This window comes from Primulina eburnea, chromosome 11, assembly GCF_022965805.1.
Source record: "Primulina eburnea isolate SZY01 chromosome 11, ASM2296580v1, whole genome shotgun sequence".
NCBI classification, from domain to species: domain Eukaryota; kingdom Viridiplantae; phylum Streptophyta; class Magnoliopsida; order Lamiales; family Gesneriaceae; genus Primulina; species Primulina eburnea.
The window spans coordinates 10,913,595-10,985,683 of NC_133111.1; the positions used below are offsets into that span (position 1 = coordinate 10,913,595).

At 37.5% G+C, this 72,089-nt stretch overlaps 2 protein-coding genes and 1 long non-coding RNA gene across 3 annotated transcripts; 1 reads left to right on the plus strand and 2 right to left on the minus strand.

Annotated features, from left to right (window-relative positions):
- Nucleotides 1-13,265: 13,265 nt before the first annotated feature.
- On the plus strand, nucleotides 13,266-13,979 carry LOC140805389 (uncharacterized). The gene has a single exon (XM_073161661.1). The coding sequence runs from the start codon at nucleotides 13,266-13,268 to the stop codon at nucleotides 13,977-13,979; it is 714 nt and encodes a 237-aa protein (XP_073017762.1).
- A 16,671-nt stretch (nucleotides 13,980-30,650) lies between these two features.
- LOC140805290 (uncharacterized) lies at nucleotides 30,651-34,558 on the minus strand. Its single transcript, XR_012112304.1, has 2 exons — nucleotides 34,234-34,558; nucleotides 30,651-30,945 (listed from the first exon to the last, which is right to left on the minus strand). It is a non-coding gene; the product is annotated as an uncharacterized lncRNA (long non-coding RNA).
- Nucleotides 34,559-59,073: 24,515 nt separating this feature from the next.
- On the minus strand, nucleotides 59,074-64,209 carry LOC140805391 (uncharacterized). The gene is made up of 10 exons (XM_073161662.1): nucleotides 63,973-64,209; nucleotides 63,465-63,852; nucleotides 62,260-62,343; nucleotides 61,967-62,127; nucleotides 61,517-61,711; nucleotides 61,199-61,267; nucleotides 60,949-61,052; nucleotides 60,358-60,853; nucleotides 59,786-60,015; nucleotides 59,074-59,701 (listed from the first exon to the last, which is right to left on the minus strand). The coding sequence occupies exons 1-10, from the start codon at nucleotides 64,207-64,209 to the stop codon at nucleotides 59,074-59,076; spliced, it is 2,592 nt and encodes an 863-aa protein (XP_073017763.1).
- Nucleotides 64,210-72,089: the final 7,880 nt, after the last annotated feature.

Sequence of the window (72,089 nt, forward strand, 5' to 3'; positions counted from 1 at the left end):
GCCACTACTTTGTCAAAGACAAATCAATATTGTTAGAATATGTTATTATTAGCTCTCAAGAGTAGATTAGTAATTTTATTATTTTTGTAGTTTTTTCTAGTTATATTAACACCATTCTTTGTATTCTTTATTATTGAGTTCACAAGTCTGCGAATGATTAGAATTTTCACTCATTCTCTGTTTCTTCATGGTATCAGAGCTTGTGATGTCTGCTACTTAAAATACCACTCAAATATTTTTTTTAGAAAAAAGTTAATACCGAAAATACACACTCTCATAAACATATCAGTAAGTTATCAAGTGTTTTAAAAGTCATCCAATCACTGTATAAAAATAACTGCAGTTAAATAAAATCTTAAAATGTGACTCCATCAAGGAGTTACTCTTTAAAATGAGCAACATCAAATACCTAGAATTCTGACAAACACCATAGCATAAAAATCTTGAACATTTTGAACTACTATTTAAAACCCAGTACTCCTAATCATATTATGCGGAAGAAATGCAAGGTTCTCGAGTTATCAAGTGCACCCCCAGCTTTGCCTAATCAGTCTTCAGGGCCTCCAGTCTCCACATCCCATGATCACCTGCATCAATCATACCTAGTGAGTCTAAAAACTCAACACCTGAACCGATATAACAAGTACATATACATATCATGCAACAGTGAAAAGTACTATAAGCAAAATAACTTTTATGATCTTCAAAAACATAAACATAAACATATTCATCTCAAATCATGTCATATTGTATCATCATATACATGTTCATTTTTCCTTATTGAATTCATATTATTAGTTGTGAATTTCGTATCAGCTCTTGGTTGATCCATCTATGTATAACCGCGGTACCAAGCGGCGGGGACATCAGCAACAATTTTACCCGTCCACTGAGCCTTAGCCTTACATGTTTGTGTTTGTATTAGTCACAACCAAATCATCTCTATCAAAAACATGTCATTGTATTCATCAATTGTAAAATTCATGTGTATACATACATTTCCTTGAAATCAAGAATGCCAAGTGTTTCTAGAATTAACATAAAAATCCATATTCATAATTCACATTAACATTTAAATATGCATTTTCAGTTATCAGGACACTGCCAGTATTGCTAACTCGATCTATCCAAACTTATCAAACTGCTTAAAAATACTTCTAATCATTCCTTAGACGTATCTCGAACCCTTACATTAAACTCTATATTTCGTTTCAGGGCTTAGACTGGAGTCCCGTTTAACCCGAACTAACACGAGACTTGATCAAATTTTAACCATAGTTCAAAGACTCCTAACCAAATTTCGTATTACTCAACTTAAACCATTTACCACAAACATGTCTGTATAACTTACTGGAACTCCCAAAACGAACAATAACCACAAAAATCTCAAAAATATGTGTACTGTACTAGCGCCTAGGCGCTGGCAGTGTAACGCTGCGACACTGGGTAAGCGCCTAGGCTCCATGTACCAGCACTGTGGCACTACAATCACCAGCGTTGCGGCGCCAACCCTGCGGGAAAATCCCAAAATCAACTTTCGAAGCAAAACTCTATACCATGCCCAACCAGCCCAGACCATGCTCGAACCAACCTCTCCTAAACCACAACCAAACCTTCTTGCACTGCCCTATCCATGGCCTTAAGCCCCATGCGCTCGAATACACGTGAACCAATCGTACGCCCCAAAACCGAGCCACAAACAAGAAATTTCGATCGGTCTCATACCAACCCAATGCACCTATGAACCTAGCACTTAACATCATCAACCATAAATGATTTGAGTCCTCTAACCCTCGATCATGGCAGCCCCTTGCAAGACATATAAAAAACGATATATACATGGAAGCAAAAATCATATACATGAAGAAAATCGTGTAAATACCGAGCCGAATCATTCGATCCGACATGTATCATGCATAATCACTCCAAAACATGTAATTTGGTGTGAAAGATGAGAAAGTAAATGAATCGGGCGTGCCTTTGCGTATATATGCTCGAAAAACAACTCAACAACGTGAGGGATGGACACCGGAGGGAGGGGATGACTTTTTCCTATGAAAATCCTTGAGAAAACCGAGCTCAAACCCTGATGTTGAATGTGTGTGAGATGTCTACCGAGAGGAGGAGAGGAGAAGGCTAGGGTTTGCGTGAAAGTGAGGGAAGAATAAAAAGAATAGTGAGCCTAAAAGAATAGTGAGCCTAGGTTTTGGAATATTTAAGTGCAATCATTTTGGCCCAAAATTCTACTAAAGCGGGCCCATTAGGCCCAATAACATGCACGTAAAATATTTTGTTTAAGTACCTTTTCAAAAATATTACCCGAGCCCTCAAAAAGTCATTCATTTCGCTAAAAGTCACCTACTGGTTCAATATGGTTCAACGGGTACAAATATCTTTAAAATGGTCATTTTCAAAAATTACAAAATAAATGCACCATATATGAAATAATTAAAGAAAATTATTTAATAAAATATTTTTCATCAACTGTCCCCAGTCTCCGTTCCTCGTTCGAGCGAATATACTGCTAAAAAGCCCTATTTTATGCAATTCAAGTATCATGAAATCATAACTTGAACATGCATCTAATGCAACTAAAATAAATTAATTAAAATACATAAGAAATTTGATAAATTGCATGCATGTGATTCACGTGTACCTTCAAATGTTTTTGGGATTTCAGAGCCTTTATCTCATGGACCTGTCAATTATAGAGAAGACATTTTAATCTCATCCACAGTTTCTCTTCCATAAACACGTATGATTTCTTCTCCGCTCAACTGATCTCTCACTCGTTCGTACAGTTTCTCTTTGGTAATCACGTATGATTTTTTCTCTGCATTGTGTTTTGTTTTATTCGTTCTATTTTTTTGGGTTTTGGTATCATCTACTCGTAAAGACTATTCTCTTTAGTCGATTAGCGTTCAATTGGATGGAAAAAATTATTCGTATTGGGGTTATGTTATGAAGAATTTCTTGCGGGGGAAATCGATGTGGGGCTATGTCACAGGTGTACGAGAATAGCCTACAAACCAGACGAAGCTTGATTATGCTGCCTCGTTGGATTTTTGGGAGGCAGATAATTCGATTATTATTACGTGGATTGATTAATAATTCTGTTGCGCACTGAATATGTGCTCAATTGGCAAAATCCAAGACTTGTAAGGAGGTTTGGGATCATCTGGCACTCTTGTATATGCAGTCTAATTTTGCCAAACAATATCAATTGGAGACAGATATTTGTGCCCTTCAGCAAAAAGATATGAGCATCTAAGATTTTTATTCTGCCATGTCGACACTCTGGGATCAATTGGCATTAATAATGCAGAATTGCAAGCATTCTCACCTTATATTGCTCGGAGAGATGAACAATGTTCGGTATAGTTTATGATGGCACTTCAGAATGATTTTGAGGGTCTGCTTGGGATGATTCTTCATCGCAACCTCTTCCTTCTGTTGACTCGGTTGTAAGCGAATTGTTAGCTGAAGAGATTCGTCTTAAGTCTCACGTTGACAAGGGGACAATCCCAATTACCCCATCTGTCTTTGCAGCTCCTCAACAACCTCAAGCTAATCACCAAAACAAGTCAGATACGAAGGTTTCTGAAGATGAGTGTGCTTTTTGTAAAGAGAATGGGCGCTGGAAAGCTCAATGCCCACTATTGTTGATTAAAAGAAATTCGTAGCTGCAACAACGACGACGACAACAACATAACACTCCATGAAAACCACGGCAGCAGCATCAACCATCTCAGAACACTCCATGGAAACCTGATAATCCATCAAACAAGTGGACATATCAACCACCTCAATCTAACAATGCAGTGGCTGCACCGTATTTTTTTGAGCAGTTTCAACAATTACTCGCTTCACAGCCTCGTGCTATGTCAGCTTCTTCACATATAGGTTTGTCATCCTCTGGCACTTCAGGTATATCTTCTTCCATCTGAGTCTTGGATTCTGGAGCATCTCATCATATGTCTCCTGATTTTTCCTCTTTTGTTTCTTTGTCTCGCAATTCTTCTATTGAAATTGTGACTGCTTATGGTGCACAGATGCCATTAGTAGGCATTAGTTCTCTGGTTACGTGTTGTTGTTCTCTTCCTGATGTATACTACATTCTCAATCTTACACTTAATTTTATTTCGGTCAGTCAATTATGTGAGTCCAGATACTTAGTCTATTTCTCTTCTTCAAATTGTTATGTGCAGGAGTTGCGATCCTAGAGGCTGATTGGGACATGCCAAAGATAGGGGGACTTTATATTTTGGATCATCTCAGAGCACCGGATGTTGCAGCATCTAGTTTGGATCTCTCTTCTTTTCGCATGAGACAGCTGTCTTCTTATTTTATTTATGGCATAATCATCTAGGCCACGTTTCCGCGTCTCGTTTGCAATTTTTAGCGTCTACAGGAACACTAGGAACTTTGAAAAGCCATTATATTTCTGATTGTAGTAGTTGTAAATTGGCAAAATTTTCGATTTTATCTTTTTATAAAAGTTTTTCTTTTTCTCCTACTCATTTTGATCTTGTTCATTCAGATGTGTGGGAAACATTTCCTGTGCTCACGAAAGGAGGGTCGAGATATTATGTTTCTTTTATTGGTGATTGCACTCGTTATTTTTGGATTTATCTGATAAGACATAGGTCTTATTATCTTGATATTTTCAATGATTTTAAAGCTCTTGTGAAAAATCAACATGCATCTGTCATCAAGTACTTTTGTTGTGATTTGGGGGGTGAATACACTTCTAATGATTTCTCTCGTTTGCTTGCTTCTGATGGTACAATACGTCAAACCTAGTGTAGAGAAACACTTGATAAAAATGATGTTGCAGAAAGAAAACAAGACATATTGTTGAAACATCTCGATCTTTCTTACTGTCTTTCCATGTTCCTAGTGAATTTTGGGGTGAAGCAATTCTTACTATTGTTCACGTGATAAATAGAATTCCAACTTCACACAATTCAGGTTGTCACCCTTTGAAAAAATGTATGGTTATGCTTCTGACTATTCTTCATTATGTGTTTTGTTTACCGACCACAGATCGAGCGCAATAAGTTGTCTCCACTTTCTGCTCTGTATGTTTTCCTGGGTTACGGTATTGGTCAAAAAAGATATCATTGTTTTGATCCAATTAGTCAAAAACTGTATGTCTCTCGTCATGTTGTGTTCCTTGAACATGTTCCATTCTTTTCTATACATGTTAGTTCGCATAATATGACACATGTAGATCTTATTCGTATTGACCCTTTCTCCTCCGACACCGGCGAGACCTTGCCCACGACTACACCCGAGACATCTGCTCCTCCAAATCCACCTACGACAACCCAATCATCTCCTGGCATTTAAGCTAATCTTCCACTCCGTCAGTCCACTCGCGTTCATAAGTCTATGCAACTACCTTATTTTGCTTACTCGTGTTATTCTAGCTCTTTCGCTTTATTTGTTGCCTCTGTTCATCGTCTCCCTGAGCCTTTACCCTATATAAAAGCTGTAGATAATCCACTTTATCATAAGGCTATATCTAAGGAACTGACTGCTCATCATCAGACTCGTACATGGGATTTGGTTCAGTTGCCACCAGGAAAGCACACCATTGGCTCTCGTTGGGTCTACAAGATCAAAATCAAATCTGATGGATCTGTTGAACGATACAAATCCCTTCTTGTTGTTAAAGACTACTCTCAGAAGCATGACATGCATTATGAGGAAACATTTGACCCCGTTTCTAAAATGGCGGCATTTCGTACTCTAATTGATATTGCTTCCGTTCGTTGATGGAAAATCTTTCAGATGGATGTCAATAATGCCTTCATGAATGGTGATCTTCACGAAGAAGTTTTTATGGCTCGTCGTCCTGGCATTGCTCACCAACCTGGTGAAGTTAGCAGACTTCTCAAGGCTCTTTATGGACTGAAACTGTAGAGGCCCGTATTTCGTATTTGTAAATTTTGCGGATTTATTTAAAATTTTCTCTTTAAATAAATAACATCCATCATACATAAAATAAACCGATAAATGGATTTAACTTTAAAATAACAGCGAAATTAAATATTGTGTTTCAAAACAATAAATCAAAAATCGTTCGACATATTAAAACTGAGTTTGAACGTAAAATAGTGAATAAACTGAAACATGAGGTCCTCGAGTTCCTATTACTGCTGACCCAAGCTAGCTCACTGGTCCCCGCCCTCAGTCTCGACCTCATCAGTACCTACAACAATCAATTCTAGTGAGTCTAAAGACTCATCATTCATATATCGTGAATAACAAGTAAATATATAATAAAATTTCGTGTAACGTAAAAATATCGTTCGTAAGGCGTAAGGAGAAAATCATGTCATGGGTACATATAATTACGTGCATATCTGGAAATCGTACGTAAAAGATTTGCTCGATAGAGCCCTGTCATAAAATATCATATCGTAATTTTTCTAGTAGAGATAATGTTTCTACGCAAGTGGCCCATAACATAACATGTACGTCTGATCAGGCTAAACCACAGTATACTGGTTGGTAGAGATCATCACAGCCCTTGGACTGTATATCTGTACCCATACATAATCGTAAATCAGTCGTAAGTCACCGGGTGAAGCAATCCCATAAGCGTAAGGTGGCCACAAAACATATCGCATATATCTCAAAAATAAACATTTTATATTTTATGCACGTAATATAATTATAACCATGTTTTTACCGAATGAGTTGGATCATTCTCAGGCTTGTTGCGACCTAATTCTAACATGAGGAACATGCAAATAAACTCAACTTGGCCAACCCTTCATAACCGAACCAAAAATGAGACAATTACGCCGACAAACTTAGTATCCAACCATGGCTTCGTACCAACCCGAACCAACATTGAACCATCGTTTAGCCATGATTAAAATACACTTAAAATGATGGAAAATACATTCCTAGGGCTGTAATACACGAAAAATGTGAATGGAGGCCAAAATCATGAAACGCTCTTTCGAGAGTCACTTTGGCACATTGCACCGTAAATTCTCGTACGACTTCTAAACTTAACCAAATCACAAACAGCCAAAACCCTTACCTTCCTAACTCATTGAGGTGTTGTCCAGTCCAAGGCCATAGGCTAAACGCCAACCAAGAACTCAGAACATCCTCCTGAACCGCAACAAGGCTACTGTCAAATTTCAGTGGCAGCAGCTGTGCTTGTGTTGCTACGTTTACAAGGCTAATGGCCATTGGGGCTTGAACGACCAACCAGAGCCTCTTCCCAACATCCTAAGGTGTGGCGTGAACCATGGTGAAGGGCCCTAGACCAATAACAATCCAAGCAAACACCTAAGACAACACAAAACTCCCACCCGAAAACCATGCTACGCGCGTGAGGTGTGTTGTTTTATTCTGCAGTCATTTTCATTCCAGTGGCAATATGATCGACCATGGCATGATCTAGACATCATGAGGTATTGTGTGAACCATGGCTAAGGGATAAAATCCAACCAAGATCCACCCAAACTTCAAAATCTGAAACCACTCACACAAAAATCAGAAATGAAAATCGAAGGGGCACTTGTGTTGTTTGTTTAAAATTTCGATGGGACCAAGAACCAAGCCTTGAAAGGCCATCTTGGTCACGTCCTAGACATGCTAAGGAACGGTTCTAACCATGGCTATAATCCCTAGAACAGCCATGGTTTGAACACTCACCTCAGACAACCCAAGCACAAAAAAATCGAGCCTGAACTTGCAACTATGGGAAAGTTGCTGTCAAGTCTTGATTCTTGAGTGCATGGCCTTGAACCAATGAACCATCACCTTCCTAACACACTCTATAACATGCCTAGATGCAGCCTTGAGCGCCTGGAACTGACCAACACCCTGAAATCACAAAGCAACCAAAACCGTGAAGCATGGAGGAAGTGGCCGAGACAAAAATTCTGTGCAGGTTTTTATTTTCGGAAAAATGTGCTGTCAAATTCGATGATTTCTTGCTTCATGAACATAATATGGTTTAAAAGTGCATATATGACTTGATTGAAGGGAAAAGAAACGTATAAAAATGCCTGAAATTTGTTTTGAAGAAAACAAAATGATACGACGAACACGGCGGAGACGGAGTTTTATTTTATTTTCTTATTTTCTCTCTTGTTTCTCTTGTTGCTACTCACGATTTCGCTACTGGTTTTTCTCTGAAATTTTCAAATGGGAGGTGAGGAAGGAAGGCTAGGTAATGAAGGGGAAGTTTGCAAAATAAGTGGGGATTTGAATGGCAAAACAAATCCTACTATCTTTGAGCTTGTGAGATAAGGAATGCTATGTGATATTTAATAGATTGAGGGAGATTTGATAGGTGATGGCCGAGATTTCCTATCACAACAAGGTAAGGATATTGCTTAAATTATTAATTATTGGTGATTAAAAATGAAAGGATTATCATACCAAGAAAGGATAAGGAAATGTGGCAAAAATGGAGAGTTGCCAAAGATAATTAAATTGCTTAAGGGAGTGGCCGAAATTTGCTATCAAAATGGGGTAAAATATTGCTTAATTCATGAATTTTAAACCCTTAAAGTTTTATACACCCATTAAGTATTTTAGTGAATTAATAATTTAATTTAGGATAGTAATTTTCTTGCATGCATGGCTAAGTCTTAAAATAAATTACTAACATGTTAAGTTACAATTTTTTAGATAGAATAGGCCTAGATTAATTTATCCCAATTGGTTACACATTTTAATTTTGGCTTTTAATTAATTATTGGACATAAAAGAACTTATACACTACATAACTCTAATTAATTAAATAAATCCTTAAACGTTATTTTACATTAAAATAAATTATTCTTTGGCTTAAATTAAATTTAGGAATATTTTCTTATTATTAAATTTTATCTCAATACTCCAACTCCAGTCCGGCCTCGCGTATTTAACCGAAAAGATAAAACTAAACTTCTGTGATTTAAAATAAATGATCATGACTTAACAAATTTTAAAATACCTTAAACACTGCATAATATAAAAGAGGTCATTTTTTTAATTTAAATAATAGTAATTATGCATGGCTTATACGTTATCTGATTTATCGGGTTCTACAGAAACAAACTCCATGTACTTGGTTTGAGAAATTTTCTATAGTGATTAATTCGCTTGGGTATTCCTGGTCATCATGATTCCGAATTATTTGTCAAGTGTACTCATGCATGTCGTATATTTATGTCTTTATATGTTGATGACATGATAATCACCGGTGATGATATTGATGGTATTGGGGCTTTGAAGTCTGAGTTAGCTCACTGCTTTGCTATGAAGGACTTAGGTTTGCTACGTTATTTTTTAGGAATTGAGGTTGTGTATTCTTCAAAAGGTTCATTTTTATCCCAGTCAAAGTACATAGCAGATCTGTTTGAGTTTGCATGTCTAACTGATAACAGGATAGTTGATATTCCTCTTGAACCAATGCTCGGTACTCTCTGTGAGATGAACCTCCTTTGCCAGATCCTACTTTATAACGTACTATTGTTGGCAACTTGGTTTATCACAATATGACTCATCCAGATATTTCTCATGTTGTTCATGTAGTAAGTCATTTTGTCACTGCCTCAACTACAGTTCATTGTGCTGCTGTTCTTCGCATTCTCAGGTATTTGGGACCACTATAAGAAAAATACAAATCAACAACACCCATACGACAACGGTTTTTATTAAAACCGTTGTCTTTTTTCTTTTAACAACGGTTTCAACAAAAATCGTTGTCGTAGCCTAAAAAACCCGCTTATGGACAACGATTTTTTGAAAACCGTTGTCTTTTATGTGTCTACAACAACGGTTTTTAAAAACCGTTGTCTATGAGCGTTTTTTTTTGGGCTACAACAACGGTTTTTAAAAACTGTTGTCGAATAGTTTTTTTTAGGCTACAACAACGGTTTTAACAACCGTTGTCTATGAACGGTTTTTTTTTAGGCTACAACAACGGTTTTAAAAAAATGTTGTCTTTCGGATTGTTTTTTTGGGCTACAACAACGTTTTTTTCAAAAACTGTTGTCTTTCGGATGGTTTTTTAACTACGACAACGGTTTTTTAAAACGTTGTCGTTTCTTAGTGTTTTATTTGGTTAAAAACAACGGTTTTTGAAAAAACGTTTTCGTAGTTTCTAATTTTTTTTAAAAAAAAATCGTTTAATATTTAGCGACGGTTTTACAAAGGACCGTCGCTAATTTAAAATTAGCGACAGTTTTATTACAGCCGTCGCTAATTTTAGCGACAGTTATTGACGTACCGTTGCCAAACTTAGCAACGGTTCATGACATGCCGTCGCCGATTTAATTTCGCGATGGTGCATAAACCGTCGCATTTATAAATTCTTAACTTTTTTAAATTAGCGACGATATAACCGTCACTTAGTTAATGTATGCGACGGTTATATAAAATACCGTCGCTTATAACGACACTTTAAATACCGACGCAAATAGCGACGGATTTATTACAGTAGTTGCTACATGCGACGGGTTTTCCAAAACCGTCGCTACTAGCGACGGTTTAAACTAAAACCATCGCACCATTTCTATAAATATCCGCATCCTTAGTCATTTTCTTCCCACACCGAAATCTTTTCTCTTCAACTTTCTTCAACAAATTTCGTTTCACTTTCACTTTTCGATATCTTTTTTCTTCCGCGATTTTTATTAAATTTCAATTTTAAGGGTTTAAGATTATAAATATATCAATTTAATAAGATTGTTAGGTGTATAAAATTATAACCGTAATTTTTTTTTATTTTACGAAAAAATATAGCGATGGAAAGCATAAGAAAAACCGTCGCGAAGTAGCGACGGTTAAAATGATTAAAACCGGCGCTAATATGCGACGGTTAGCAAAAAAGTCGCTATTAGCGACGGGTTTGTTTAGAAAAACCGTCGCAAAAGTTTTTTTTACAACGATTTTTCAATCCTACGACAACGGTTTTTCACAGTCATCTTTAGACGTCTACGACAACGGTTTTTTACCGTTGTCTTTGAGCGCACCCTTTAACCACAGGGCCTTTAACAACGGTTTTACAAGACCTACGACAACAGTTTTTCACTGTCGTCTTTGATGTCTACGACAACGGTTTTTCACCGTTGTCTTTAAGCGTACCATTTCACCACAGGGGCTTTAATAACAGTTTTTTTGACATAACCGTTGTCTTTCGCCTTTTTTCTTGTAGTGGACACTCAGTTTTAAAGTCTTTTGTTTCCTTTTACTTCCTCCTTAGAGCTGCGTGCATACTCTGATGCTGATTGGGATGGCGATCCCACGGATCGTAAGTTGACCACTGGCTTCTGTATTTTTCTTGGAGATTCTCTTATCTCTTGGAAGTTGGTTGCTTGCGGATTTCGGTATCATTATTCGTCATCCTACTCTGTTATATTGTGATAATCATAGTACTAATCAGATTGTGTGCAATTCAGTTTTTCATGAGAGGACAAAGCACATTGAGATCGATTGTCATGTCACTCGTTATGTGGCGCCCCTAACCTCGCCACTTAATCATACAACATGTTACGTCATATACATAAAAATTTCTTTTCAACGACGTAATAATATAATGCATATACGACAAAATAGTGCAATCACCACACTATATACGTCAGTGTAGCAGAAACAGTATAATAAATATACACATACAAATCAAATAAGACAATAAGTTATACTGTCTCTATCTACTATTATCTACATGACTGTTTGACTAGACACACCTAGTCCTTCACCACTATCATGTCTCACTGCATAGTCCAGTAGCATGTCCAACAGAAACATCCCCCAGAGGTGAGCATACACAACAATCATCATCGCAATACATAACAATTATATTAAAAACAACATAAGATATAACTGAAATGATAACAGAAATACCCCATTTGCCGTTCTGGACAATCAACCATCAACAAGCTCAACAACATCACACTGCAACAATAACATCGACGATCTATCGCACCCCAACTCCGGCGACAGCAATATCGTCGAACGAACAACAATATCAACGATACGTCGCTCCCCAACTCCGGCGACATGTACCTGATAATCGAGTATATATATAAAATCTGGTTATTTCTTTGATCTCGAGGCTTGTGATGTATCTAAATAATTCACAAGAATTATCAGACCACTGTCACTGTATCAACACAATCATAACAACCTCAATATTTAACATCAAATAGCCCAACAACAATTAATTCAACAAAATTTAAAACTCGATTATAAATTCTTATCGTTCAAAAATTTAATATTCTGGTGTATTTAATTCACAATACTATCATCAAATTCACCCTAATTTATTAACTTCAAATAATAGACTATTTACAACATCCGTCAAATTACGAAAACTTTATATCAATGTGTAGCCTATACTTCGTAGACTCCGAATATATAATCAGAATTAATAACAACTGAATAACAACTCACCAATTTCAATTTGAAAGGAATTAAAATTCCTTGATATAATTTCCTTTTTTAATATCTCTAATGTTTTGCCTTTCTAGACTTGAGAATAATCTCTACTTTATGATGTGATCTCGTGTAGATTTGGTATTCGATATGAGAGTCATAATATCTTTAATATATGGAATCTTATATCTTTAAGATATGAGATCTTTATTCTTTAAGGAGTTTTTTTCTAATAAAACTCTGTGTGTGCTTTAATAGGAGACGGGGGTGAAAAAGGATAGTGTGAGAGACGGAGGAGTTCGAAGAGTTTTTCAAGATCGAAGCCATCTCGTGCTATTGTTAACGTGTTGCTGGGAAGTGTTGACACCATATGAAGACAACACCCAATCACTGTGTTGATTAGTGTGTTGAATGTTTGAAGACCATTTATTTCTCAGTTGATGCATGCTATTTATTTTGGTTATACGGTTTGTTAGATGTTTAGGATGCAATTTGTTACTCGCCTTTATAAGGGAGTTGTTTGATTCTTTCACTAGTATTGGTTTTTGTAAACTTACAAGTTTTTCTAGTTAATTATTTTGCCCTGAGGCACTGCACAAGTATTTGATACTTGTGCAAAATTTATATCTCGTCTCTCTTATTATTATTATAATTCAAGTTGTGTGTTAACTTCTTAAACTGAAACTTCCGCTGCATGTTGTCGTGAGTGTTACAGCATCTACGTACAACACCTACTTTCTGATACACACAACAATCACCCTCATCACACTCACACTGTGGGAACAGAACTTTCAATTGGTATCAGAGCCTCCACTTGATGCTACTAAGTGAGATCTTGTTTTGTTTTGTTTTCACAGGAATAAAAAATGGAAGCATCAACAAACACTGTTTTTAGACCTCCCGTGTTGGATGGTTCAAACTATGCTTTGTGGAAAGTAAAGATAAGGGTCTTTATAAAATCTATTGAAGAAAGATCTTGGCTGCGTGTACTTGATGGTTGGAGCCCACCAAAGATCGAGGATGCTGATGGAGGCTCTCGGCTCAAACCCGAAAGTACATGGACAATTGATGAAGTGCAAACTTCAAATTTTAATTTCAAGGCTCTCAATGCTATATTTTCATCAGTTGACACAAGGATGTTTAACCTAATCACCAATTGTGTCTGTGCTAAAGAAGCGTGGGATATACTTCAGAAACATTGTGAAAGATCTGAGAGCGTGCGTAAAACTAGGCTAAGGATGGTGACATCAAAATTTGAAAGCTTGAGGATGGAGGACAAGGAGTCTATTCTTGAGTACGATAGCCGGTTGAGACAACTTTCTAATGAAGCTCACAGTCTTGGAGACCCCATGCCCAATGAAAGATTGGTGAACAAAGTCTTAAGATCTCTCCCTGAGAGATTTAATGTCAAAGTGTGTGCAATTGAAGAATCTAAACACACTTCAAAAATCAATGTGGATGAATTAATGAGTTCTCTCAGAACCTTTCAGATGAACCTCGATTACAAAGGAAGGATAAAGGGAAAATGTTGCGCTTTTTCCAACCGCAAGTATACGTTGTCAAGTTTTAGTACTGGTTAGAGTACATATATCGATCCCACGAGGAGTGTGCGTAAAATTGTATATCAATTCTTGTAATTAAAATAGTCTCAACTTTATTTAGAGAGATTGAATAAACGGTTGGTTTGGTTGAATGAATTAACTGAAAACAATGAATTAATTAAGTCACCGAATTGAGAGATAATAATGAGAGAAAATATCTAGAGAAATGATTTCACAAAGTTTCCACGATAATTATTCACAGTTTAATTTATATTCCTGAATTCCAATCAATTAATGGCCAATAACAGTTAGATTGTTTTATTCACCCTTTCCCAAGTGACGAATAAAATGTATCTATCAACTTCGATTCAATTATTCCTAATTAGAATCTACATTTCATAGATAAATGCTAACAATGTTCTTACTAAGCCTCGCTAAAGTTATACGCCTTCCGAACGCTATAAACATTTAACGATGTGTCTCTAATGATCTATAATCCTAGTCCCTCTCCTGAGTTATAAGATTAATCAAACAACAAACAATTTATGGCCAGTAAATTGCAGTGCAATAAACACCGAGAACACAATTAAACGAAAGCGGAATTCAATCAAATAAACAACGATGTCAAATCATCGTATCCACAGAGTTACGTCATTCTCTAGAATGGAAGTTTAGTTCATCACGAAATCCAAGAGAAACCAATACATATTTGTAGTTCTAGGCATCGACACGCAATAAAATAAAGAGACAAAGGAAAAGATAACAAATCCAAAGCGTCGTCTCTGTCCCCAGATCCGTCGTTCTTCGTAGTTGTAATCGATCTTCGCCTCTCAGTACTTTCCTCTCGCCTTCTTTTTCTTCCCAAGATGGTGTATTTTCGTGTGTTTTCTCCTCACGGCGGCTCTTTTTTTGCCATGACCTAATTCGCGGCCTTTTATACTTTTCTGAACTCGCGGCGTGCTATGGCGCGACAACTGGCGCTGGGGCGCGTTGTGTTCTGCCGAGTAAGATGTGAGTGCGCGCACGGAGGTGCGAGGTTACGCGCTAGGGCGCGCGACTCTCTGGCTTTGGCTTTGCAACTGCGCGCGCGGTGGCGCGAGATTACGCGCTAGGGCGCGTAACATTCTGCCTTGAGAAATGTTGCTGTGCGCGCGAATGCGCAAGAAGTCGCGCTAGGGCGCGTCGCTCTCGGGGTGATGCCTTGCATGTCAGTGCGCGCAATGGCGCGAGATGTCGTGCTGGGGCGCGCGAGCTACTGTCCTAAGGTTATGGCAATGACTTTGTTTTCTTGATTCACTTGGCTTCGTGTCCGCTGTTTTCACCATTCCTGAAATGACAACAAAAACAAACCAAAAACGCATAATTCTGTTCGAAACAAGCATAATTCAAAATGGATTCTAATATAAATTAAGTGCAAAACTTGCACTGATCAAACCCCCCAAACTTGAACTTTTGCTAGTCCCGAGCAAAATAGAATAAAAACCGGAAGTCAAATAACAAATAATGAAACTCTTAGCAGTCATGGATTCGCAAAAAGTGATATTGGCCTCAGACTTATCTATTTTATTGTAATTCACGATTTCCCGAGAGTCACGTGTGTGTGTGATATGTCAATGCTCGTTTACCCCATCGACTGCTCAAATAGAAGCGTAATGCCCATTCGCCTTACAGAATTAAGAATTCCTCAGTTCAGTTCAACTTACACTTCATCAAAATATAAATTTGCATTCACAGATCACATAGGACTTTATCGGTGATTATTTGGATTGAAAGACGGTCAATCAACAGTATGCCAAAAATGAAATCACAAAATGAGATGCCTGCAAGCAAGTGATTAAAGTCTATATTCGTTGACAATGTATTTCAGGTATCCATAGGCTTGACTTGAACAACTTTTCTCCACTAGTATATTGGATAAATGTGACAAGGTTAATAGGTCTTGTAGGCTTGTAACGTTAGGCTACGGCTACAATAAAGGTATGGAAATCAAAATTTGAGAGAAATATTTGAACTTCATCAACTTCACTCATTTTCATTCTATTTTCATTCACCACCCAATTACTGTTTTCTTTTCATTCATATCCTTCATTTCCCATATTTTCTTCTTCACCACGTTTGATTCACACATTTTTTTTTTGAACTCCTTTCAGCACATTTAACTTTTTCTTTTCTTTTCAAGGAGTATTTGAATCATTCCAACACCCATGAACTTATTTCTCTCAAAATTGGGTAAGACAGTAACTGTATAAGCTTCATTAGGTAGTTGTTGTGGGATGTAGAATAGATACAAGTGGGGGCTAATTGTGTGTCATTGACACACACCACTTGATTTTTAGTCGGCTCAAAATGGGACACTAGGGATATATCATGTTCATTTGGTAGGCTCGAAGGCTCAAAACGGCTCCAAAGATCGCCTAAATCATTCTTATGTCACATATTATCCGTATTTCGCCTCGAAAAGTGTTCAAACAAGTTCTAGACTTCCGTCAATCCATTAGTCAACTCATACAAACCAATCACATGCAATTTTCAATAAAAATGATATATGAAATAGGTGCACGAAAAAAAGTAAGCATCTCAATTAACTTTGAAGCTCAACGGGCTACAATTGACAGTAAACAAAAAACACAAGCCCAAGGATGTTGTGAAAGACTGCCTAGATCATTTCTAAGTCTGCAGAAGTGTCAATCAATGTCATGCAAGTTTTACCAAGAATCGGATCCCCTCATCTATTTAGCATCATAGGCATGCAACTTGTCTCTAAGCAATGATAGTATCAACAACACGACCGTGCAAAATAATTGTGACTCCGAGGTTATCATAAACATATATATATCTCATAGTCGCAATTCAGTTTTCATCATTGGTCACACATTTTGCTTATCCATGACGCTACCTAACAAGTTCTAACATGCAATAAAAAAAAGTAAATAAAAACTACTGAGCAATAGAAATAAAAAAAATTGCAGGAAAAATTCTATCAGGAAATTTTACCCCCCCAAACTTAAAGTATGCATTGTCCTCAATGTATAGAAATAAAGAACATGACAACACATACCTCGCTCCCGAGTGTCAGAACTTGAGGCTCGAATCATCATTCCCCGTCCATGGGCTGCGGCGGTGATAGATCTGGTGGTGGGTAAAATTAACAACTAAGGACGTAAGATAAAATAAAATAATAAAAACAAAATGAATGCTAAAGAAATTAAATTGTGGGTTGCCTCCCACACAGCGCTTGGTTTAACGTCATCAGCCCGACTATACCCATCTTGTTCATGGTGGATCGTATGATATCTTGGAAGCCTTGAGTTCTATGTTTTGACCATCAACCTCCATGGTCAGTTTTCCTTGTCTCAAATCAATGACGGCTCCAGCAGTAGCCAAGAATGGTCGTCCTAAAATGGTACGAACATTCTGACTGTCCCTCATGTCAAGTACAAAAAATCGACTGGAAGCTTCAATTTATCAATTTTGAGCTCAACATCTTCTACAATTCCCAACGGTGTCCTGATCGATTTGTCTGCCATTTGTAAACTTAATCTCGTGGGCTTCATGTTGCTCAATCCAAGTTTATCGTAGAGAGAACTCGGCATTATATTCACACTTGCTCCTGAATCACATATAGCTTTTTCCACTAACTAACCCCCTATTTCACATGGTACGACGAATTCCCCGGGATCTTGCAGCTTCTGGGGAAGACCTCCTTGCCTCCCCTTACCATCTTCTTCAGTAAAAGCCACCTCTTCCTGCTCTGCAAACTGAATGTTAGAGTGTAGGTTCTTGAGATCTTCAAGACCTTTTTTCTTTTGAAACTCAGCCTTCAATTGTAAAAATCTTTGGGGGTAGGGAAGTAAAGAAATATCAACGCATTGATCAAAATCATAACTCTTACCTTTCTTACCTCGGTTCCTTTTGCTTGGAGTCGGCTGATCAACTTTCTCTTCTTTGCTTACCACTCCAATCTCCTCATGCTGCATAAAAATAGCATTCACCTCTCTCATATTTGGGTCTGCATTCTTTTGCACTGCACCTGATGGTTGTGATGTGAGTTGCTTCGTTATTTGCCCAACTTGCGACTCCAGAATTTTCAAAGTAGCACCAATACTTGCCATGTGGGTTTCTAGGCTGTCAAGCCTAGACTCAGTCCTAGACATTCTCTTTCCAGATTCAGCAACAAACGTTCCAACTAAATCCTCAAATGATGGCTTCCCTTCCCCATTTGATGTGTTGAACCCCGGTGAAGGATTCAACACATTCTTATTGTTTGCATAAGAAAAATTTTCATGGTTTCTCAAACCAGGGTGATAAGTGTTAGGGGGAGGGTTACCTCGATATCCTCCGTAGCTTCCAAAGTTCTTATTGTTGATGTATTGCACTTCTTCAGGAATATGCGACTCTTCAACGGCAACTGAAGGTCCCTCAAAATTTGATGTACTCACTTTGTTCATAGTTGCTATCTGTGTAGTCAATGCTGATACTTGCGCAGTCAGTGATGTGATAGGATCCACAGCATAAACTCCAGCAGTCCTTTGTACTCCTGACCTTTCAGACGGCCATTGGTAGCTATTAATAGTCATCTGCTCAAACAAGTCATAGGCTTGAGCAGGAGATTTGGCAAAGATCGTGCCACCTGCCGCTGCATCCATAGTTGTACTCGTCTGACCATTCAATCCATTATAGAAAAGCTCGATTTGTACCCAGTCTTCAAATCCATGATTTGGGCACCTCCTCAACAACTCCTTATACCTTTCCCAAGCTTCATACAACTGCTCGAAGTCTGTCTGTCTAAAAGTGCTGATCTCAATCTTTAATTGTGCAGACTTCGCAGGTGGAAAATATTTAGAAAAGAACTTCGTCGCCAGCTCTTGCCATGTCGTGATGCTCCCTAATGGCAGTGATTGGAGCCATCCTCTTGCTTGATCCCTGAGAGAAAAAGGAAACAAGCGCAGTCGAATAATATCATCAGAAACACCATTTATTTTTACCGTGTCCGTAATCTCCAAGAATGTTCTGAGATGTAGATGAGGATCTGCAGTAGTGGCTCCCCCAAACTGGTTCTGTTGAACCATGTTTATCAATGCGGGCTTAAGCTCGAAATTGTTGGCATTGATGGTTCCTCGAGCAATGCCAGAATAGTGCGTGTTGATCACTGGTCGAAAGTGATCTCTGATTGGTATAGCCTCAGGCGGCATCTGTCTGTCGTTTTCTCTGTTATCAGCCATCGCTTTGATTTCTTCCCTTCTCGCTTTTCTCAATCTTCTCACAGTTCGTTCGATCTCCGGATCAAAAATAAGCAAATCAGGGCTGTGCGATCTTAGCATGCACTGTCAAACAGAGAAAGTGAATAAGTCAAAAATGAAATAAAATAAAAGCTCTAAATTAAAATTTAGACTAATTGGTAACAATATTGATATAAATGCAAATTTGACACTCCCCGGCAACGGCGCCAAAAACTTGTTGCGCTTTTTCCAACCGCAAGTATACGGTGTCAAGTTTTAGTACTGGTTAGAGTACAGATATCGATCCCACGAGGAGTGTGCGTAAAATTGTATATCAATTCTTGTAATTAAAATAGTCTCAACTTTATTTAGAAAGATTGAATAAACGGTTGGTTTGGTTGAATGAATTAACTGAAAACAATGAATTAATTAAGTCACCGAATTGAGAGAGAATAATGAGAGAAAATATCTAGAGAAATGATTTCACAAAGTTTCCACGATAATTATTCACAGTTTAATTTATATTCCTGAATTCCAATCAATTAATGGCCAAGAACACTTAGATTGTTTTATTCACCCTTTCCCAAGTGATGAATAAAGTGTATCTATCAACTTCGATTCAATTATTCCTAATTAGAATCTACATTTCATAGATAAATGCTAACAATGTTCTTACTAAGCCTCGCTAAAGTTATACGCCTTCCGAACGCTATAAACATTTAACGATGTGTCTCTAATGATCTATAATCCTAGTCCCTCTCCCGAGTTATAAGATTAATCAAACAACAAACAATTTATGGCCAGTAAATTGCAGTGCAGTAAACACCGAGAACACAATTAAATGAAAGCGGAATTCAATCAAATAAACAACGATGTCAAATCATCGTATCCACAGAGTTACGTCATTCTCTAGAATGGAAGTTTAGTTCATCACGAAATCCAAGAGAAACCAATACATATTTGTAGTTCTAGGCATCGACACGCAATAAAATAAAGAGACAAAGGAAAAGATAACAAATCCAAAGCGTCGTCTCTGTCCCCAGATCCGTCGTTCTTCGTAGTTGTAATCGATCTTCGCCTCTCAGTACTTTCCTCTCGCCTTCTTTTTCTTCCCAAGATGGTGTATTTTCGTGTGTTTTCTCCTCACGGCGGCTCTTTTTTTGCCATGACCTAATTCGCGGCCTTTTATACTTTTCTGAACTCGCGGCGCGCGCTATGGCGCGACAACTGGCGCTGGGGCGCGTTGTGTTCTGCCGAGTAAGATGTGAGTGCGCGCACGGAGGCGCGAGGTTACGCGCTAGGGCGCGCGACTCTCTGGCTTTGGCTTTGCAACTGCGCGCGCGGTGGCGCGAGATTACGTGCTAAGGCGCGTAACATTCTGCCTTGAGAAATGTTGCTGTGCGCGCGAATGCGCAAGAAGTCGCGCTAGGGCGCGTCGCTCTCGGGGTGATGCCTTGCATGTCAGTGCGCGCAATGGCGCGAGATGTCGCGCTGGGGCGCGCGAGCTACTGTCCGAAGGTTATGGCAATGACTTTGTTTTCTTGATTCACTTGGCTTCGTGTCCGCTGTTTTCACCATTCCTGAAATGACAACAAAAACAAACCAAAAATTCATAATTCTGTTCGAAACAAGCATAATTCAAAATGGATTCTAATATAAATTAAGTGCAAAACTTGCACTTATCAGAAAACAATAGCCCTTGAAGCCTCAACCGAAGCTTATGATGAAATCCTTCAAATATCAAAAGAGGTGGAAAAGTCTGATTTAGGTGAAGAATCGATCTCTCTGTTTACTAAGAAATTCGGTGATTACTTGAAGACCATGAAAGAGGAGAAAAAAAGTGGGCAGAAATCTGTGCTACCCAACATCACCACTTCTGCAAAAGCTCAAAAGTTTACTCCTATGAAAGGACAGTTTCGACCAAAAACCGAAGTGCAAATCCAATCAAATGTCAGAAACCTAGATTCAGTGCAATGTAGAGAGTGTTCGGGATATGGACACTATGCCAATGAGTGTGCCAATCGACTTAGGAAAAACAAAGGCATGACTGTCACCCTGAGTGATGAAGAGTCTGATGATGATCAAGGATCAAGTGAATCTGAAAATCACACATCGTTATCTTCTGTGATCAAGGAGAAACGCTCAATGCAAATCAATCCTTTGGGTGTTGCCACAGGTGTTGCAATACCTGGCCGCAACACCTCTTCGAATTCAGTATGTCTTAATTCTACAACCCTTGCGGAGACAAGTCAGTCTGAAACTCAAGAGGTAGATGATGATGAAGTCACTCTAGAAAGTGTGCAGACGATGTACGAAGAACTATATGAAGACTGGATCAAAAGAACTAAAGGAAATGTAATTCTCTCCAAAGAGAATGCTGAGCTAAAGTCACAAATATCACGACTTGAAGTAATCTTAAGCAAGAAAGATCTGTAATTATGCAAAGTCAAAGAGGAACTTGGAGAAGCAACTCAGATTCTTGCCAAGATGAATTCAAGTTCATCCAAACTTGATTCACTTTTGATGATTGGACAGAATGACAAAGCTGGACTTGGTTATCCAAATAGTCTGTTCGAAATTGGAGAATCTTCCAATACTGAGAGAAAACCAACTGTTTTTGTCAAAGGAAGTGTTGAAACCTCGAAAGCTACACACACTGAAAAAGGTGCTCCATCTAAAAGGCAAATATCTACCAAGAAGTCCAAATCTAGAAAACGCCACTTTATCTGCCACTATTGTTTTAGACCTAGTCATATCAAATCCTACTGCTTTAAACTGAGAGATGATTACAAGAGATGGGAATCAGAACAGGTGTTGCCATAGGTGTTGTATAACACCCGGCGCAACACTGTCAACAGAAAACCGACGGTAAAAAGGGTTTGGGTACCAAAGGCTAAGATTCAATGTTCCGTTATTTATACTTCATTAAAGACTAACATTGCAGGAATATGGTACTTTGACAGTGGCTGTTCACGCCACATGACAGGTTCTAAAGACCATTTGATTGACTATGTTGAACTGAGGAGTGGTCATGTGACGTATGGTGGTGGTGCTAAAGGAAAAATTGCTGGCAAAGGAACCTTGAATGTTGATGGACTTCCTAATCTACACAATGTGCTTTATGTCGAAGGGCTTAACTCAAACTTAATAAGCATAAGTCAACTTTGTGATGACGGTTTGCATGTTAAGTTTGATAAAGACAATTGTGAAGTGTTTGATAATGTTAATACTAGTATTTTGACAGGTACAAGTTCTGCTGATAATTGCTATCAACTTGGAGAGGACTTAGTATGCAATCATTCAAAGGTGAGTGAATTAAACTTGTGGTATCAAAAATTGGGACATGCAAACTTCAAGACATTAAAGAATCTTGGTAAGTACGATGCTATGAGAGGTATGCCTAATTTATCCTCTGGAATTCCGTATGTTTGTGGTGCATGTCAAAAAGGTAAGCAAACACGTGTTACCCATCAAGTGTTGCAACACTTTGGGACAACACGGTGTCTTGAACTCTTGCACATGGATCTTATGGGTCCAATGGAAGTGGAAAGCCTTGGAGGTAAGAAGTATTCATGTGTTTGTGTGGATGATTTCTCTCGCTTTACTTGGGTAAGATTTCTTAGAGAAAAATCCGATACATTTGATGTTTTCAAGAAATTACATGCTAAGATTACTAATCTACATAATCTGAGGGTTGGTAAGATAAGGACCGACCATGGTAAAGAATTTGAAAACTCACACTTTATATCATTTTGTGAAAAGAGAGGGATAACTCATGAATTTTCGGCCCCTAAGACTCCTCAACAAAATGGAATAGCCGAAAGGAAGAATAGGATACTGCAAGAAATGGCTAGGGTCATGTTAAGTTCAAAGAATATTTCAAAGAGATTTTGGGCCGAGGCCTTAAACACAGCATGTCATATTTCAAATCGTGTGTACTTAAGGAGTGGTTCTACTATGACATCCTATGAAATCATCATGGGAAAGAGGCCGAACCTTAAGTATTTTCATGTTTTTGGGTGTGTATGTTATGTTTTGAATGACCGAGACCATCTTGCAAAGTTTGACTCTAAAAGTGACAAATGTTTCTTCCTTGGTTATTCATCTAATAGTCGTGCATATCGCGTGTATAATCTTCTGAGAACAAGAACGACTATGGAATCTATTAACGTTGTTTTTGATGATCTTGCAGATCTAACGGGAAAAACAAACGAGGATGATATTGATGGGCTGCTGAACGAAAGTGAGACACTGCCTAACACAGATGTTGCACCCGGTGTTGTAACACCGGAGACAACACCTGCACTGGCAGAATCAAATGATGAACTAGGAAAGTATACTGAGAATGATGACGATGTAACCAATGAAGAGATTTATATTCCCAATAAGATTCAGAAAAATCATCCATCATCTCAGATCATTGGAGAAACTTTTGGAGGAATGCAAACTAGAAGAAAGGAGAAGGTAGACTATCGGAAAATGATGGGACTAGTATGCATGACTTCCGTATACTCTCAAGTAAGTCACTCTTGTTTTGTTTCACTCATTGAACCCAAAAATATAAATGAAGCCTTAAAAGATGAATTTTGGGTTGATGCAATACATGAGGAACTTGAACAATTTGTTAGGAATGATGTGTGGGATTTGGTTCCCAGACCTGATAATGTGAATATTATTGGAACCAAAAGGATTTTTAAAAACAAAACTGATGAGTCTGGAATTATTGTGAGAAACAAAGCTAGGCTAGTTGCTCAAGGGTATACTCAAATTGAAGGAATTGATTTTGACGAGACATTTGCCCCTGTTGCCCGGATTAAATCGGTCAGACTTTTACTTGCTATTACATGTCACATGGACATAAAATTATATCAAATGGATGTAAAAAGTGCCTTTTTGAATGACATCTTGAAAGAAGAAGCTTATGTAAGCCAACCTAAAGGATTTGAAGATCCACACCACCCGAACCATGTCTACAAGTTGATGAAGGCACTTTATGGACTTAAACAAGCCCCAAGAGCATGGTATGGTAGGCTTATTGAATATCTGCTTGACTTAGGCTTCAAACGAGATGAGGTTGATAAAACCTTTTTTATTCAAAAATCGAAGCATGATATTCTTATGTGTCAAATTTATGTGGATGACATCATTTTTGGTGCTTCTTCTCAAAAGCATGTTGATGAATTTGTTAAATGCATGTCTACCACATTTGAGATGAGCATGGTAGGAGAATTAAGTTTCTTTCTTGGATTGCAAATTAAACAAATTCATGATGGTATCTTTCTATGTCAATCCAAGTATGCCAAGAATTTGGTGAAAAAATTTTCTACCGAGAACACTAAACACATGAAAACACCAATGGGGTCGACTGAAAAATTGTCCAAAGACGATGTTGCGGCAGGTGTTGACAACACCCAGTATCGCAGCATCATAGGCAGTCTTCTTTACTTAAGTGCAAGTCGTCCCGACATCATGTTTAGTGTATGTTTGTGTGCTAGGTACCAGGCTGATCCTAAAGTCACTCATTTAAAGGCTGTCAAAAGAATTTTGCGATATATATCTGGAACAGTTGACTTAGGTTTGTGGTACACCAAAGAAATAAACACGAATTTAGTGGGATTTAGTGATGCTGACTGGGCTGGAAACTTAGATGATAGGAAAAGTACCACGGGTGGGTGTTTTTATCTTGGTAACAATTTGGTGTCATGGTATAGTAGAAAGCAAAATTGTGTGTCTTTGTCCACTGCTGAATCTGAGTATGTTGCAGCTGCTAGTTGCTGCTCCCAACTTCTGTGGATGAATCAAATGATTAAAGATTATGGATTCAACAGTGACACTTTAATTGTATAATGCGACAATTCAAGTGCAATTGATATTTCAAAAAATCCAGTGCAACACACTCGAACGAAACACATTGACATTAGACATCATTTTATTCGAGATTTGGTTGAAAAAGGTATGATTCGAATGGAATTTGTTGGAACTGAGAACCAACTGGCTGATATCTTTACAAAACCATTGGATTTTGAGAGATTTTCCAATCTTAGGAAGTCTCTCAGCTTGTGAACACAATGATCACTCACGGATGTTGTCCTCGGTGTGACAACACCTGTGGACAACACTCAGCATGCATGTGCATTTTATGTTTAGGATGCTAGACATATTGCATACATCTTGTTTTGTGTGAAGCCTGTACAAGTGAAGGATACTGAATGGTGTGCTCTCAGTTGTGAATGAAACTTTCTATCAAAATTCTTTAAAGTATGGAGTGTGCTCAATCTAAGTCGTAAAGCTGTTGAGGATGTTCGTGTCCAACATGATCTTATCCAATGTAGACAATGACTTAGAAAATTCTTGAGCAATAAGGTGAAAAATAGAAAAGAGGAGAAGAATTTGAAAAAAAATGGAACAAAAACATTGTTTAGAAGAAAATGGAAAAAGCTACCTAGAGGAGTCCAATGAAGACCGTTCTTCTAGTGTGGGAGCTACCACTTCTAAGTCAAAATCCAGAAGGAAAAAGCTACCTAGAGGAGTCCCATGAAGACCGTTCCTCTAGAGTGAGAGCTACCATGTCTGAAATAAAAATGTTCAAGAAAGTTTGAGTCCAACTTGTGAGTGTTGCCAAGAGGTGTTGCCAACACCTAACTACAGACTGATCACAGTTTGATCACATGCGTGAGTATTTCATTTTTTATCATATTTTAGGCATAAATTTAAGTTATTCATATTACTGTTATGTAAATTCATCATGTCCAGTGGACTATCAGTTCTTGATTAATGAAATACGAAGAAAAACCCTATCCAACCCAATTTTGAAATACATTGATATCTAACGGTTAGTGGGGTTAATTCGATGTGGCGTTCATCCTGCCTGATTTTCCTGAAAGAATGATTACACTGGTTCAGAAAGTTACCGTTGGGTGAGAGTAAAAACTGATTTGGAAAGGGGCTGCAGTCACGGCTCGAAAGAATGTTACCGTTGGAGGGGCGTACTTAAATACTTAGGAATAGATGATGAATAACTTTACTATTTAGTATTTTCCCGCACGTTCTAAAATTTCTCCTGCTCTCACTATTCATTTTTTTCTCGAAAATTATCTTTGCCTTCGCGATTCCCTGTGTTCCTCGATCCACACTACTTTTTTTGTTCTCTATTTCGCAGATGGCTGGCTTCGATCCTCACGACATTAGGAGTGAAATGGCTGCAAGCATGGGTGAAAAATCACCTGACCCAACACCCACAGCTGAAACCAATGTTGAAGGGTTGGAAATTGTGGGTGTACCAGAAGAACCAATCCTGCTGGAAATGATCGCTCCTGGTGAACCTGGGAACGAAATCAATGTCGAGGATCCCCCAAATTTTGAGGCCGTGAATAGAGCCTTTCCCCCTGTTCCTATGCGCCGTAAGTCAAAGAGACAAGCAGGGTTCGATCCAAACTTTGTCCCTACCAAAAAACCAAGGGCATCCACCGTCCCATTTATTCTGGACCCTGATTTCTCATCTAGAGACGACTCCAATGATGATGATTTTGAGTTGGTGGCTCGCCCCAAACCAACTGTTGCTGCTAAGGAATCTGGTTCTACTTCTGGTAGTCAAAAACCAAACCCCATCACGGACTCTCATGAAGCTGCAGAAGAACAATCTCCTGGTGAACCTGAAGATGATGAACAATCTTTGGCAGAGTTTCTTGCTCAGCTCAAAGAAGATAAGGCCGCCCGAAAACAAATGGCTAAGGAGGATGAACCTGACTCAGAAATGATGAAGGAATTCGAGCAAAACCGGCCTGGTGCCTCTGATGACTCCTCCTCATCGTCTGTATCTGACTTTGAATCTGAGGAACAAGGTGATGATGCATCTGAGGACATTGACTCTGAATCTAGCGAGTCTTCTGAAGATGATGCTGCTGATGCTGATGCCGGTGTTGAGGTGAATGTTGACAACACCGAGCACAACACTAACTCTGCTGATTATGATCTCAGTAAGTCCTTCTCCCCGAAGTTTTATTCTAAAGAGGCCTTGGCATTGTGGCCCCTATTTATTCATCGAGAGTTGATTGAAGAGAAAAACATTGATTTTGATGCGTATGGAAAGCATAATTTGATTGAGTTCTTGAAGAGCCTAAGGATGCTCTCAACTGTCACCACAGTCATGCCCTACTGTCGCCGAGTTGTGTTGGAGTTTTATTGCAATCTTTTGAGGAGTGTGGCAGATGAGGACTCGGTGAAATATGGCAGAGTGTTCGTTCGGGATCGTATTTACAATTTCTCACCGACTGTGATCAATGCATTTTATGACACCCCAGATATTGAAGAGGCTGAAGAGGATCTGGACATACATGCTGTTACCACTGTGCTTACTGGAGGTGTGGTCCAAGTTTTCCCTGATCATCCCAAGAAGTTGAGTGCCGCCAATCTCACCTCCTTCTTTTCTGTGCTACAAAAAACCGCTATTTGGAACTGGACTCCATCGACCAACACTACCACGGTCACTCGATCACAGGCCATGATGCTATTTGCTATTGGAACCGGACGGGCCTTTAACTTTGGAAAACTGGTATTCAAGACTTCATTGCAATATGCTGAAGGTGACTTCAAGAAAACCAAGCTGCCTTACCCTTCGCTAATCTATGGAATCTTGGAATCTCAAGGTTTCATTCCGGATATTGATGAAGAGCTCTGCCCTGTTGGCGATTCCCTAAAGATTTCACCAGCTTACTTCAAAGGCAACAGAAGAATCGATCTGCCTTGGCTGGGTTCGAGTGTTGCTGCAGATGTTGGCCACACTGTTGAAACAACATCTGAGCCTCTGCCTGGCATATCTAGTCTGCCCCCGACACCTCTTGCTGGTTATGTTACACTATCTCTCTCCTACATTCGTGCTCAAATCGCCTATGGTCGACAACAGATTGCTCATGCGAAGGAGACCATCGATCATTATGAAAATCAAGTGGCTGATTATGAGCTTCTACTTGCTGCGAGTATCCATTCTGGACAAAAAGGGGGAGTAGATGATACAGCTGGAACCAGTGGAGCCAAAATAGATGATGAAGATGATGATAGCAGTAATGATGGATAAAGGAGATTTTGAGTGTTTCTTTTGTTTTTGTAGTCCTTCTTACTTTAGTTGTCCTTTTATTTTCTCTAATCTTTGGTGCTCCTGATTAATGAAATGAACAGTTTCGGTGTTATGATCTGAATGTTGCAACATCTAACATACAACACCTGTGATATTTTTCATTAGGGGAATGCTTAACAGCAGAATTCAGGGGGAGACAACTAAGTTGGCTGAGTCACTGATTTGCTAACTCAGGGGGAGTTGAGCTGTATAACCATGATTGGGGTGTTTTGTCCAGAAAGACAAAAATGGGGAGATTGAAAGGAATTAAAATTCCTTGATATTATTTCCTTTTTAATATCTCTAATGTTTTGCCTTTCTAGACTTGAGAATAATCTCTAATTTATGATGTGATCTTGTGTAGATTTGGTATTCGATATGAGAGTCATAATATCTTTAATATATGGAATCTTATAACTTCAAGATATGAGATCTTTATTCTTTAAGGAGTTTTTTTCTAATAAAACTCCGTGTGTGCTTTAATAGGAGACGGGGGTGAAAAAGGATAGTGTGAGAGACGGAGGAGTTCGAAGAGTTTTTCGAGATCGAAGCCATCTCGTGCTATTGTTAACGTGTTGCTGGGAAGTGTTGACACCATATGAAGACAACACCCAATCACTGTGTTGATTAGTGTGTTGAATGTTTGAAGACCATTTACTTCTCACTTGATGCATCTTATGTATTTTGGTTATACGGTTTGTTAGATGTTTAGGATGCAATTTGTTACTCGCCTTTATAAGGGAGTTGTTTGATTCTTTCACTAGTATTGGTTTTTGTAAACTTACAAGTTTTTCTAGTGAATTATTTTGCCCTGAGGCACCGCACAAGTATTTGATACTTGTGCATAATTTATATTTCGTCTCTCTTATTATTATTATAATTCAAGTTGTGTGTTAACTTCTTAAACTGAAACTTCCGCTGCTTGTTGTCGTGAGTGTTATAACATCTACGTACAACACCTACTTTCTGATACACACAACAATCACCCTCATCACACTCACACTGTGGGAACAGAACTTTCACAATTCAACGAGTAAAATCCATAAATATAATAAATTAGGAATAATTCAAAATAACACCATTATAATCTTCTCTTTCGTTAAAATCATACACTACTCAACAATCTTCAATTTCGGTATGATTTAACAATTTATCAGATTTATTCAAGAAATCGACGAATTTCAAACATCACCAAAACTACAAAATTTTTACCTCAAATCAAAAAACCTCGTGTCAAAGATCTCAGAACTGAAAGCGGTTCATCGATTGGATAAACCGACAGGTCATACAATCGAAAAAAATGGAAATGCTACTTCTCTCTCACCTCTGTCGAAATGTTAGCTGGTTCGGTGAAATTGAATTCCACCGCCTCAACTTTTTAAATTCTTTTTTAAAATATTATATTATTTATTATTTTATTAAATTATTAGAATAATATATTATATTTAACATTTTTAACACCGATATATCTCTTTGGACCAGTCAAACGATCAAATTTTCCAAAACTCAAAACATGAAACTTCTATCTTTGAGTTTTCTACGTTATATCCAAATTTCAAATCATTTTAACTTCATATGACCAACATGTCATATTTCATTCTTTGAAAATCATTAATTATTTAGTAATATCATTTTACTAAATCAACAATTGTGATATTTACTCCAGGCATTACATGTTATCACCTCCAGCTTGGCACCATCGCGTTACCTTTCGTTCATTCTTCTCTGCAAATAGCTGATATGTTTACCAAGGCACATTCCGCTTCATTTTTCTATTTTTTGTCTGACAAACTCTCAATGTTTTTAGATGTAGCATCACGAGTTTGAGGGAAAATATTAGAATATATTATTATTAGCTCTCAACGGTATTTAGTCATTTTATTCTTTTTGTAGTTTACCTCGACTATATAAACATCATTCTTTGTATTTTTTATTATTGAGTTCACAATAATGCGATTAGAGTTTTCACTCATTCTCTATTTTTCTCCTCTTTCTTTTCCTAATGTATTGAAATTTTATTTCCATTCTTCAGGTTTTTTGTAAAAAAATGATGGATGACTCATCCCCTACCTTTCTCAAACGCAAATAGAATCCTTCAACTTCTCAAGATCGATATGAGAGATTCGCGTGCATTTATGATGAAAATGACATCTAACCCTTGATGCATGTTTTTATCTAAGAAGATAGCTAATGGACCACCAAAACTTTGATTTGATTTACAAAGGGTGGTGAAAGAATTAAATGGTATACCAAACAACATTCAAAGCTAATTTTCTACAGTACGTTTAAAGACAAAGAATAGTAGATTGAAATTGACAGAAAGCCGTATAATTTAACTTGGGTACCTGTAATTACTCAAACAGCAACGAACAACCTATATAATCGAAGGGTCACCTAAAATTTCATTGAATTTTCGTGTGAATGTGAAAACCGTTCGTTCAAGAACCAAATTCAAGTAGTCTAACATCAAGTAATTTCAACATCAATAATCGAACTTAAATGTTACACTCTATCTGCTCCAACTTATTTATAACCTATCTAAAACTGGACAATCTAGCCGTGGTATTTTTGGTTCATAGAGTTGCAAGAGCATTATTACAAAATTTCATCCTCTGAAAAAAGAACAATTCAAAGCTCAGGCCTTTTGATCTGTCGACTCCTCCTTGTCAGCCTTCTGCAGAAAAATTCAGTAACACAACCCAAGTTAAATTATCAGGAGGAAGAAATGATAGTTGGTCACTAATATTGATTCTACCCACAGAAGAACTTATTCACAACAAGATTGATACAAATAGTTTGGTTTGTCGACCCTTCAGGTTTCATTAATAAGATCATGTATATACTTAATTCCACGCACAAAAACTATGATTATGCATTACTCAATCAATTTACACACATTAAAATGAGGAATTAAAGCATCATCCCTGCCTGAATTATATTGATACATAATGTCATTATGACAGTTAACCGATTCAAAAAATGTATATCAAATTATTGGGCACAGATGACAGTTCGGAAAAAAATGCATTTTCGTTTATTTAGTTTGTCCTCCCACAATCAATCAAGCATAAATATATATTTTTTTTAAATTACTGCTTGCAATCTTATTCCAGCCAATTTAGATCTTTTGCTTTCAATTTGCTATCCCCTCAATTTTCAGTTGGCATAAAACCAATCAATCCATATCCTATTTCCTAGCACATAATCATCAGTCCATACTGCATATACCAGGGACGACTCCTTCATGACTACAATCATCGACACACATTCATCGCTAACAAATTAGAGCATTAACAAACCAATGCAAATCACACCTTTATATCAAATTGATGTTTAATATATTTTTGAAGCACTGATTTCTTTCCAGTGTAGGCCACTAACAATGACAACTTGGAGATTTGGACCATCACTTTTACACATGCATTTACCTAAGAACCGCTTATTGTGTTATATGGACTTTATCCCTCAGTTTCCATCAATTCAGTCCACATGATCCCTTTAAGGAACTTGAGAGCTTTAGTCATAGTAATGAATATGGTGAACAAAAACACTATGGTCATTTGGGGTGTAAGAACAAATACAGCAGCACACTTCATCAAGGTAATGCTCAACAGACAAATGAAAAAAACAGGAAATTGTTCATGCTCATGATCCCATCAGTACAAGCTTCAAATTACAGAAACTTTCAGTATGCAAGCATTAAAAAATTTATGATTCTGCTATTAAGACAATTATATAAATTTAGATGCTGAAATATCAAGCCACTTTGAGCTACACTTAGATAAAGAATTTTCACAACTATCTCAGGAAGCCTATTAATTAAGGTGAATGGCTCATTAAATCACGTATCATATAGTAATATTATTTAAACTAACGTGTGTGCCATATAATACATAAATACTATTTCTTGTGTGAGTCTAACACATTTTTCGAATATATTGAGTTTAGTTATCATGTTTACAAAATCAATGAGACAAAGGTTTAGCACATCACATAGTAATTGTAATGACCTGAATCTTTATTTGAATGAAGTAATAATCAGACATGATTAAAGAGTTGTTAATTAAGTATTATTAAGAATGGATTAGATCAACATGTTGGGATCCATTAAATTTAAAATAGACCACTCGATCTACTTCATATTTGCATTATCACGACAAATCCAACTAGATGAATGAGATTATGACACGTGACAAATAAGATTCGGATCTTCTGAACTAGTCTGGTTACAGCCTATAAATAGAAGATGATTTCATTGTTTCCTATAAACGCTGCTTTCCCTCAGCTCTTCTCTCAAGTTCCATCCATATATACCTTAGGTTTTTTGCCAGTTTCTAGGCAGTTTAGTGTCAGGAAGCTTCGGATCAAGTGTCAACTCGAGGAGGGGCCAGTGAACTGGGCTACGCAAATCGAGGCGTCATTTGTGGGATGACGACAGACGCAGGTATAATCCTGAAGCCTTAAATAATTATTTAAGGATCATTAAGAAGAACTTTGAAGCATGTTTAGAGATTCTGGATCTAGTGTGATGGTGATTTCAGTATGTTGGTATTGTCTAGGTTCAGACGAATAAAATTTATGTCAGAGTGTTTTAGTGAGGTACGTGATGAACTGACTGAAATATCCAAGCGTAGTATACACACTTATATGTTGCATGATACATGTTTAATTCTTTTGACATATTATTTAATTCTTTTGACATATTATGCATGACATATCATGTTTGGTCTGACATCTTTTGAGATATATCTCATTTGTTTGGGCCGCTCAGCCATATTCTGTATTGCGGACAGTTGAGTATAGAGAGCTACAGTTCCGACTAGACCCGCGGTCTCTGATGATCATCGACATTGTAGGTCCACATATTGATGATGGTTGTAAAAGCCAAAACATATCTATGGTAGATCAGAGACTATACACTCATGTGCCACTAGACTGAGCATGAGATATTTAACTTGATCATTGATATCCGAGCATATTGCATTTCACATGCATCATATCTGTTTGTATACTCATACATTCTCGTATTGGACGATTGTAACTCAAGTTCTTGTTTTCATCTTGGTCACCCTATTCCACTGGACAGGTGTTAGGTTGGACGGTTCGTACGATTAGAGCAGTTGGGGTTTCGGTGGTGATTCGGTGGAGATTTTTTTTGGTTTCTCGTATTCTTGTGAGGGATTATGAATTCGATATGATTGTACAATATTTAAAACTGAGATTATTGTTCTGTTTTCGTTTGGGTGGTAAGATGATTAAGTTATTTGGTTTCCGATGTTTAATTGTTGTTATCATATTTAATTATGCATGCTTATAATATCATATAAATGAGATTAACTATATTATTTTAAAGGAATGTAAGGAAATTTTGCTTTTCCTTTCAATTTTCTCAACAAAGCATGAGATCCGAGCACAACATTTCTGTTCTCAACAAAGTATGAGATCCGACACAACATTACTGCCACCTCTCAGTACCCATGGACCATGGCACCACCATAGTCCACACAGGAATCCTGAAAGCATATTTCGCTCCCACTTAATCAATTTCTGGATCAATTCTTAATGAGCTATCAGCCTATCACCTTCTTCGACAGTACAACAGTCAGGAAACATGGAAGCCTACTTTTCACACAAAGATCGACATCTCCACATATCTCTTCCTTTTTCATTCATAAAATTTCTAAATAATCAACCCCAACAATTTATTAGTCCGCCCATTAATTCAACTCATATACATATCCCTCTAAACTGAATTTTAGTTTTTTAAAAAAAGAGTAAGCACCATAGCTAGCAACATGAATTCCTCGATAACATCAAAAACATAGTTGCCGAGTTTCAATCTAGTGATAAATGATCATACGAACACGATAAATCATCCAATTTCAAAATTAGAAATATACGGCAAAACAATTAAGAAGGTGGATAGAAAACATGGAGTAAGCAAAGTCCCGGGGTTTAATACCGATTGGGCGGAATGCCAGGAGAGACCACGGTAGACGTTGACAGAGAAAGTAGCAGCTAGATAAATGGTGGCGACGCCGAGCCCCGCCGTGAAGGCCTTGAATGTCCAGTCCCCTATTTTGCTCGCCGCCGCCATTTAAGCGATTCCTCGCCTGCTGCGGCTTCTAGACGAGTCAATCTAATAAAGAAAATTACTTGGGCGTCATCAGATACGGATAAAATGTGACCTAAAAATGATTTAAACAAATTTTTGAATCGTTTTAAGATAATTTGTACGCAATATTATAGCTTGATTTGTAAACTTGTAATACATTCTATTTAAATGATTAATTTTATGAGAATTTCATATGGCTAGAAAAGTTCGATAAAATTTTGGATGATATTGTCAGGATTGAAATTGACACAATTTTCTTTTAGTTAATTTTATCTATTGATTGTATTTCATTCACCCGTGATCTATCATTTTATATTATACTTTTACAAGAATTTTGATTGTACAGTACTCTGAGATGTCCCATAATAAAGTATCATGAGATTTTCCCAACAACACGGAGAGTCATTCTATTCAGTATGAGGCAAATTCAATAGTTAAGCAAACATCTCTAGGTATCATAATTGTTCTAAATATTTTCTTAACCAAATTTTATTTAACAGTTTGAATGCAGCGACACGAAAATGTGTAATCAATAGTGCTCTCTCAACTAGTAGTCTCATATTTAACCTAGATGATGATGAGATGATACATTTGTTAAATGATACAACGAAATTTGACTACAATCAGTATCCTTTTGAAACGTCCACTACTTTTTTTTTTTTAATCATAAATCATAAACTCGAAAATACTAACTAAATAAAATGACTTAATATAATCAAAACAATTTAAATCTCATGTAAATCAAATAAAATCCTAAATCATCAACTAACCAAAAATTCCTAAATTGACCTTAAGAAGATCAACTAACAATAAAAATAAAGTATAAAAATATCTCAAATAAAAAAATTAACATAAATCTTTAAATCATTAATCTATCTAGCTAGTGCGGAAATGAATGACCTCAGGTATGTACTGCTGCACTCGATCCACTCAATCATCAGCGCCTCCCATAACAACATCAAATCATACATCATACAAACCTAATGAGTCTAATGACTCAGCAATAGGGGTGGGCAACGGTTGGTTTGGCTCGATTTTAGTCTACAACGGTTCGGTTTTTCGGTTTTCGGTTTTGAATATCTCTAGTCCAAAACCAAACCATTTTATTACGGTTCGGTTCGGTTTTTTGTAATACGGTTCGGTTTTTACGGCCGGTTATATACGGTTGGCTAAAATTTGTTGAGAGATAAAATTATATGTCACTTCATGTCTTTAAAATCTAAATCATAGTATTTTTCAAATATTTAATTTGTGAGACTTGATCATTTTTACATGTATATATATATATATATATATATATATATATATATATATATATATATATATAACATGTGTTGTGTATAAACATGTCATACGAATATAATAACTATATATAACCAATTAACCAAGTAAACACGGAAAATGCTTGAATCCAACGGAATATTCAGTTAACAAGGTGTCAACCAGCTCGAATGGAACACAAATAATCTTACGAAATATTAAAGAAATATATACAGAAAAAAAGAGAAAGTCGACTGATGAGTGGTGAGAAATAAGAGAAAACGATCGGATTGAAAAATTGAGGGTTAATGATACTAAGTTCCTAAATCTTAATTGGTCCATTATATATAAAAAGACTTATATTTAACAATAATATGATCCATTATTCATAAAATATTATATTTAACAAAAATATGGCCGGTTCGGTTTTTCGGTTTTTTTGGGGCTTAAAACCGAAAACCGAACCGAAAAACCGAACTTTATATATTTTAAAACCATAACCGACCGAAAAACCGATAAAACCGAACCATTTAAACCGAATTATTCGGTTCGGTCGGTTTTTTCGGTTTTTCGGTTTTTATGCCCACCCCTACTCAGCAAGTTCTAAACATGAGTAGCAAGTAATGCATATACAATCACATACATTAAAATCATATTTTTATTTAAAATAGCTTTTAAACATAAATAAACCATTTAAAATCATTTTAAGAATAAATAAATCATTTTAAAAAATAGCTTTAATCATAAATAAATCATATATCATAAAATAATTTTAGTCGTAAAGCTTTCAATCGTATATCATTTTGGGTGAAGTTTGATCCTTGAAAGTGACTAGCTTTTATCCTCTGGTCGACTGATTAGTCTTCAGCTCCACATGACCCAAGGGGGTGGGCACTAGGCACCACCATGGAAATATGATTGTCGAGGCTCCCTCGAAGGCCTTCTCCCATATACGGGCTCCCTCTGGGCCTTTTCCTATAAATGGGCTCCTTCTAGTCCCTTCTCCCGTAAATGGACCCCTTTGGAGTCTTTTCCCTTCACGACATCCCCACAAAAATTTAAGTTCACCGTTCCCTCAAAAAACTGATCCCCCACACATCATATATCATTTTTCACAGTCAATTCACATCCTTCAAAATATTTTTCATGTTCTTTAAAAATCATAAAAATTTCATAACTTTCCAAAAATAGCATTTTAAAACAGTACAAATTGCACAGCTTTACAATAAATCATAAAATATAATATGATCGTCAAAATCATCATTTTAAATCATAAAATATCGTTTAACATGTGTTATGATCCTTCGTGACGCTGCCAAGCTTTTACGTATTAACCTAAGTGTAAAATTACGTGAAACGTCCACTAATTTTTTTTAAAATCATAAATCATAAACTCGAAATCGACCTCACAAAGATCAACTAACAGTAAAATAAAGCATAAAAATATCTCTAATAAAATAATTAACATAAATATTTAAATCTTTAATATATATATAGCTAGAGCGGAAACATAAAGACCATCAGGTGTGTACTGCTACACTCGATCCACTCAAGTGTGAGTGCCTCTCATAAATCTGTTAGAGTAGGTGCCCGTCGAGCCAAGTGTTGACCGATGGATTCATGTTGAAACTCTATGTATAAACGATCTTTATTTTAATAATATTTGAAATTATTGTTTTGGTACATCTTTATCTGTATACCAATGCTAGTTGCATAGATAAAGTTCTTGAATATACAAATAGTGGAAAGAATATGAGATGCTCATATGATGAGTATCATGAAACTCATATTTGGAATACTGTATATTCTAAATAGTTCCTCGTCGATTCAGCCGCCGCTAAGAAAGATGTATGCAGCTCGAGTTTGAGACTAGTATCTGCGATGTGAGTACAATGCTTCATTGGTAGGGGACATTGTGATGTCCGAGCATGCAGATTGGTGCTTCTTGTAGAGTGCACTAAACAACCCTCCATAAAGGACTTTTCAAGTGGTTCTCATTTATCGAGTAGAAACATCCTAGTTTATGGTTGTACAATTTTAGTCTTTATGACCCGGGACAATATTGAGACTCTATATGCTAACATTGCACTTTGACTTGTTTACCGACTCATATGGGTGTCATCAGGTAGCAAGGTTGGGTGTTTTGTCGAAACATATAGGAGTCGTTGCACTATAGCCAGGGATTCACCGCTTACCTTCGTGTATGGATATCCTATGTGTATGTAATTTGAAATCTCTGATCAGAGTTTTGGTGGTAATTATTAAAGGGGTTTCACAGATTACACAATCGATGCAACTACGACATGACACATAGTATCGATTCTTTGACAGCTCTTGATATACCAATATTTTTCGAATCGGTCGGGATATATGAGATGGAGGGACCGTACTGTACGCTAACCATAATTGAATGGTTCTTGCAGGCACTATCATTTGATACCTAGGGAATCATGTAAGCGATGCTGCTAGGCATTTAACATGATTGGTTGAGTATTATCAGACTTGAGTTCTGACGTTCTTATTATCAAGGAGTTGATAATTAAGAATGGAGCAATTGGGATATTCTCAAATAAGGACATGTTTAGTCCCGAATCACATTAAGATGTAAACCCACAGCTAGTTATATCAATTAACTATTGAGGGCCACACAAGTGCTAACTTTCTATATCCCGTTGAGAAATAAAATAGTTCAATATGTTGAACGACTTATAAAGGAGTTTATAAGCGCAAAGAAAAATAGAAGCGTGACTTCTATAAGAGAATTATGGGGAGTGTAACTTTTAATTTATGGAAGTGTGCCTAAATTAAAAGATGGCTCAAATAAATAATGTATTTGAAAATTGTGATTTTCATAAAATTTATTATGGACTAAATTAAATTAATTCAAGTTTTGAATTAATTAAATACTAGTGGACCTAGTAGAGTTCAAATAATTAAATTAATTCAAATGTTGAATTAATTAAATAACATTGGCTCTTGTAGAGCCCAATTGGAATAATTATTTAACTAGTGGGCTTGAGTAAATTCAAGTAAATATTTAATTGGTCTCAAATATGTTTGAGACATTTAAATAAAAATACATGGCCTTTGTAATTGTTACAAGCCTAAATAGAATTGTATGCATAGGAGGTGAAGGGTTGGAGGTGACTTTTTCAATATCCAAGGCATGTCATGTTCATACAACTTTAACTTTTTACACAACCAAGACAACTTATCATTCCCTCCTCCAAGACATGCAAGGGCCGAAATTTTTCATCTCCTATTCTCCTTCATTTTTCTTATTCAATTGTTGAAGATGACATACTCTTCTCAAAGAAAAACCCTCTAACTTTTCTAGTGCAAAATTAGATGGGATCTTCTTTGTAGGGTGGTGGGCTTGATTTTTGAGCAAGAAGTACTCATTGGAAGCTTGTAGTTGTCTTGCCTTTGAAGAGCTAAGTTGTTTAACAACATAGTTGAAGTCATTATCAGTCCTTTGTGATTGATATGTATGTTTCTAAACACACTATGAATGTCATATTTTGTGTTTTATGTTATTTGCTATACATCATAGTGAGGTGCTCGATTTTTTCTTGTAAAATTTGATTTTTGAAACTTTCGTTGCGCATCCGGGCACCTTAACCGATCCAATTTCAAAATCATCAAATCCTGCATCATACAAACATAGTGAGTCTAATGATTCAGCATGTTCTAAACATGGATAACAAATAATACATATACAATCACATGCATTAAAAATCATACTTTTATTTAAAATAACTTTTGAACATAATTAAACCATTTTAAAATAGCTTTAAGCATAAATAAATCATTTCAAAAATATCTTTTAATCATAAATAAATCATATATCATAAAATCATTTTAATCGTAAAGCTTTCAATCATATATTATTTTGGGTGAGGTTTGATGCTTGAAAGTGACTAGCTTTTATCCTCTGGTCGACTGATCAGTCTTCAGCTCCACATGGCCCAAGGGGGTGGGCACTAGGCACCACCATGGAAATATGATCGTCAGGGTTCCCTTGAAGGACTTCTCCTATAGACGGGCTTTCTCTGGAGTCTTTTCCCATAAATGAGTTCCATCTGATGCATTCTCCCGTAAATAGGCCTCCTTCTGGGCCTTCTCCCCTCATGACATCTCCACAAAAATGTAAGTTCACCGTTCCCTCAAAAAACGGATCCTCCACATATCATATATCATATGTCACAGTCAATTCACATCCCTCAAAATATTTTTCTTTTTCTTTAAAAAATAAAATATCACAGCTTTCCAAAAATAGCATTTTAAACAGTACAAATTGCACAGCTTTACAATAAATCATAAAATATCATATTTTCATAAAAATCATCAATTTAAATCGTAAAAATTCATTTAACATGCGTTATGATCCTTCTGAACGCTGCCAAGCTTTACGTATTTTCATAAACGTAAAATTATTGTTTTGCTCCTAGACGTAAAAATTCTTAATTTTATATTTTTCTCACTTTTAGTGACATGGTCACATCCCAAATGATTATTTAAGCTTAAGTATAATTTTTTTCATAACTTTATTCCGCTTAAATCAAGGCTTCTAATTAATTATTTAATTAACTAATCGTGAGGCGATTAAATCTTGAATAAATTCAAAACTCCATATTTTCTTCCCAAACTTTAAAAATAACCTTTTCAATACCTAATCTACCCTTGTGAGACATGAACCACATCTGTGGACCCATGGTTCCAATTTTTCTTATTAAATATCAAAATTGACCAATATATGAACACACCGAGCCATCTCAATATTTACTCGAGCCACTGTCAAGCCACCTCAAGCAAAACTCGAGCCAACCCACCTAGGCAACCTTCTTACCAAAGCCAGCCCATTAACCAGCTTTTAGAACCACGTTAGGGCTCCTGCACCTTGGACCCGAATGCATGCTTGTGTGCGTGTGTTGGTGTCCTAGTTGTATTGGGTTTCCTAGTTGCCTTAGGACTCATCAAGCCATCTACCCACTGACCACCCATGACCCTTACTGACCCTAGACCACGCTCAGACCCGAACCAAGCCTAGCCCAGACCCTTGAAACCACGCGTGAAACACCAGAAACGAATACAGCAGCCTGCGCACAAGGTTCCCTTCTCGCCCAAGGACTCTTAATGGCACTAGGACTCTTCCAGCCGAGCCACCACAGAGCCCACCTAATCCTAACTGACCCTAGTCCATGCCCAGACCCAACCAAGCCCAGCCCAGACTCTGAACCAACGAACAATCCACCTGAAGAGATCAGCAGCCTGCACGTAGCTACACATGGTTACCTCACGTTTTCCCATGAGGCGCGTTGAGCCACCCTGCACCAACCCATGGCTCGTCCTTGACCAACCTACCTTGACCCTTCTGGACCTACCTTGAGCCACCCAGTCCCAGTAGCGAGCCCCCATGGCCGCTTCTGCACATACATGCTTCTGCACATACACGAGCATGGGGGAGAGTCCCATTTCACGTGGAATCTTTCCCAGCCCAAAGCTCAAACTATAGCTGCCCTAGGATCCAACCCAGCCCTAGACCAAGACCACCACTACCCTGAACCAAAATTGGCTGAGCCCCAACTCACATGCAAACTATCGAGTCACTTCTTAATGCCATGCATGAGAATTGTTCTAAAAAACCCCTAGGACTCTTGACTCCTGATATGCAATGGTTCCAGCCGTATTTTACCTTTAAATTAAGCATGTTTTAACCATATTCATCATATATTGGCAGCGTACTCGTTGGGAATCATAACATGTTTCATATTTGCGTAAAAAAAACCGTATTTTTGAAAATAAACGTTCCACCGTAAAAATATTCAAACACCTATTTTTTCATGCATAATATGATTTGTATGATGTCTAAAAGGGTTCAAAAAACGTTCCTTTGCGTTTATAACGCTCGAAATACTCAATCGTTGGCGAGCGTGCGATGTTGGACGACCGGACGACGAAGAACACAAGCTTTTTCTTTCCTCTTTATTTTCGAAATCTTGTGTGCGTGTGTGTGTGAGTGAATTTTTGGCTGATGCAAGTGATATGTGAGGTTTTGAAAGCCTAGGAGTCCTATTTTTAATCCACATGCTAATGGGCTTGGGTTTTGGGCTTACAAGCTTAATGGCAATTGAGCCTACTTTAAATAATTAAATTGATCCCAATAACTCTTTTAATTAAAACATAAAATTTTATAAACTTAGTTTCCCAATAATAATATTTTTGATCTTTTAAAACTCCTTGTGAAACGTCTTATATTCGATTTGCTTTAAAAGTATTAGAATAATTTTATTTTTTAAAAAAACCCTTACTAGCATCGACTGAATTACTCCAATATTTTCATAAAATATTTTGTACCATTTTAAAATAATAAATCCATCTAGTATTTGAAAATCAAAGAAATAGTCCAGTCGTCAAATCGTCTAACATTTTACCAATCATAAAAAGCAATAAATTTGAAAAGTGTAGCTCATACTAAACCTCTCAAAAATATCTCAAAAAGCATAAATAAAAGTCTTAAAATCTTTAACATAATCATAAACTTAAATCATAAGTGTGGAAAATAGAAGCGCCGGTCCTCGGGTTATGTAGATCTTCAGTTCAGTCAAATCAAGCATCCAAACCTCCCTCAACATTATTATCATATTCACCTGCATCAATATCACCTAGTGAGTCTAAGGACTCAACTCATCATATTCTTGATATCAAATAATACGTATAAAACCACAAGCAACAGTGAAAAATACTTTTACGTAAAGATACCATTTTCATAAATATTTTAATATCATCTTCAATGTATTCATATACATATTATCGTCAACATATACGTATTCTTTTTTTCTTTTCTTGAATTCAGATCGTTAATTGTGACTTTCGTGTTCATCTACATCTACGTGTTGGGTGATGGATCCATCTACATGTAACCACAGTACTGGGCGGCGGGGACATCGGCAACACTCTCACCGATCAACTGAGCATTAGCCTTGCGTAGTAATATATCATCGTATACATATTCGTATCCAAGGAAACACGATCGTGGGGCTCCCACTGGGATCATAACCCTCACGATATTTCCAATATATCATCGTATTATTCACGATTACTTCACTTCCTTCAACGTTTCATATTCTCATCACTTTATAAAATTTAAACATGCATATAACGTTTTTTTTAGACCAATCATGCAACATATCTTTTAACATTTTCGTTTAATCATAAAACTCATGAACATTTAAAATAATAAATCATAACATATTAGATCATAAAATCCATAATCTTTTAAAATAAAAATTTTAACATATCAAAAATCCATAAACATTTTAAAATAACATTTTAACATCAAAACATTTAAAATAACATTTTGACACATTAAATCATAAACATTTTGACATAAAAATCCATAAACATATAAAATTCCATAAACATTTAAAATAATCATTGAAAATAATCTTATTAGCACATAGAACATCATTCAGGGACACTGCCATGACGTTTACTAATTTTCAGGTGTAAAATTATCCGTTTTACAACTAGACGTAAAATTTAATGTTTTTGACTTTTTCTTACTTTCATTGACTCTAATATGTCCCAAATAATTATTTAAGCCTACATGAATTTTCTCATATTTTTATTTAGCTTAATTCGATGACTTTTAATTTATTCTTTAAATATAACATATTACTGCGTTTTAATCCCCAATTAAACCAAACCTTAATATAAAATTCTCAAATTAAAAAATTAGACTTATAATAATTATTTGATCTTAAATATAATTTTCTATAATTTTTTTTTGAAGGTTAATTTTCTATATTTTATTAAGCTTTAAACTAGGCTTTTCAGTTAATTCATTAATTAATTTTTCGTGCGGCGATTAGATCCCGGTTAAATCCAATACTCCATATTTTGATCCCAAATTTTAAACATAACATTTTTATTATTTATTCTACCCTTGTGAGTCATGAACCACGCCCGTGGATCCATGATTCTAATTTTAGTTCTTAAATATTTGTTTTTGACACCTAATCGAATGCACCGAGCCATCTCCCAATTTACTCAAGCCACCTCAAGCCAAATCCTAGCCAACACATCTAAGCACCCACTTGACCAAGTCCAAGCCCCTGAACCTAGCCCTGGCTCGCTCAAACCCTCCTGAAACTTGACCCAAGTTCTGCATGTGTGTGTGTGTGTGACTCCGTGTACTTCTAGGACTCCTAACCCAACTAAGGACTCTTCCAGCTGGTTACCCATTGACCCAACCTGACCCTAACCAACCTTGGACCATGCCCAAACCCTACCAAACCAGCCCAAGCCTTGGACCCAAGCAGCGATCCACTGAACCTTAACATCAACCTCACGCATAACTTGCTGCCAAGAGCTTCTCCCTCACGTTTTCTGTGTTTGGCTCGAGCCCCGTCGAGCCACCCTACACCAACTCATGACAAACCCCTCTAGGGACCCTCCTACACCCTTAGAACCCATAATACTCGACCCCAGCTCCCAAAACCGAAGTCACAATACAAGCTACAAGAACTAGCCGAGAAACCCACTTTGACAAGGACTCTTGTTTTCTTCCTTAACCGCTTACCCAACGAACTAGCCCATGAACCAGCTCCTTAGGCACCTTCTTAGGACCCTAATGACTCATCCTAGCTCAGCCCACAGCCCCCAAGCCGAGCCATCACTCTCTGCCCATCTGCTGAACCCTGTGCTACTTCTCCTTGAAGCTCACGAGTTGGAGTTAGGACTCCTTCCCAGCCCTGGTAATCGAGTTCTAGCGTGGCTAGGACTCTTCCCTTGACCTATAACAGACCCTAGCCTAGCCCTGGTCCAGAAAAACAAAGCCATGCATCGAATCCCCCCCTCCACCGAGCCCTTAGTTCACCTTGACAGCAAATTCATTCCAGCTTGTATTCCTGATCGTATGCAGTATTTTGGTTGAGTTTTATGAACCTAAAGCTTCGTGTAAACACCCTTAATTATACTCCTAAAATGGCAGCCCTCTTAACCACATAATAACATGAAGTTGGAATCAAAAAACACAAGTTTAGAACATGTATGCATATAATTACAAAAATAACAACTTTGTGCCATGTTTTCCTTCAAAATATGCTTAAATAATTAATATGGTGTGATAGATGTTTGAAGGAGAGAATATGGCGTGCCTTTGCGTAATTTACGCACGAATAAATGTTGACGATTGTGAAGAACGGCGACGAACGACCTTGGCTTGATTTTCTTTTGCTATTCTCGAAGTTTTCTCCTTAATCCTCCTTGTGTGTGCCGTGTGATAAGAGTGGGGAGAAGAGTTTGAAAGTGTAGAGGAAAGTGGGGCGTGTGATGTGAGGAGGGTGTGGCGTCAAGTTTGTATATAAATACTTAGTTAAGCCACTAATAATACATAGGCCCATTAAGAAGGTAATTAGGCCCATTAGTGCTTAATTAAAATATTAAAAATTATTTTGAGTAGAAAAATTTGTGAATTTATTAGCCGGGTTGCCAAAACGTTTGTATTTTTGTTGAAAAACCAACACCGATAAAAATTACGTCCCGGGGTATAAAATCAGATCAAAACTCCTTATTTTAAAAAAATAAGAAAAAGCATCAACCATATTTCAAATAATTAAAAACAATTATCCAATAAAAACATTTTCTATTTTTCTGCACTCGGTCTCTGTTCCTCGATCGCAACTCGAAGAACCTTTAAAAAATACATTTTAATGCAACCATGTAGAAAATTATATTTTAAACATGTCAACATGCACAACATAATTAATTTATGTAATGAAAATATTTAATTAAAATACACAAAAAATTTAATAATTGCATGCATGTGGTTTACGTAGACCTTCGAATTTTCGGAGCGGTGCAATCTTCCCCCCCTTAAATTGAATTTCAACCTCGAAATTTGCTTATCCTTGATAATCAAAAGTTTAGAATTAGTTCTAGTATCCAAAAAAATTCACGCTTTCGCTGCGCTACTCTGATAAAACTTAAGTTCTATAATGTCCTTATGTCTCCTTGATCCCAATTAAAATTTCTTTCTAAATCCTTATTTGCGAATTGCAAGTTAAAAAGACCCATAATGCCTTAGTGTTGTTTATATTATAACATCGAATTTCAACTTTCCTTACAATTTCCAATATTCAAAGATAGATGACCATACTTATCGTATATTAATTTTCTTATTTTATGCCCAAAATGTTCGTCAACTTATTATATTTCAATCTTAAAATCCCAAAATCCCATTAATTACCTTTGATTAATATCCCTTATAACATTATAACCAAGATATCACAAGATTCCAAATATTCTTAAAAGTCTAAATCATCGAAAATTCTTATCATTTAACACATTCAATTCTCACTTATTGTTAAGCTAGTCCCCAAATTCCTTAACAAATGCAAAGCAATTCTTAATTTCCTCAAAAATTATCCAATTGGTTCTAAATTTCAATAATCCTATAATTAACCCATAAGTTTTTTGCGTTCTTAATTTCCTTCTACAGGTTTCCCTCAACATAATTTTCGATAAATTTAAACTTATTTACCCAAAATCAATTCCTATAACCAATCTTTACCTTTCATCAAACTTAAAATCTCAATGTATACATTTTCTTACTTCCAAAGATAATCGCAGTCTTCAAATCATTATTACTTATGAGTAATTCCCAAAATTAATTCAACTAGTACCCACGAGTCATCAGCATTTTCATAGAAAAATCTACGTGTCCCAAAAGCATTCCCAATTTTCACGATTAACTTATGACCCAAAAAGTAAAATGTCTTTACTAAAACCCATAATCAATAGAGTCCAATTCCACCACAAAGCTAACATGAGTTAAAGTCAAATAATTTCTTATTTCATATCGTATCACGTATAAAAATTTTAAATCATATATTATCATAAAACTATTAAACATGCAAGGTAAACATATAATTCATTTAATCATGCAGGTAAAAACATATAGATCATATAAAGCATGTAAAACTTACAAATTGAGGCTTGACGACTGAGTTTCCCAGCACTGATGGTGGCACAACATTTTACAGGACCTTTGCTCTGATACCAACTGAAACGTCTGCTATTCGTTTTGCTTTAAAAGTACTAGAATTTTTTTAAAAAACCCTTACTAGTATCGGCCGAATTACTCCAATATTTCCATAAAATATTGTAGACAATTAAATTTGTTGACAATGAAATTATGACAAGTACAAAATAATATTAAATATCAAAAAATTTCTATTTATCGGGATATTAGATTCCTACAAAAAATAAATAGTTAATTGATATTTTAATATATTTTGTGAACAAATCAAGATTTTAAATCAAAGTGGCAATCTTGTATTAAAGAGAAGAAGATACTAACATTTTAGTATTAAAATCCAATCTTGCATAAGATGGAAAAGAATACAACTATTTTTAGTATTTGAAATCAAATATTATGATTAACGGAAAAAAAATCACCAAATAAATCATGAGAGGCCAATCAAATTACAATACCTCATCAAATGAAAATGGAAAGAATTTGCATACTTCAACTATAAATAGGGAGGCCGAGGGTCAAGAAAAACACAACACATAAGGCAAAGAAGTAGAGAAGAATTCAAGACATTCTCTCAACTCAAGTTCTTCAAACTTAAGAAGATCAGCGAAGTTCAAGGCGTGATTCAAGGCGTTCGTCGTGTTTTTCCTCAAATTCATCCAAATTCAAAAGGATCTTGTTCTTCATCAAATTGAAGATCAACAATTCAAAGCACGATTCAAGGCGTTCATCACGTTCTTCTCAAATTTTGAAGGTTAATTGTAACGCCCCATATTTGACGGACTGTGCTCACTGTACCAAGACGAGTCTTTCCAGCGTTCTTATGTCCTCACTCACACGCATCCTAGGAAACTTCCCAGGAGGTCAGCCATCCCAAAATTACCCCAAGTCAAGCACGCTTAACTTTAGAGTTCTTATGTGATGAGCTACCGAAAAGAAGATGCACCTTCGTGAAATAAGTAGTACCAATCAAATCTTTTAAGCCTTCTTTAACTGTAGAGTCCACTACATTGAACAGTCTCGGAATCACTCTCATTCCCGTGTGGGTCGGTTCATTCATATTCCCTCCACCTAGAAGCCTGCCAGGAGCCGCTCATTGTCCGTGCAACTGATGGCACTGGCAATCACCCCTCGCCCTCTTCGGCCCTGGGCCTCACATGCCCACCAGCTTCCGCTTGGTTCGTCCCCAAACCACACCATACTAAGAGAGGTCGGCTCTGATACCACTTGTAACACACCAGATTTGACGACTGTCCTCACCCTATTCATGATTGCTTTATATTCAAAGATAAAGTCTTGCAGTTGGCTCGCCAAGGGAAAATCACACTTGAAGAAGATAATGAAACCGCGAATAGAGTCGAAGTCCAATGGAATGATGATGAAGTGCATAACCATGATGATGTGTCTTGCTACATGAAAATTTTACAAGAAAGTTCCTTCGGTGAAGTTTGTCAGTCTGAAACAGAAAAATATTGTGTGACAACCTTGCCATTTACTGAAGAAGATCTATCATTCGATTCTGGATTTCATAATTGGCCACTGTTCTTCACATGCTATAGTCGTGAGAAATAAGTGAATAGAATATTGATTGATGGAGGTTCAGCAGTCAACATTATGCCCTTGCGCACAATGAAAGAATTGAACATTCCCATGGAGAACTTGCAAACAGTCGTCTTATGATCCAAGGATTCAATCAAGGGGGGCAAAGAGCTCTTGGGGCTATAAGACTAGAATTAGTAATGGACAATATGACCTCAAGTGCATTATTTCATGTCATAGATGCCAAAACTTCCTACAACATGCTGCTCGGTAGACCATGGCTTCATGAAAATGGGGTTGTTCCATCTACATGGCATCAATGTTTCAAATACTCCCGAGACGGAGTGGTGAAGAAGGTTCTTGGAGATGAGAGACCATTTACTGAAGCTGAATCACATTTTGCGGATGCCAAATATTAATTTGAACATAAAAAGACAAAAATCGAAGAAAATGTACCAAGTCAAGAACCCAAAAAGCAGGACGATGAAACTTCGGTGATCCCTAAAGGCCAGTCGAAATGGAATTACCCCTCCAAAAGATGGATCCCTTAATACTCCCCCTTAAAAAGCTTGACGGATTCATTCGCCCAACTCAAGGTATCAAACTAGAACATGGGGACTACTCAGAACTACAAAGCATTAATGGTTTTGATCCAAAAGCTTACAAACTTCTCGTTAAGGCGGGCTATAATCCAAAGGAGAATCTCGCATTGGGTAAACTTCCCTCAATAGTTTCTGACAAACAGGAGCATGAACTGACTACCACCCCGAAGATGCTGAAAAAAAATGGATATCCCATTCAAAAAACCCAAACAGGCTTTGGGTTCAGTCCCACCAAGCCCTCTCCGCATTGCCATCAAAAGAGTCAGTATCAACTATACTGCCGAAGATGGATTCTCTTCAACGAACAATCCATGTTACGAAAAAGAACGGGTGTCTGTCTTCGATAGGCTAGGCCAATGTAAAAGGTGGTAAATTTGGAGCAACAACAGTAAAAAATTAAACACATCTCATCATTTGAGGGAAGCAAATAAACAACAAGACCAAGGAAGATTGCGGAGTGTGATTCCATCCCGTATGAAGCGACACACCACCTTGATCATATCATGTGATAAAGTTCTTAAGGATAAGATAAAGACTGTGGTTTACACACGAGTCAGAGAAAGCGAAGATGATAAACAGAGTGTAGCTTCATGTATTAACATGGATTGCGACATTCCCCGTGACATCTTCCAAAAGATCGAAGTTCAACCACTCAAACAAACCTTCAGAATAATGCTCGATATTGCACAAAGCAACAATGTGGAAAACATGATGAAAGTGAAAGGGGATCGGTTTTTGGGTGTTCAATACGCAACGGAAGTTCAAAATTTTTAAGGGCATGAAAACCGAAATTTTAAAGGAAAAATTTCTTGAACACCTCATGTACTAGCATGTAACATATACAAAAACACAAACTATGACATTCATAGGGTGTTATGAAATTTTACCTATCAATCTCTTGAAATTGATGTTTGGACCAACTTAGTTGTCAAGCAACTAAGCTCTTCAATGGCAAGACAATCTACAAGTCTCCTTTGACTCTTTTCTTCAAAATCAATCACACCACCAAACTTAAAAGATCCACCTTACACTTGCACTAGAAAATGTATGGCATTTTTCTTTGAGAAGAGTTTTCATTCATCAACTATTGAAGAAGAAAAGAGAGAAAAACTGAAGGAGAATTGCCCCAAAAATTTCGGCCATTTCATGTGTAATGGGGAGAAGGATGACTTGTCTTGGTTGTGGGAAAAGATAAAACACCTTTTAGCATGCCAAGCTTTGGAGATTGAAAAAGTAGTCTACAACCCTTCACCTCCTATGCATGCAAATCTTATTTGATTTTAACAATTAAAAATCTATGGACTTAATTTAATTATCTCAAACATATTTGAGACTAATTAAATATTACTTGAATTTACTCAAGTCTACTAGTTAAATAATTATTTTCAATTGAGCTCTACAAGGCTCAATGTTATTTAATTAATTCAACACTTGAATTAATTTAATTATTTGGACTCTACTAGGCCCATTAGTGTTTAATTAATTCAACACTTGAGTTAATTTAATTAATTCAACACTTGAATTAATTTAATTTAGTACATAATAATGTTTATGAAAATCACAATTTTCAAATACATTATTTATTTGGCCAACTTTTAATTTAGAAACACTTCCATAAATTAAAAGTTACAATTTTCTCATAGAAGTCATACTTCTATTTTTTTCTTTACGCTTATAAACTCATTTATAAGCCGTTCAACACATTGAACTATTTTACTTCTCAACAAGATCTAGAAAGATAGTACTTGTATGGTCCTCAATGGTTTATTGATACAACTAGCCGTGTGTTCACATCTCCATGTGATTCGGACTAAACATGTCCTTATACGAGCATACCCCAATTGCTCCATTCTTAATTATCAACTCCTTGATAACAAGAACGTTAGAACTCAAGTCTGATAGTACCCAATCAATCATGTTAAACGCCTAGCAGCATCTCTTACATGATTCCCTAGGTATCAAATGATAGTGCCTGCAAGAACCATTCTATTATGGTTAGCGTACAGTACGGTTCCTTCAACTCATATATCCCAACCGATTCGACAACCATTGGTATATTGAGAGTTGTCAATGAATTGATACTATGTGTCATGTCGCAGTTGCATCGATGGTGTAATCTAAGAAACCCCTTTCTTAATTACCACCATACTCTAATCAGAGATTTCAAACTACATACACATGAGATCACATAGGATATGCCATACCCGAAGGTAAGAGGTGAATCCCCGACTACAATGCATCGATTCCTATATGTTTCGACAAAACACCCAACCTTGCCACCTGATGACCCCATGGGAGTCGGTAAACAAGTCAAAGTGCAATGCTAGCATATAGAGTCTCAATGTTGTCCCGGGTCATAAGGACTAATGGTGTACAACCATAAACTAGGACGTTTCTACTCGATAAGTGAGAACCACTTGGAAAGTACTTTATGGAGGGTTGTTCAGTGCACTCTACCAGGAGCACCTATCTGCATGCTCAGACATCACAATGTCCCCTACCAATGAAACATGGTACTCACATCGCAGATACTAGTCTCGAACTCGAGCGGCCTATATCCTTCTTAGCGGCGGCTGAAACGACTAGGAACTGTTTAGAATATACAGTATTCCAAATATGAGTTTCACGATGCTCATCATTTGAGCATCTCATATTCTTTCTACTATTTGTATATTCAAGGGCTTTATCTATCCAACTAGAATAGGTATACAGATAAAGATATGCCAAAATAATAATTTGAAATATTATTAAAATAAAGATTGTTTATACATAGAGTTTCATTGTGAACACTCGGCCAACACTTGGCTCGATGTGCACCTACTCTAACAGAAAAAATATGAAAACCTTATGAATATCGAGCACTTATACAAAGACTTGGCCACAACATGCCACATCACCTCAAAGGAAGGAGAGGCTTCGTTGGAGGAAGATGCTGAAACCGCCCCTCCTGAGCTCGAAGGAGAAGTAAAGCCACAATAGACGACTTAGAAGAAATTAACTTGGGTAGTCTGGATGACCCTCGACCAATCTACCTCAGCGCCTTGTTGTCTATTGATGAAAAAGAAGCATATGTTGAGCTACTGCACGAATATAAAGACATATTTTCATGGTCTTATAAATAAATGCTCGGACTGGATCCGAAGGTGGCGGTCCATCATTTGGCTGTCAAGAGAGGAACTCGACCTATCAAACAGGCACAACGAAGGTTTCGCCCTGAGTTAATTCCTCTTATTGAAAATGAGGTCAACAAGCTAATCGAAGTCGAATTCATCCGTGAAGTCAAGTATCCCACATGGATAACTAGCATAGTCCCTGTAAGGAAAAGAATGGACAACTCCGAATTTGTGTTGAATTTAGAGATCTCAATGAAGTGTGCACTAAAGATGACTTCCCATTGCCCATAACCGAACTCATGATTGACGCTACCATGGGTCACAAAGAACTGTCTTTCATGGACGGATCATCTGGATATAATCAAATTGGCATGGCACCGGAAGATGAAGAGCTAACTGCATTTCACACTCCGAAAGCTGCATACTGTTACCAAGTGATGCCATTTGAATTAAAGAATGTTGGTGCTACTTATCAAAGAGCAATTCAAAGGATTTTTGATGACATGCTCCACAAAAGCGTTGCATGTTATGTTGATGATGTGGTTGTCAAGTCAAAAAATAGGAAGAGACATGTTGAAGACTTAAAGGAAATTTTTGAGCGTCTGGGAAAGTACCAACTTAAGATGAACCCACTAAAATGTGCATTCGGTGTCACATCAGGAAAATTCCTAGGATTTATTGTTCGACAGAGAGGGATCGAAATTGAGCAAGCCAAAATTGATGCGATATTAAAAATGCCTGAACCTAGAAATATCCACGAGCTAAAAAGCTTGCAAAAGAAATTAGCTTACATTCGGAGGTTCATATCAAATCTGACCGGTCGATGTCAACCATTTAGCCACCTCATGAAAAAGGGAGTTCCATTTGAGTGGGATGAATCTTGCAAAAATTCTTTCGAAAATATCAAGTTTTACTTGATGAAGCCTCCTGTGCTGGCTGCTCCAATTCTTGGACGTCAATTAACTCTCTATATCATGGCTTAGGAATGTTCTGTTGGAGCTTTATTGGCCCAAGATAATGACGACGTGAATGAAAGTGCATTATATTATTTGAGTATAATGATGACATCAAATGAATTGAACTACTCCCCAATAGAGAAGTTCTTCTTAGCCCTTATATTCGTCATTCAAAAGCTAAAACACTACTTTCAAGCCCACATTGTTCGTATTGTTTCAAAGGCGAACCCATTAAAATACTTTATGTCAAGACCAGTTCTTTCTGATAGGCTCGCAAGGTGGTATCTTCAATTGTAACAATTCGAAATTATATACATTCCTCAGAAGGCTGTGAAGGAGCAAGCCTTAGCTGACTTCCTAGGGGATCATCCAATCCCTGTCGATTGGGAGTTATCTAATGAATTTCCAGACGAAGACGTTCTTGTGATAGAAGTTGCTACCACTTGGAAGATGTACTTTGACAGAGCTGCACATAAAGAAGGGTCCGGTGTTGGAATTGTATTTGTCACATCGGAGGTGTTGCCGTACTCATTTGCTTTGACTCAAAACTGCTCAAATAATTTTGCTGAATATCAAGCTCTAATCCTTGGACTTGAAAAGACGGTCAACATGAAACAACTACGTCTTCAAGTGTACGGAGATTCCCAGCTAGTGGTCAATCAATTACTTGGATCATATGAAGTCAAGAAGCCCGAATTACTCCTATATTGAAATATACTAAGAAGCTTATGGGATGGCTTGGTGACGTAGAAATCGAGCATGTTCCAAGAAATAATAATAAGCAAGCCGATGTGCTTGCCAAACTTGCTTCAACACTTGCCATGTCCAATGATGAGGCTCGTGTACCAATTTGCAAGAGTTGGGTCATACCACCATTATTTGATGATGAAAGCGATGAAGAAATGGAAGATGATAGTTATATTGTTGAAGTGCTCGAGATTGAGAAGGAAGATTGGCGTCAGATGTTTGTTGATTAACTGAAGTACGAAAAGCTACCAAAAGACCCACTTCAAAGGATAGACATTCGATGACATACAGCTCATTTTATCTACTTCAAGGGTACCTTGTATAGAAGTTCATTTGATGGAGTATTATTACGTTTTTTAGGAGACGAAGAAGCCACCCAAGCCGTCGAGGAAGTCTGTTGCGTGTTTTCTTGATTGCTCACAAGCGCACGACTATCAAGTTATAGTAAAATGTAATTTTGAGCACAAGTGTTGATCCCACGAGGAGTGTGTATAAAAATGTGTATCAGTTCTTGTAATTAAACTAGTCTCAATTTATTTAGGATAATCAATTAAAAGGTTGGTTTGCTTAAAAGAGTTCAATTGCGAATAAATAATAAATCGAATTACCGAATGGAGAAATATCAATGATAGGAAATATCTAGAGGAATGATTTCACTAAGTTTCCCCGATAATTCTTCGTGGTTGGATTAAATTCATGAATTTCTATTATTTAATAGCCAAGAACACTTACTCGTTTTATTCCCCCTTTCCCAAGTGACGAATAAATTGTATCAACCAAACTTCGATTCAATTATTCCTAATAAAAATCTACGTTTAATTGATAAATGCAAACAATGTTCTTACCTAAGCCTCGCTAAAGTTATACGCTTTCCGAACGATATAAACATTCAACGATGCGTCTCTAATGATCTATAATCCTAGTCCCTCTCCCGAGTTGTAGAATATCAGACAACATACAATTTATGGCCAGTAAACTGCAGTGAAATAAACACAGAGAAACACAATTAAATATGAAATGAAATTCAATAATATAAAATAACCACGTCAAATCATCTTGTCCACAAAGATACATCATTCTCTAGAATGGGAAATTAGTTCATCACGAAATCCAAGCAAAAACAAGACATGTTCAACATTTTAGACAAGGAAAATGTAAAAGCGAAGGAACGAGAACAAATCCGAAGTGTCGTCTTCGTCCCCAGATCCGTCTTTCTTCGTATTTTTAATTGTTCTTCGCACTCTGAATCTTCGTATCGTGTGCACGCTCTGATTTCTCACGCATTTTCTTCTCCAAGGACGGATGTTCTCGTGACTCTCTCCAAAGGGAGGCTGTTCTCGTGACTTTCTCCAAAGGGCGGCTAACCCCTTTTCTGACCTAGGATGCACAATTTTATAAGTTTTCCTGAACGCCTCGCGCGCGGTTGCGCGTGAAGTTGCACGGCTGCATGCATAATTCTGGTCGCTGGTTCCTTTCTGCAAACGCGCGGGTGCGCGCGATGTGGCGCGGCCAGTGCGCGTGCCTCTGGTCTTCATGCTTCATTTGTGCATGCGCGACTGCGCGTGAAGTGGCGCGGCCGCGCGCGCACCTCTGTCGGATGGAGTGCTCGCGGCTGTGCAATTTATCCGCTTTTGTGCACCGCTCTGTTTTCTTGGTCCGATTGGCTCCGTTTCCACTATTTTCTCCATTCCTGAAATGACAACAAAAACAAACCAAAAACGCATAATTCTGTTCGAAACAAGCATAAATCAAAATGGATTCTAATATAAATTAAGTGCAAATCTTGCACTTATCAAACCCCCCCAAACTTGATCTTTTGTTAGCCCCGAGCAAAATAGAATAATATCTAATAAATAAAGAAAAAATTTACGCAAACTACTAAAGTCATGGATATGCGAAAATATTGACCTCCGACTTATCTAATTTCATGTAATACACGATTTCCCAAGACTCACGTGTGCATGTGATATGTCAATGTTCGTTTATCCCATCGAATGCTCAAATAGAGTTGTAATGCCCATTCTCCTTACAGAATCAAGAAATCATCAGTTCAGTTCAACTCACACTTCATTAAAATATAAATTCACATTCACAGATCACATAAGACTTTATCGATGATTATTTGGCTCGAAAGATGGTCAACACAAGTATGCCAAAAATGAAATCACACAATGAGATGCTTGCAAGCAAATGATTAAAGTCTATACTCGTTGACAATGTCTTTCAGGTATCGATAGGCTTGACTTGAACAACTTTTCTCTACTAGTATATTGGGTAAATGTGACAAGGTTAATAGGTCTTGTAGGCTTGTAACGTTAGGCTATGGCTCACGGCTACAATAAAGGGTATGGGAATCAAAATTTGAGAGAAATAATCAAATTGTCATCATTTTCACTATCATTTCATTCACCATCACTTTATTGTTTTCTTCCCCATCATATTCTCCATTTTCCAATTTTTTCTTTTTTCTTGTTTTTTTCAACTCTTTTTTGCACACTTCAATATTTTTTTTCTCTTCAAGGAGTTTCTGAATCATTACAACACCCATGAACTTATTTCTCTCAAAATTAGGTAGGACAATAAGTGTATAAGCTTCATTAGGTAGTTGTTGTGGGCTTGTAGAATAGATACAAGTAGGGGTTATTGTGTGTCATTGACACACACCACTTGATTTTTTAGTAGAATCAAAATGGGAGACTAGGGATATTTCATTTTTTCTTGGTAGGCTCGAAGGCTCAAAACGGCTCCAAAGATCGCCTAAATCATTCCTATGTCACATATTATCCGTATTTTGCCTCGAAAAATGTTCAAACAAGTTCTAGAATTTCGTCAATCCATGAGTCAACTCATACAAACCAGTCACATGCAATTTTCAATCACAATGATATATGAAATAGGTGCACGAAGAAAAATTAAGCATCTTAATTAACTCGAAGCTCAAAGGGCTACAATTGACAGTAAACAAAGAACACAGGCCCAAGGATATGATGAAAAATTGCTTAGCTCATTTCTATGATTGCAAAGGTGTCAATCAATATCATGCAAGAATTACCAAGAATCAGATCTCCATCGTCTATTTAGCATCACAGGCATGCAACTTATCCTCTAAGCAACGATAGTATCAACAAACACGACAATTCAGAATAATTGTGACTCCTAAATTATCATGAACACATATATACACTTCATAATCGCAATTCACTTTTCATCATCGGCCACACATTTTACTTATCCATGACTTTACCTAACAAATCTAGCATGCAATAATAAAAAATTCAAATTAACTACTGAGCAATAAAAAAAATTGCAGAAAAAATTCTTACAAGAAATTTTACCCCCCATCCCAAACTTAAAGTAGACATTGTCCTCAATGTATAGAAATAAGGAACATGACAACACATACCTCGCTCCCGAGTGTCAGAACTCGGGGCTCGAGTCATCGTTCCCAGTATCTTCAGCATCATCGTCCATGGGCTGTGGCGGTGATAGATTTGGTGTTGGGTACTGTGGTGTCCAGGCTGGATGTGGTGGAAAGGGAGCATCCTTGTGTCCCATGGGTGTAAAACGCTGGGCAAGCACCGATGTGAAGTCCATCATAAAAGTCATGAAGGTATTTGTAGTGTGTCGGTGTTCGGCCAGCTCTCTGCGCCGAACTCGCGTATCTTGTTCCATTCAAAACATCCTGTCTCTCAAACTAGTACGAGGGATCGATGGTGGCGGTGGCGGTAGGCGTTCTCTGGCTCTCATGTTGTAATCTGCCCTCGCCTCTTGTCGTTCTAACTCGCTTCCAAAGCGCAAATTGTGTGCTTCATATACCGTGATTGGGCCCTTGGCTTTCAAAACCTGTTCATCTGCACCCCATTGCACACCGGCATGAAGACATAGTGCAGTGATAGTATGTGGACAAGGGAGGCTGACGATCATAAGTCCCACTGAGGAGCCCTGATTCAAGCGTCTACTCTGCACCCTCGATGCATAAGGTCCTTGATAATCGCATCGTAATCCACAGTCCCTGTAATCAAAGCAGTATACTCGTCATTTTCAAAACTCTGCATATTATAGATTTCATTAATGGTTGCTGAATCGAAATAGACCAGATTGCCCTCGTACCAAAACTTCGTAGTCCTCATGTTTGATTCTCAGATTAGCATAAAATTCCCGGACTATAGATATAACTGCATCTGGCGGTGATTGGGCTATATCTAACCACCCCCTTCACTCAACCTCTTCAATTATCGCACAGTCAGGGTACGTCAGATCTAGCCCTCTTTCTTGGATAATAGACCTAGACATAGTGCTCTCGTAAACTCTGAAGGCTTCCTCGTTCCAAAATCTATTAACATCGTATGAACGAGAAGAGGAAGCCACATCCTTCAATCTCTTTCTAGGCGGCATGATTATCAACAATATACACACTTATAATCAACAAATATAGACACAATTCCACCAACAATTGCTTGATTTATGAAAATTATCCCAAACTATAACAAAGTATAGCACAATACTGGCACAAACAGTTGTATGATTGCTAGAATTTATCCCAATAATTAATAAACCAGAATAATTGGAACCTTGAGTGTAGAAAATTAACCGTAGATGACACTCAGCGATAGCAAGCGGCGGCGGAGTCTTGCTGTTGGTGGTGGGATATAGGTGGTTGGAAAGGGTGGGTGATTTGTGATGTTGGAGTTGATGGGTGTTTGTTGAGAGGGAAAGTTATGGGAGAAGAAATTTATGGGAGAAGTTATTGGAGAAGAAGGAATTGTGGAGAGAATTTTGTTGGGGGAGGCGTCTGGTTTCGAGGGAAAAGAGTGTGATTGAAAAAAAAAACTCGAGAAGTAGGTTAAAAAAATCTGTATTGTTGGGGGAGGCGTCTGGTTTCGAGGGAAAAGAGTGTGATTGAAAAAAAAAACTCGAGAAGTAGGTTAAAAAAATCTGTATGCGCGACCGCGCACACTTCTCTGTTGGTCTTCAATAATTGAGGGCACACGAGTTCTTGCGCTGCTGCGCGCAATGTTTTGTCCTCGCGCCATGATTGAGCGCGCGCGTATGCGCGTGATGTGGCGCTGCCGTGCACGCTCCTCTGGTATTGCCTCTGGATCTGAGCGCGCTGCTATGCGTGAACTCACGCGGTGGCGCGCATGCTTCTGTGCGTCAGGGAAGATGAGGCATGCGCAGTAGCGCGAGATGCTGCTGCAGTGGCTACGCATGAATCTATCCAAACTTCTCTCTTTTTTTTGTTTTTTTTGTTTTTTATATAATAATACCTGCCAAAGTAAAAAGATTCAAATTAATACTTGAATAGAGAAAATTAAAATAAATAAAATAGAAAATTTGAAATAAAATAGTAAAATGAATGCTAAAAATAATTGTGGGTTGCCTCCCACACAGCACTTGGTTTAACGTCATCAGCCCGACTCAGTTCTGCTTCAGGTAGATTCAGCCAGTGAGATGTTGTCCAAGTTCCGCACTTCATCTCCAAAATAGTGTTTCACTCGCTGACCATTCACCTTAAACGTTCTACCATCATTGCATTTGAGTTCGATTGCTCCGTATGGTTGTACTGCTTCCACTATAAACGGTCCTGACCATCTTGATTTTAGCTTTCCTGGAAATAGTTTGAGACGAGAATTATAATGCAGAACTTGTTGTCCCGGTTCAAATGTTCTTCGCACAATGATCTTGTCATGCCACTTCTTGGTCTGCTCTTTGTAGATCTTGGCATTTTCATAAGCATCATTTTGGAATTCATCCATCTCACTCAACTGCAGTTTTCTAAAATCACCCGAAGCTTGCAAGTCAAAGTTTAATTTCTTCACAGCCCAAAATGCTCTATGCTCCAACTCCAACGGCAAATAGACCAACCTATAGGGAGACATCCCAATAGGTGTCTTGAACGCAGTCCGATAGGCCCACAATGCATCATCTAACTTAATAGCCCAATCCTTCTGGTTTGTGTTGACAGTCTTCTCCAGTATTTGTTTGATCTCCCGGTTTGATATTTCAGCTTGTCCATTTGACTGAGGGTGGTATGCTAGTGCCACTTTGTGCTTCACACTGTATTTAGCCAAAAGTGAGTTGAAAATCCTATTGCAAAAATGCGTACCTTCGTCACTTATGATGGCTCTCGGTGTTCCAAACCTGGTGAAGATGTTCTTGTGAACGAATTTAGCAACAACACGAGCGTCATTAGTATTGGTGGCGATTGCTTCCACCCATTTCGAAACATAACCCACAGCTAATAAAATATAAGAATTACCAAAAGAAGGAGGAAAGTGTCCCATGAAGTTTATACCCCAAACGTCAAAAAGTTCCACTTCCAAAACATTTGTCAGTGGTAATTCGTGACACCTAGAGATGTTTCCTAATCTCTAGCATCTATCACAATGATTTCACTAAGGTATAGCTATCTTTAAACAAACTAGGCCAATAGAAACTAGATTGCAATACCTTAGCTGCTGTTCGTGACGCTCCAAAATGTCCACCATATGGTGAAGAATGACATTTCTCCAGAATTTGATGTGCTTCGATACCCTCCACGCATCTCCTAATCACTTGGTCAGCACACCTCTTATACACAAATGGATCATCTCAATAATAGAACTTGATATCATGGACGAATTTCTTCTTCTGATGATAGCTCAAATCTGGATGGAAGGTGCCGCAAGACAAAAATTAGCAATATCAGCAAACCAAGGAAGTACATAATTTACCTCAAAAAGTCGTTCATCAGGGAATGTTTCTTGTATAGCTCCTTCTTCTTTCTTATCCTCCAGCTCAAGCCTCGACAGGTGGTCAGCTACTTGATTCTCACTACCCTTTTTATCCTTGACCTCAAAGTCAAATTCTTGTAATAACAAAATCCACCTTATCAAGCGTGGTTTTGCATCATTTTTTGCGAATAGGTAGCGAATAGCTGCATGGTCAGCGAAAATGATTACCTTTGTGCCAATCAAATAAGCTCTGAATTTGTCGAATGCAAATACTACTGCAAGCATCTCCTTCTCAGTTGTAGTGTAATTTTGTTGTGCAGCATCCATCGTGCGGCTTGCGTAGTAAATCGCCCTAAGCATCTTTTCCCTTCTTTGGCCTAAGACATCGCCCACTGCATAATCGCTTGAATCACACATTAGCTCAAAGGGCTTCTTCAAGTCCGGCACTATCATGATCGGTGCAGTCACCAATGCCACTTTTGATCTTCTCGAATGCCTGCAAACAATTATCATCAAATATAAAGTCAGAATCTTTCTCAAGCAAATTACAGAGGGGTTTAGTGATCTTAGAGAAATCCTTAATAAATCTACGATAAAACCCCGCATGTCCTAGAAAGCTCCTTATTCCCTTGATGTTCCTTGGTGGGGGAAGTTTTTCGATTGCAATCGACTTTAGCTCGGTCCACCTCTAATCCCTTAGAAGACACTTTATGTCCAAGAAAAATACCCTCTTAGACCATAAAGTGACACTTCTCCCAATTAAGAGCTAGCTTTTTTCTTGACATCTATACAAAATAAGGGATAAGTTTTGTAAACAATGATCAAATAAAGATCCAAATACCGAAAAGTCATCCATGAAGACTTCCATTATTTCCCCCACCATATCTGCAAATATGGCCATCATGCACCTCTGGAAAGTGGCAGGTGCATTGCATAGCCAAAACGGTATTCTCCTAAAAGCAAACGTGCCACAGGGACACGTGAAAGTAGTCTTCTCCTGATCTTCTGGCGCTATAGCAATTTGGTTATAACCTGAATAACCGTCTAAAAAGCAATAATGACAATAGCTAGCAAGTCTGTCAAGTATTTGATCAACAAAAGGCAGTGGAAAATGATCTTTACGTGTAGCATTGTTCAACTTTCTATAATCAATACATACTCGCCAACCAATTACAGTATGAGTAGATATCAGTTCATCATTTTCGTTTCTAACCACAGTTATTCCACCCTTTTTACGCACAACTTGTACAGGAGATACCCAACTAATATCCGAAATGGCATAAATTACACCAGCATTTAACAATTTTAGCACCTCACGTTTTACAACTTCTTTCATTGCTGGGTTCAACCTCCTCTGGTGATCCACAGAAGGAGTATATGACTCCTCCATCAAAATTTTATGCATGAATATAGTGGGGCTAATTCCCCTAATATCATAAATCGACCATCCTAACGCAGTTTTAAATTTCCTCAATACTCTCAATAATTTATCTTTTTCAGTTCAAGTAAGAGAGGACGAGATGATTACCGGATACGTCGACTTTTCAACTTAAAATGCATAGTAAAGGTGACTTGGCAGCTCCTTCAAATCAAGGGAAGGAGGTATTACCTTTGTTTTCTCATGTATCTCCAATTCCTCAAGCGGTGCATCCGTTTTTGTTTCTTTCTGTGATGCTTCAAGAACCAACATTTTCTCTTTCACTTCCCAATTATTTTCATCAACAGTTCCTGCAGCGCTTATCAAACAGCTCTCTAAAGGATCCCTAGTTCCTGCACATTCAAGAGACATACATGAGTCTATAATATTAATGATTTTACAAGTGCTTACCTCATTTGATCCCTTCATGGCGTGATAGATATTAAAAATGACTGCTTCTCCGCCAACTCTCAGGGTGAGTTCACCCTTGTGCATATTTATCAATGCCCTTCCAGTTTCCAGAAACGGTCTCCCAAATATTAATGGAGCATCATGATCTTCTTCCATATCTAAAATCACAGTCAGCATGAAAAATAAATTTATCCACTTTTACAGTACATCTTTGACGATTCCACGTGGATATGTGAGACTTTTGTCTGCAAGCTCTAAGGTGATAGTGGTAGGTTTGACTTCTCCAAGCTCCAGATCCCTGAAAATAGAAAATGACATCAAAGTAATACTTGCTCCTAAATCACATAAAGCTTTACTACATTTAGAACCACCAATAAAGCAAACAATAGTAAAACTCCCTGGATCTTTTAATTTCTGTGGCAGTTTCTTTTGCATGATGGCGCTACATTCTTCAGCCAGTTTAACAGTCTCAAAATCCTGCAACTTCTTCTTCTTTGACATCACATTTTTAATAAATTTTGCATAATTCGGCATTTTCTTCAAAGCATCAGCAAATGGTATGTTGATGTGTATCTTCTTAAAGATCTCCAAAAATTTTGCAAACTGATCATCCAATTTCTTCTTTTTGAACCTCTGCGGATATGGAAGAGTTGGCTTAAATATTGGAGGTGGTTCAACTTCAACTTCATCTTTGGGTCCCTCAGTTTCGCCTTCTTCAACTGTCTTCTCACTTTCCACTCTCTCTTTAGGACTTTGTACCTCCAGTCCTTTCCACTCCTCAAAGTGACTGCATTTCACTGATCTTTTGGGTTAACTTCGGTGTTACTAGGAAATTTACCCCTATTCTGGTCTCTCAATGCGGTCTGTACAATTTGAGTTTCCAAAGATTTCATTGCGGCACCCATATTTCCCATGTGAGTCTCCATGTTATCAAGACAAGACTCAGTCCTTGCCATCCTCTTTCCCGACTCAGCAACAAACGTTCCCACTAAATCTATAAATGAGGCTTTCCTTCCCCCTTTGATGTATTGAACCCCGGTGGAGGATTCAACACATTTTTATTATTTGCATAAGAAAAATTTTCATGATTTCTTAATCCTGGATGATAAGTATTAGGGGGAGGGTTACCTCGATATCCTCCGAATCCTCCAAAATTTCTGTTGTTGATGTACTGAGCTTCTTCAGGAATAGATTGTTCTTCAGCAACAGTCGATGGACTCTCATTCTATGATGTGCTCACTTTATTCATCGCTGCTATTTAAGTGGTCAATGCAGATACTTGAGTCAGTGAGTGACGTAATAGGATCCACAACATAAACTCCAGTTGTCCTTTTTCCTCCTGCCCTTTCTGACGGCCATTGGTATCTATTTATCGTCATCTGTTCAAGCAAGTCATAAGCTTGCTCGGGAGATTTAGCGAAGATTGTGCCACCAGCTGCATCATCCACTGTTCCTCTTGTTTGTCCATTTAAACCGTTGTAGAATAATTCAATCTGCACCCAGTCTTCGAAGCCATGGTTCGGGCACTTTCTCAACAGCTCCTTGTATCTTTCCCATGCCTCATATAATTTCTCAAAATCAGTCTGCCTGAACGTGCTCATCTCAATTTTCAACTGTGCAGACTTTGTAGGGGAAAAGTATTTTGCCAGAAATTTCGTCGCCAGCTCCTGTCATGTCGTGATACTTCCCAAGGGAAGCGATTGGAGCCATCCTCTAGCTTTATCCCTGAGAGAAAACGGAAACAAGCGCAATCTAATAATATCATCTGAAACATTATTAATTTTTACCGTATCCGTGATTTCCATGAAGGTCCTCAAATGAACATGAGGATCAGAAGTGGTTGTTCTAGCAAACTGGTTTTGCTGAACCATATTGATTAGAGCAGGCTTCAACTCAAAATTATTGGCGGTGATGGTCCCTCTTGCAATACTAGAATAATGATTGTTGATCACTGGTCGGAAGTGATCTCTGATAGGAATAGCCTCTGGCGGGATGTGTCTGTCATTTTCTCTGTGTTCAGCCATTGCTTGTATCTGTTCTCTTCTTGCTTTTCTTAAACTTCTTGCAGTTTTTTCGATCTCCGGATCAAAGATAAGCGAGTCAAAGTTGTGCGATCTTAGCATGCACTGTCAAGCAGAAAAAAATGACAACTCAATAAATATAAAATATAATAAAATAAAAAGATCTAAATTAAAATCTAGACTAATTGGTAACAATGTTGATATAAATTTAAATTTTGACACACCCCTGCAACGGCGCCAAAAACTTGTTGCGTGTTTTCTTGATTGCTCGCAAGCGCACAATGTCAAGTTATAATAAAATGTAATTTTGAGCACAAGTGTCGATCCCACGAGGAGTGTGTATAAAAATATATATCAGTTCTTGTAATTAAACTAGTCTCAATTTTATTTAGGATAATAAATTAAAAGGTTGGTTTGCTTAAAAGAGTTCAATTGCGAATAAATAATAAATCGAATTACCGAATGGAGAAATATCAATGATAGGAAATATCTAGAGGAATGATTTCACTAAGTGTCCCCGATAAATCTTCGTGATTGGATTTAAATTCATGAATTCCTATTATTTAATAGCCAAGAACACTTGCTCGATTTATTCTCCCTTTCCCAAGTGACGAATAAATTGTATCAACCAAACTTCGATTCAATTATTCCTAATAAAAATCTATGTTTAATTGATAAATGCAAACAATGTTCTTACCTAAGCCTCGCTACAGTTATATGACTTCCGAACGATATAAACATTCAACGATGCGTCTCTAATGATCTATAATCCTAGTCCATCTCCCGAGTTGTAGAATAAATCAGAAAACATACAATTTATGGCCAGTAAAGTGCAGTGAAATAAACACAGAGAAACACAATTAAATATGAAATGAAATTCAATCATATAAAATAACCACGTCAAATCATCGTGTCCACAAAGCTACATCATTCTCTAGAATGAGAAATTAGTTCATCACGAAATCCAAACGAAAACAAGACATGTTCAACGTTTTAGACAACGAAAATGTAAAAGCGAAGGAACGAGAACAAATCCGAAGTGTCGTCTCCGTCCCCAGATCCGTCGTTCTTCGTATTTGTGATTGTTCTTCGCACTCTGAATCTTCGCCTCGTGTGTACGCTCTGATTTTTCACGCCTTTTATTCTCCAAGGACGGCTGTTCTCGTGACTTTCTCCAAAGGGCGGCTAACCCCTTTTCTGACCTAGGATGCGCAATTTTAGAAGTTTTGTGAACGCCGCGCACGCGGTTGCACGGTTGCCCGCATCATTCTGGTCGCTGGTTCCTTTCTACGCGCGCGCGGGCGTGCGCGATGTGGCGCGGCCGCACGCGCGCCTCTGGTCTTCATGCTTCATTTGTGTGCACGCGACTGCGCGTGAATTGGCGCGGCCGCGCGCGCACCTCTGTCGGATGGAGTGCTCTCGGCTGTGCAATTTATCCGCTTTTATGCACCACTCTGTTTTCTTGGTCCAATTGGCTACATTTCAACTATTTTCTCTATTCCTGAAATGACAACAAAAATAAACCAAAAACGCATAATTCTGTTCGAAACAAGCATAAATCAAAATGGATTCTAATATAAATTAAGTGCAAATCTTGCACTTATCAAAGTCCATTCCGGAATTTTCTGCGCTCATCAGTCAGGCCCAAAGTTACATTTTTGGATAAAAAGAATGGGTTATTACTGACCAATAATGGTGAGAGATTGCATGGATTATGTACAAAGATGCCAAGCCTTTCAGTACCATGCAAATTTCATTCACCGCAGCCGCCTGAGCCACTACATCCTACAGTAGCCTCTTGGCCGTTTGATGCATGGGGCTTAGACGTAGTGGGGCCTATGACTAAGTCATCTGATGGACATTTGTATCTCTTAGCGGCAACATACTACTTTTCCAAATGGGCTGAAGCAGTGCCTCTCAAAGAAGTGAAAAAAGAAAACGTAGCCAATTTTATCCACACCTACATTATCTACCGCTACGGGATTCCTCAATATATGATTACAAATAATGGAAAGCCATTTTTCAATAATTTAATTGATAAACTCTGTGAGAAGTTCGGTTTTAAACAAAGAAAGTCTTCCATGTATTACACTGCTGCTAATGGCCTAGCTGAAGATTTCAACAAGACATTATGCAATCTGTTGAAAAAGATAACTTCTAAATCAAAAAGGGACTGGCATGAGAGAATTGGAGAGGCTTTATGGGTATACAAGACTACTTATAGAATGCCTACTCAAGCGACGCCTAATGCATTAATGTATGGTGTGGAAGCTGTCGTCCCCCTTGAACAACAAATTTCGTCACTGAGAATGGCCGTGCAAGAAGGCTTGACAGAGGAAAGAGCATGTGCGTATGCGCCTTGAAAAATTGGAAGCTCTCGATGAGAAAAGACTTGAAGCGCAACAAAGACTTGAGTGTTATCAAGTCCGTCTCTCTCGGGCATTCAACAAGAAAATATGATCACGCTCATTCCAAGTGGGTGATTTAGTGCTCGCAGTGAGAAGACCTATCATCACCACCCATCGAACAGGGAACAAATTCACATCCAGTGGGATGGCTCGTATGTTGTCAAAGAAGTATATATCAATGGTGCATACAAACTAGTGGCTGAAGATGGTTTAAGAATCGGCCCCATAAACGGGAAATTCTTGAAGTGTTACTATACTTGAAATAAAAATAAATAAAAAATAAAACAAAAAAAAACTCCTGGCCCGTATGAGTATAAACTGTGTACGGTGGCACCTCCCAAAATAAATTATCAAATTTTTGAACTAAGTTATGATTTGATCCCTCTGTTGGGTACGTAGGCAACATAGATATTTTCTAAGTACAGTCTCATTGATTTGTTGTTTTCTTTTCACATGGAATGACAGATTTATTTAATATATTCAGTAAGAACGATAAAAAACAGGGACAAATAAGTTTCTATGTGTTTTCAAAATAATGCTCATCACATAAAGCAGCAAAGAAATAGATTGTCCTAATCAAATGCTAACAAAAAGATTGAACTTCTTCAAGTCTTCTTTGGCAGCTTCTAGACGGGTCTTCGACGCGTTCAAATTCTCAATAGCTTCGTCATCCAATGGAGAGATATCTCCAATCCCAATGATCTCTGCTTCAATCATATGGACATCTGCTTGAGCACTGGAAAACAATTGTTGTTGTCTCTTCAAGGAAGAAGATAAGAGTTTTTCGCTTTTTAAAATCACCAAGCTCCTTAATAGTGCGCTCCAAATCCTCCAGAGTGGATTTGACTTGGCTTGCCTCTTTGATCTCTTTTGTCTTGGCTTTATCAAGACGATCTTTGGCTTCACTTAATTTTTGTGCAAGAGCCTCCTTAACAACCTCTTCGGAAGATCTTGACCAAGCTTCACCAAAAGCAGCATCTTTGTCAAAGAGGGATCCTAACAACTCTTCTAAACCAGAAAAATCAAAACCATTGAGGCTCTTCATTGTACCAAGCACTAGGAACACATCGTCTTTGAGAGAAGAAATGCAATCAATTGAAAGGTCCATCCACACTCTCTGAAGGAATTGCTTTTGATGATCAAATAAAAAATTTTCCTCCGTCAAACACAACAAGTGCAACATGTTTAACGCTGGGCGTTGTTGAAATAAGACTCTTCTTGGATACTGTGTCACCAGCTGAAAGGATTGCAACTCATTTATGACTATCTTGCGAACCTCGAATATCATCGTTCAACAATTTGTGCTCCAACTAAAAAAAATATGCAGAGTTAGAAAATATTCTATGAAGATTATTATGCTAAAATAAGACAAGGAATGGAGCACACCTCTCCCACAAAGCTTCTCGTGTGTTGCGGGTCCCTAGTTGCACAGTCGATATCAATGATCTTTTGATTTGAGGGGTCAGAGTCCTTTTGGTTCTTTTCCAATGGCAGTCTGCATTGCTACTCTCACTGTCTTCAAGATTTTTCAGATTTTTCCTCTTGTTAGATTCAAGAAGCTCAATGGCACGAACATTGTACTCTTTAAGAAAATTATTTTGGGGAATATGTAGAGGAACCTCTCCAAGAAAGTCATTCCCATTATCACACGCTTTGCCTTCTTGCGAGTTTTCATATGAGACAGTGAGAGACATAATATTTTCTTCCAAGTAATTCCCATGGACTGCATCCCACCATTTCTTGTATTCATTAGAGCAAATTTTCTTCTTGGGGGTATAGAAGGAAATCGAACCTTAGACATGGAGTTGGATAAGACACAAAAACGCCAATAAAGAAGTCCATCCTCCAAAGAAGCTATGCAAATATCTCGAGTAAGAACCCCGAGTATTGTTTGATAAATTCCGAACTGACGACTGAGGCGGTGAGGACTATAAGGTTCAGTGTTAAAATGACCTCCTCGACGCAAAGATAGATAACTGGAACGGATAGTAGTAAAATAATTCTGCTCAAATTCCTCCGCGTTTCCATTATCGAGATACAAAAAGTCTTTATTTCTAGTGATCATGGTGCAGGTCCAAGAAACAAAATCTCTTTTGTGAATTTCTTGTGAGCTTCACTTGCATCATAGTATTTTGCACCCCCTTCTCCGGAAAAGCTCGCCATTTTGGGGCTACTCACTCCTTGCTAAACTTGAATATGCGTCTTAAAGTAATGTGCAAGCCAACCATAGATAAAGTGGACGGGAAAAGTCGAAAAAACATGGGATGGATTTGAAGAATCGACAATTTTATTGAGACCTATGTAGATGCTCGTCAACCTCGGAACAGCGAGGACCACTTTACGACCATTGGCCATAATGCTTGCTATTTTGAAAGTCCTCGGACAGATTATGTTAGCATCATCAAGGGGAAGGATGAATGCACATAACCAACAAGATAAATATGCTGCCAAGTAGGTCTCATATATTGAGTTACCTTTGATAACAAGCTTCGAAAATATAGCTGTCTCTGCGATGGACCAGGCTTCATGCACATTGAGGTCACCAAGGAGGTTAAGCGTAGACTTAGGGTACACTGTCTTTTTATCTTTATGTGGAGGGGAGAATGATACCGTAAAGACTTTTTGAACCAAAATCTAACCCACTGGTCGATGGTCACATAAGGATGTGGTTCGCCTTTTGAACTCCCGCGAAGTAGGTGATAAGCATGAAACAAGTAGTTGCAAGAATGAGGAAAAAATCTACTGCCCGCTTCATCAACGCCAGTAAGCTCTTTGGCACTGGGAACAACTTCGTCATATAAATGCCCGGTGATAGGGAGACCCTATAAAGAATGTAAATCCCACAAAGATATAGAAAGCTCCCCAAGTGAAGTCAACAGAGTGTTATTTACTGGACACCATGCCTCGCAAAACGCCTTCATGATATTTGTATTTCGATCATACGTGAACAATGAAGCATACACTGGATCATATATTTGCGCCGTTCAAAGCCTGTGATCACACCGACTAAGAATGTCTTCAGTCCACTCCCAATAGCCTTTAATATAATGAAACTCACCAGTGAATCGAAGTGTATCATCCCACGTCGTCTTGCCTTCAATGATCCGACACCCCAATGACGGTAAAGGAATATGCTCTTTTGATTGTTGATGGTGAGTTGCTCGTAAAGTCCAAACTTTAGAAGTTTTGTTGAAGGGAGTCTCGATGGACCACTCATCTGTGTAAAATGGGTTTGTCAACCGTGGCCATGACTTTGCATAACAACCAGCTACGGGCTCAACGACCAAGATAGTGCCCTTTTCTTTGGATTGACTCTCGTCGTCGAGTATCACCAAGCGTTGAATGCCGGAAGAAGATGATATATACTTTGAAGAAGACCATTGTGCTGCATGATACAAGAAGAACAAGAAATCAAATAACTTCAATACTGACAGAGAAATATGTTCGGAAACAAGAAACCAAGAAGAATGCTAATTCTTGCAACGTATTTCTCATACCTATGCAACAAATGTTTTCAAACAAGAATGAAAAATCCGAGTAAAAATTTGTTGTTAATTACATTCTTCACCAACCTTTAAATGTGCTGAAACCCGAACTCAAGATTTGAGGTATGAAAAGGACCAAGTGCCTGTACAGCAACTACTTGTCATTCATAAGCACGATTAAAGATTTCTCCTAGTTTTCCAAATCTTCTGGTTACTTATGTTAATCAAGCTATGATTAAAGGTTAACGCAAGGCAACTTCTCGGAAATCAGATGACATGCAAGTAAACCTACGTGCCATTCAAAGATAAAAGCATGTGGCAAAATATTCATGAGACCAAGTAAGCCTCCACCACTATGGTGTACGTGTCAAGTGTGGTGTAAAATCAATTTACATCCTATTCAATATTTGAACATTGCACTTTGTTTAAAGCTCATGGCTTGCAAACTAGAGGCAATATCCATGCTATTCTTGAAAAGAAAAGAAACGGCCGGGGCAAGCTAAAAAAAAAAAGAAAGATTGAAGGTATAAATAATCGGAAAGGGTGAGGAAGTATACGTAATTGTAGAGAGAGAGAATTATGTATTAGTGCTTCTATCTTTTATAGTTGAAGATGGTGCATGCAAATAAAAAAAAAATCCCATCTTTCGCTTGCTCGAGTAAAGAGGAAAGAAAATCTATGTGACAAAAAATATGGAAAAGTTGAATATTGGGAATAATAATTTGTATGAAAAGAAGAAGGATGAAATTTATTTCCTAATATAGAAATAAAAAAGAAGAAGAAAAGAGCGGAAGTCAAAAAGAAAGGAGGAAATTAAAGAGAAGACAAAAGGAAGGAAATCGTGAAAAAAGATGGGAAAGGGAACTGTGGAAATAAAGTCAAGCAAGAAAAAGTGGTCGGATTTATCTCAAACATCCAAACTTATGTTAGAAAAAAATCCAACTTCAACAAAGAAATTCTCGTGACTTGTTCACTCAAAAACAAAAAAAAAAAATCAATTCATGAATAAGTCCCGAAGGGGCATTTGTAATCAATTAAATTTTTTGACCATGAAATTATGGCAAGTACAAAATAATATTAAATATCAAAAAATTTCTATGTATTGGGATATTAGATTCCTACAAAAATAAATAGTTAATTGATATTTTAATATATTTTGTGAACAAATAAAATTTTAAATCAAAGTGGCAATCTTGTAATAAAGAGAAGAAAATACTAATATTTTAGTATAAAATCCAATCTTGCATAAGATGGAAAAAAATACTAATATTTTTAGTATTTGAAATCAAATATTATGATTAACGGAAAGAAATCACCAAATAAATCATGAGAGACCAATCAAATTACGACACCTCATCAAATGAAAATGGAAAGAATTTTCATCCTTTGACTATAAATAGGGAGGCGGAGGGTCAAGAAAAACACAACACAGAAGGAAAAGAAGTAGAGAAGAATTCAAGACATAAATTCTCTCAACTCAAGTTCTTCAAACTTAAGAAGATCAGCGAAATTCAAGGCGTGATTCAAGGCGTTCATCGTGTTCTTCCTTAAATTCATCCAAATTCAAAAGGATCTTGTTCTTCATCAAATTGAAGATCAACAATTCAAAGCACAATTCAAGGCGTTTATCACGTTCTTCTAAAATTTTGAAGGTTAATTCAATATCAATGTTTTGACCCTCTGAATTAACGTTATTGAAGAATCAAACCACCTTCCATGAAAATCAAAAACTCAAGAAATTCAAATTCTACAAGAGATCGTCATTGAAGAGAATAATCAAGGGATCATTTAGAGATTGCATCCACGAAACTTTATTTAATTTCAAAAAATTCGAATTGTATCGTTATTTCTTTTGCGATTTTACTAAATAAAGAAATTTGCGTTACAAATATGCGTCATTTTAAAATAATAAATCCATCTATTTTTTGAAAATCAAAGAAATAGTCCAATCATCGTCTAACATTTTACCAATCCTAAAAAACAATAAATT

Excerpts from the sequence above, each read along its gene's own strand:
- LOC140805391 (XM_073161662.1), bottom strand. The coding sequence starts at position 64,209 with ATGGCTGAACACAGAGAAAATGACAGACACATCCCGCCAGAGGCTATT. Across the intron at positions 62,128-62,259 it reads ATTGATAAATATGCACAAGG|GAACTAGGGATCCTTTAGAG; the intron begins GTGAACTCACCC and ends TTGAATGTGCAG. Across the intron at positions 61,712-61,966 it reads AGATACATGAGAAAACAAAG|AGGAGGTTGAACCCAGCAAT; the intron begins GTAATACCTCCT and ends GTGGATCACCAG.
- LOC140805389 (XM_073161661.1), top strand. The coding sequence starts at position 13,266 with ATGGAAGCATCAACAAACACTGTTTTTAGACCTCCCGTGTTGGATGGT.